The sequence below is a fragment of the Lactuca serriola genome, chromosome 4, assembly GCF_051521515.1.
Source record: "Lactuca serriola cultivar US96UC23 chromosome 4, Lser_US96UC23_V15, whole genome shotgun sequence".
NCBI classification, from domain to species: Eukaryota; Viridiplantae; Streptophyta; class Magnoliopsida; order Asterales; family Asteraceae; genus Lactuca; species Lactuca serriola.
The window spans coordinates 203,432,949-203,505,037 of record NC_136411.1 but is presented as its reverse complement, the minus strand read 5'-3'; the positions used below and the strand labels follow the sequence as shown (position 1 = coordinate 203,505,037).

The 72,089-nt window shown below is 39.5% G+C and overlaps 2 protein-coding genes across 2 annotated transcripts; one reads left to right on the top strand and one right to left on the bottom strand.

The window, feature by feature from the left end:
- The first annotated feature begins 35,475 nt into the window (after positions 1–35,475).
- On the top strand, positions 35,476–37,435 carry LOC145103188 (glycine-rich RNA-binding protein 4, mitochondrial-like). The gene is made up of 5 exons (XM_079040749.1): positions 35,476–35,631; positions 36,167–36,321; positions 36,416–36,484; positions 36,594–36,700; positions 36,804–37,435. The coding sequence occupies exons 2-5, from the start codon at positions 36,183–36,185 to the stop codon at positions 37,167–37,169; spliced, it is 681 nt and encodes a 226-aa protein (XP_078896875.1). The 5' UTR covers positions 35,476–35,631; positions 36,167–36,182; the 3' UTR covers positions 37,170–37,435.
- A 1,013-nt stretch (positions 37,436–38,448) lies between these two features.
- LOC145103187 (uncharacterized) lies at positions 38,449–41,315 on the bottom strand. Its single transcript, XM_079040747.1, has 2 exons — positions 39,502–41,315; positions 38,449–39,098 (listed from the first exon to the last, which is right to left on the bottom strand). Exons 1-2 carry the CDS (start codon positions 40,483–40,485, stop codon positions 38,526–38,528), a joined length of 1,557 nt encoding a protein of 518 aa, XP_078896873.1. The 5' UTR covers positions 40,486–41,315; the 3' UTR covers positions 38,449–38,525.
- Between the last annotated feature and the right edge of the window lie 30,774 nt (positions 41,316–72,089).

Sequence of the window (72,089 nt, the reverse complement as noted above, 5' to 3'; positions counted from 1 at the left end):
TCACCTTGAAAAGTTTCAAGAGTCAAGCGGTGAAGGAACCTCAAACACTAGCACTCAACCCAAGGAGGAAACTCCGGTCGAGCCAATTGACAAGTTCGTACCTCTAAGGCGGTCTGGTAGAGTTAGTGTTCCACCTGTGCTATATGGTTTTCATATAACATTTGAGGATGACGCATTTATCAGTGATAACACACTGGTAAATTTGGATGAACCTAACAACTACAAGGAAGCCATGGCAGCCCCGAGTCTGCAAAATGGAAAGAGGCTACGAACAACGAGATTCAGTCCATGTATGACAATCAAGTTTGGAACTTGGTTGACAATGTACGGATATGGCAAGGAGAAACCAAAAGAAGCCCAAGAGGAAAAACCCAGAAATGGATCCTAAGGAACACCAGGGGATGAATTGTGAAAGAGAGAATTCCGACTAAGAACCCAATAAGGATGAAAGCACCAGGGAAAAACTTGATGAGCTTTACCCAACTAGTAGACCCGAGACCCTTTTCACCTTTGTCTTCCCAGATATGTAACCATCCCATATAGGTACTCTTGGGATAAACATACCTAAAAAAACGATACACATGCAAAAACGAGTTGAGTAATTGACTCCTACCCGATTTAGGGCGCATCTCCACAAAAGACAATCTGATCCACAATTGACAAGCACCAAACTCCGATAGCTAACACCCTCACGAATCAGATGCCCGTTTGGGTCACGAGTAACCCGAATTGACTCCCCGTTTCCAACCCTCCTTCATGGAGTAATAAAGACCATATGCAAAACCCGGTGTGCAACAGTGTAAATCCGATCCCCCACAAGTAACAAGAACGCCATTCCAAATGACTTACAAAACCCACCAGTAGGACCAGAGAACTATGTAGACCATGCACTCTCCTTAAAAGAGGAGATGGTCATTTGGAGACCACCGCTCATAGTAATCGAGGCTAGGATAACCTTAACAGTGTAAGGCTGGACTCAAACTGAGGATTTGAGAGAAATTTCAAAAGAAACGATTTTTCAAAAAAAAAAAAAACGAGCAAGAGTTTCTAAGAGAAAAACGAGAAAGAGAAGTGTGTACAATCAGCCAATGCCCGAACGATGATTTCCCAAAATACCCTTACTTATTCGTGTTATGATTTATTATTGAGATATTAATGATGCATGCTAGAAGATTGGCTATGTATTTCATATATTAGGGCTAGAGTCGCCTGATTTGTGATGCCTTAGCCTAGGAGTTGTTGTTATCTGTGACGTGCTTTGAGTATGTACGGAGTAAGAGTATTCAACATGAATCCTTTAGAGAGAACTTTGAGTAGAGGAGTAATCTAGGAAAGATACCTAGATGAGCATTTGAGGAGCCTACTGTGGCGAAGATCATCGCCAAGTTCCGGAAGAGGGCCTTGTTGGTACCCCAGTATGCGGGGGATGAGGATATGAGGAGGAACCGATACCATGACATGCTACAGGCTGATATTCGGGAGCATGTTAGTTTCTCTGCTTTCCCTACCTTGGAGTCCATGATTGCCAGGGCTAGGGAGAGAGAGATTGATTTGGAGCTCATACGGAAGATGAAGGCTGCTGAGGGGCAGGCGATGGGGGCTTCGGGGAAGAAGCCCAAGGGATCCGATGATAGGCCTAAAGGCCAGTCAGGGCAGGACCACTGTGGGAAATGCGGTTAGTCACATGAGAGAGTTTGTCGCACTGGGTCGGGTTCAGGCTGCTATAAGTGCGGCAAGGTGGGGCATTTTCGCAGAGATTGTACTGCCCCTGCTTCTACGATTCAGACATCAGACCTGATTTGCTTCCATTGCAATCACAGGGGCCATAAAAAGGCCTATTGTCCCAGGTTAACAGCAACAGCGCCGGCAGTGGCGCCAACGTCAATGACAGCACGGGTTATGGATGGCCGGAAGGTCAAGTCGGAGGCTCTAGTGATTCGGAGCCGAGCATTTCAGCTGACAGCCGAGGAGGCACGCGCTGCACCCGATGTGGTGACGGGTATGATTCCTTTCCTCTGATTTATTTGTATGATGTTATGATATTGATATGTGCTCTGTGTATATGTGTTTAGGATCGTTCCATGTGAACGGTATCCCAATTCAGGTGTTGTTTGATTCGGGTGCTACCCGATCATTTGTCTCTCTTGCGCTTAGCAAGAAGTTTCCTGAGTCTTCGGGCACGTTGGACTGCCCTCTAGAGGTCGAGATTGTAGACGACCGATCAGTGCGAGCATCAGAGGTCTGCCGAGATTGTGTTTTGAGGCTGTTCGAGGAACGTTACCTGGTAGACTTGGTTCCCATACCGTTGCGGGGGAACAAGGTTATTATAGGCATGGATTGGTTGAGCCTCAATGGGGCAGTGATAGATTGTGCACATCAACTGGTACGGATCAGGACCCCAAGTGAGGGAGAGTTGGTAGTTCAGGGCGAGAGGCCACAACGAGGACCAACTGTATGTTCAACAGCGAGAGCTAGGCACTACCTTCAGCAGGGTTGCACAGGGTATATCGCGTATGTTATGGACACCCGGGAGGCAGGTAAGGCGACAGTGGGTGATGTACCCGTGGTGTGGGAGTTTATGGATGTATTCCCCGAGGAGTTGTGTGGGATACCTACGGAGAGGCAGGTGGAGTTTAGGATCGACCTAGTCCCTGGTGCGGCTCCGATAGCCAAGGCGTCGTATCGGTTGGCTCCTCCTGAGATGCAGGAGTTGTCTACACAGCTGCAGTAGCTGTTAGACAAGGGATTCAGTAGACCACGCAGTTCACCCTGGGGAGCCCCGATTCTGTTTGTGAAAAAGAAGGACGAGTCGCATCGGATGTGTATAGACTATCGGGAGCTGAATAAGGTAACGGTAAAGAACCGTTACCCACTCCCGAGGATCGATGACCTCTTCGACCAGCTTCAGGGAGCATCTTGGTTCTCCAAGATTGATTTGCGATCAGGGTATCATCAGATGAGGGTCAGAGAGGAGGATGTGCAGAAGACTACTTTTCGGACACGCAATGGTCATTACGACTTTGTGGTGATGCCTTTCGGGCTCACCAATGCTCCTGCCGCGTTCATGGATCTCATGAATTGCGTGTGTCGGACAATGTTGGATCGGTCCATGATTGTTTTCATTGACGATATCTTGGTTTATTCCAAGACGCGAGAGCAGCATGAGGAGCACTTGCGTGAAGTTCTGAGTACTTTGAGGAGGGAGAGATTATATGCTAAGTTCTCCAAGTGTGAGTTCTGGTTGCGCGAGGTGCAGTTTTTGGGGCACCTTGTCAACCAGGACGGGATATCAGTGGATTCGGCCAAGGTAGAGGCCGTGATGAGATGGGAGGTCCCGAGGTCTCCATCCGAGATTCGAAGCTTCCAAGGATTGGCGGGCTACTATCGGAGATTCATTCAGGACTTCTCCAATATAGCCGTACCCCTGACCAGGCTGACGAGGAAAGCCATGGTATTTTGTTGGGCGCCCGAGCAGCAGGCCGCATTCGACACGTTGAGACATAGATTGTGCGAGGCGCCAATCTTAGCCCTGCTAGAGGGCATGGAGGATTTTGTTGTATACTGCGATGCGTCCATCTCGGGTTTGGGCGCGGTGTTGATGCAGAGAGGGCACGTTATTGCTTACGCTTCGAGGCAGCTGAAGCCTCACGAGGTGAACTACCCGACGCATGATTTGGAGCTGGGGGTTGTTGTGTTTGCCCTCAAGATTTGGCGTCATTACCTCTATGGGGTTCGTTGTACCATCTACACGGACCACAAGAGCCTGAGGTATCTCATGGACCAGCCGAATCTGAACATGAGGCAGCGTCGGTGGCTTGACGTGGTAAAGGATTATGATTGTGAGATCCTTTACCATCCGGGGAAAGCCAATGTGGTGGCTGACGCGCTTAGCCGTAAGGCAGCGTCGATCCGAGATATCTGCCTAAGGATGACAGTGGTGACTCCGCTGCTGGAGCGGATTCTGGAGGCTCAGCAGGAGGCTATGAAGGAGGAACATCGGAAGAGTGAGCGGATTGTGGGGCAGGTTTCCTCCTTCGACTATGATAGCTGAGGGTTATTGACTCTTCACTGTAGGGTGTGGTCCCTTATCATGGAGGCATGCGCCAGGTTCTGATGGAGGAGGCGCACAAATCTCGGTTCTCCATTCATCCCGGGGCGACGAAGATGTATAGGGATCTTTGTCTGGACTATTGGTGGCCCTGCATGAAGCGGGATGTGGCATGGTACGTGGAGCAGTGCTTGACCTGCAGGAAGGTTAAGGCCGAGCATCAGAGACCGCACGGCAAGATGCAACCGTTGGATATTCCGCTATGGAAATGGGAAGACATCACGATGGATTTTATCACCAAGCTTTCCAAGACCACACGGGGAGTGGATTCGATCTGGGTCATCGTCGATCGATTGACCAAGAGCGCCCACTTTATCCCGATTCAGGAGAGAATCTCGGCCGACAAATTGGCCGATATCTATATCAGGGAGGTGGTGGCGCGGCACAGAGTGCCAGTTTCGGTGATTTCGGATAGGGATGTGCGGTTCACATCCAGGTTTTGGAAGAAATTCCATGACGAGTTGGGTACTCGTCTGCATTTCAACACCGCCTTTCACCTGTAGACGGATGGCCAAAGAGAGCGGACCATCTAGACTCTAAAGGACATGCTGCGGGCATGTGTTTTAGACTTCGGAGGTAGCTGGGATACCTACCTTCCGTTGGTGGAGTTCTGGTATAATAATAGTTATCATGCGAGTATCGACCGTCCTCCCTTCGATATGTTGTATGGGAGGAGGTGCAGGACCCCGATATGCTGTGGCGAGGTTGGCCAGAGGGTCATGGGGAGCACCGAAGTAGTGCTCAAGACGACAGAGAAGATTCAGCAGGTCCGAAGCATGCTTCAGACTGCTCAGAGTCGACAGAAAAGTTATGCCGATAAGCGTCGATCAGACCTGGAGTTCCAGGTCGGGGATATGGTTCTCCTGAAGGTGTCGCCTTGGAAGAGCGTCATCCGATTCAGGAAGCGGGGCAAGTTGGGTCCCAGGTTTATTGGACCGTTTAGGGTTGTATCCCGGGTGGGCAAGGTGGCGTATCGGCTGGATCTTCCAGCCGAACTCAGTCAGATCCATAACACTTTCCACATCTCCCAGCTGCGGAAGTGCCTGGTGGACGACTCAGCGGTGATACCCTTGGAGGACATTCAGGTTGATGACAACCTGAATTACATCGAGCGGCCTGTAGCGATCCTTGACTGAAAGTCGAGGGATCTGATGAACAAAAGAGTGGAACTTGTGAAGGTGCAATGGCAGCACCAGAAGGGGCCGGAGTGGACTTGGGAGCCGGTGGACGAGATGATGAAGCATTACCCCGAGCTGTTTCAAGAGCGAGCAACAGACTTCGAGGACGAAGTCTAAAATAAGTGGGGGAGATTTGTAGCACATGGTTCTTGGTACGTGTTCTTGTATTTAATTCTTTAAATGATTTGCAATTTTGGCCTTGGACTCGGCGAGTCGAAGGAATGAGTCGCCGAGTAGAAGCGGGATAAGACGCGGAGTTTAAGTTGTGGACTCGGCGAGTCGGGTCCCGGACTCGACGAGTAGCCGCTGTCTGGACAAAAACCCTAATCCAGGGGTTTGCACTCTATTTAAACGACCTTATGCAGCCTCCATCACTCCTTTATGCTCCCAAGCACCCCTCACTGAAACCCTAACTTTTTTTGAAGCAATCTAAGCCTTGTTGGTGGATTTTGGTGCTTGTGATCTTAAGAAGGAAGGAGAGAAGCTTGATGAAGCAAGTAGAGATCAAGGGAACCTGAGTTTGTGCACCTTCTTCAGCTCATTGAAGGTAAAAAGCTATAACCTTGCTCATTCATTTGTTAGATCCCTTTTTGGGGATGTTTAGGGCTTTTATGAGCCATTTTTGGTGGCCAACCATGTTTGCAAACATGGTTGGGGGTTTAAGCTTCTGAATCACATCATGAAAGGAGTCACTAGGCAGATTTGGGTTGCTTTTTGCACCCATGAAAGGTTCCATGTGCCATATGAGCTTGTTTTATGTCCTTTTGAGCTCAAAGTCCCATGCAAGCACGTAAAGTTTGTAACTTTATGTGCTAGATCGATTTTAGAAGCTTGGATCTATCTTTTGATCAAAGGATGTACACCAAAAATCAAAGATTTAGGGTATGGGCGTGACTAACTCGGCGAGTCCATTCTTGGACTCGGTGAGTCTAGGGGGTTCTGTCCCATTCTGTTGAGGGTCGAAAGGACCCAGTTGAGTGTGGAAAGGTTTTAAGGGGGTCTCCGGGGAGTGACCCAACGTTCTGGGCTAAGCCATTGATCTGGAAGTTCATGGGACTCGGCGAGTGCACGAAGGTGCTCGAAGAGTCCAGGGCAATCTTCATAGAACTCGACGAGTTGTTCATCAACTCGGCGAGTCGAGAACAGAATGTGTTCATCGGATGAAGATTAACTCGGCGAGTCGGATGAAGGACCATTAAGTATCAGTTAGGAAGTGAACTCGTCGAGTCAATGCCTAACTCGACGAGTAGAGACGGGAGTAAGGTCAATCGACTGGATATGGACTCGGCGAGTTGGCAAGCCAACTCGACGAGCCGGGTCAACTGGAAGTTGACTTTGACTTTGACTTGACTTTGGTTTAGAATCGGTTAGGGGTAAAATAGTCATTTTACCCTGGGTATAGTATCAATGTCTGATTAAGTGTTTTATGGAAATATAGTCGGGGGATCACCGGAGCAGCGGTCAGACATTTGCGGATCAACTTTTCAGCAGCCAACCTTTTGTGGTGAGTTACCTTCCAGTGGGGGTGGGTCTAAGGCCACAATGCCGGCCCACCAAGTAGGAGTATTTTAGAAGATGAATGTCTTTGTGATAATTATCTTGGTATGGATACGTGTTTGGTTATGAGATATATCTGTATGATATGTTACGTGTATGATAGGGATAGTTTTCCCCTAACAGTGGTCCTTAGGACCGAAGGGTAGGTCAGTACTCGGATATGTCTGATTGTATGCTTATACCTTGTTGTTGAATGCTAGTAGTAGGGGCGGAATAGACCCCAGTTATCGGTTGAAAGATATCGATGATAATTACCGGTTGAAAGATATCGATGATGATTACCGGTTGAAAGATACCGATGGTATTGTATGGTATGTGGTATGATGGGGCAACTCACTAAGCTTTGTGCTTACGGTTTCAGTTTTTGGTTTCAGGTACCTCTTTGTCTAAGGGGAAGGAGTCGGCGGCGTAGCATGACATCACACACACATATGATTTTTCGCACGAAGTTTTTTGGGATTGTACTCTGATATGATATTTGTTTATGACGTGGGTTTAGAACATGATACATTGTTTTATGAAATGACGCGTTGGCACAATATTTTCTAATGAATGATTTTATGAAATAAATAATTAAAATGAAGTTCTTGGGCTTGAATTTTGCGATGTTACATCGCGGTCCAAGTTGAGCAATCGACCGATAGATGAGACGTCACCTCATGTGACAAGAGTTGCACTGTTCCCATTTTCCTAGGAAGAGCAGAGGAGATAACGAGATTCCGATTTCAGAATTGGAAGTAAACCCCGTGGGGTAGCATATGATGGTGAACTTTTCACCAGTGTATTTGGGCAATGTGTTTGTTGTGAGGTATATTTCTTATATATACCCTGAAGGAATCATCAGTGGGGACTAAGATGGAAGAGAACAAGGAGGTGCCTTATTGAGGGAGGCATACCTTTAACAACAAGTTCTAGATGATTAAGAGGAGTATGTCGGGGCGGTGGCCCTCATTGTCTACGTTGCGTATCGACTATGAGAGTGGGGCCTCTTACATTTATAATGATTCCTGTGGTAGGAGGCTGATCGAGGGATAAGAGACGAGGTACGTGATAGTGCACTATTTCCGGATTGCGAGTAGGGACTAATTCAAAATAGTTGCGACATCCGACGGTGTGTCGGTTTGAGGCTTCGGGATGATTAGAGGAAGTCAGTTTGGGAGGATTTTGAGATTTTGCATGAGTTACGGGATATTTGGAGTTGTTTGGTGTCCATCAGGAAGATCATTGAGTAATTATGTGGTACGTTCCAAGAGTCAAGGGTGATCTACCTGGAGAAACAGTCTGTGGAGTAGACTGTTGGTATGCCAATTGGTGATGGTTCGAACCCTGAGAGGGGGAGAACCGAGTATCTTGTTGAGAGGGTCTACAATCTGTTCTAGTAGTGGTTAAAAGGTTTGGTCATGGGATCTGCAGTACGGACATTGAGACTTGGGTTTATTGGTGGATGAGGCAAGGGGCAGAGCGAGATGATGCATACAGGACGTGTATCCACGACAATTAGCCGTTGGGCAGGGATCTTATTATGGTCATGGATTCTTCGAGTTTGCAATGGTTGAGTTCAAGGCGGTTGGTTCATTGAGGTCCAGTTTCGGTTGTCGATATTTGATAGTTTAATGTATAGATTGTATCTATACCCAACGAGGAGTAGCATTTGATTTTGTCGATTAATTTCAGAGTTATTATGAGTAGCTTCGCATGGGTGTTGATCAGTAATAGGATGGGGTTCCGGATGATCGTTAACGTGATCTCAGTCATTGACGATTTCTCCGTGTTTCAATTTGTGAGTGGAGTATTGCGATGTTATGACTTGTGCGAGAAGAAGATCAATGGTCGTAGCAAGACATTGTGAGATTCGATGATGGTGTATCAGGGTATCCGAGTATGATGCCCTAAGTTGTTGGGTTGCTTTGAGACTCGAGTTTATGATATGATAAGTGGAGTATCAAATAATTATTGTTCCACTGGGAACCCATCAACTGATTGTTCGGATGGGGATGGTTCAGGAATGTGAATCGTATCGAGAGGAAGTGCGATGTTGTGACAATTGTTGTTAGGAGTGGGTGGGTGCGCCTGTTTGTGATGGATCATGGAGCATGAGTTCAACGAGCGCAAAATGGTGTGGATTCCATGATGAGATTGTGAGATGGTAAGAGAGTGGAAGGATCCAGGTGGGAGTAATCACTTTGTAATGACAAGGAAAACCATGGGGAGAGCCCCTGGAGAGTGAATAAGTGGGTAATGTAATTCTGCGGGGAGCCGTAGCATTCACAAGTGAGTAAGTAAGTGATGTAAGTCTGCGAGGGCCTGTAGCATTCACAAGTGAGTGGGTAAGTGATTTAAGTCTGCGGGGAGTCGTAGCATTCACGAGTGAGTAAGTAGGTGATGTAAGTCTGGAGGGAGCAGTAGCATTCACGAGTGAGTAAATAGGTGACGTAAGCCTGCGGGGAGTTGTAGCCTTCACAAGTCAGTGTGAGAGTATCGTAAGACAACGGGAATCCGTAGTATTCCCTGGTTAGAGCATGACACAAAGGAGTTTGTAGGCTTAAGTAGCCTTGACGACTGAGCCTTTAGGAACCTGGTGACTAGACCAGGATCGAGACTGGGGTCTCCATGATGGTTGGGATATGTTATATCTCGAATAGGGGAGATGTTGTCGTAAATTCATAAGGAAATGGAGAGTAATGTATGCGTAGATTCGCGGATGAGAGGTCGTGAGTTGAGTATTGGATGTGATATGATTGATTCTAATTTTGTTCTCGAGCCACACTCTCGAGCTTGAGTTCGGCCCTATTTGTGTATAGGATAAATGAGTAGATATATCAGATTCCTGATGGTTTTCATTTGTAGGGGTTTTGGGTTGCATCTGATGTTCTAGACCTGGGAGGGTCGATTCGATTGGTTTGAGACGGATCGCAACATCCATAGAGTTAGTGAGTGTTAGGCGACAGAGGTCGGAAACGATGTGTGACAGCAGATCGGTTGTAGCATTTCTAGGAGTAAAGTGAGCTTAGTGGTCTGTACATGTAATTGGTTGAGATAACTTTATTGGATCGAATGGTTGGGGTTATGCTCTGGCTTAGCCATGCCGTTCAAGTTGTCGGGCGTGTAAGGGATTCGGAGGAATGTTTTCGAGGACGAAATCTAATTTAAGTGGGGGACAATTGTAACATCCCGTGTATTAAATAAATAAATAAGATAAGGGTTAATGTGAATAATGATCCTAAAGTAAACAATATTTAGCGGGATGTTGGTGTTGGGGAGCCAATTGTCATAATTTTGGATTTTGGGGGTTAAAAAGTAACTTCTGGACTTGATTGGAAAAGGATTCCAGAAGGCAGGGTATATATGGTAAATTAAGGATTTGCCTTGAAAAGTTATGGGTGGGAGGGACTGGAAATGTCAAAATCATAAAAACTTTGGATGGACACAGGATTGGACGGTGACTCCTTTTCCTCTCTCATTGGAGCATACGAACCCTAAATTGGGGAATCGATTTTACAGCCGCCACCCCGAGGAAGCTCCCTAACCGCCACTGCATCACCGAGTTTGTGCCGCCGCTGACCCACCGTTGAGCGACGCCACAGCACGCCATGCTGCTGGAGACGTAGCGAGACGCTGGAAAACCCACCAAGACCGACTGTTGGAGCGTGGTGCACCACTGTTCGATTCGTGAATGAAGAAAGAGCTCTCTATAAGCGAATTCAGCACTCAACTATCCCTTTCTTTCGCCTTTCTGGTGGTTTGGCGACGGGTGTATCGGTTGTGGCTGTCGCCGCCCACTGGCCGCCATAACTGCATTTTCTGGCGACATTAGCCATTTGGGAGATGGCCAAGCATCTTATGTTGAGTATTCGCACACTTTAAGGGTATTTATTTGGGGTTATTTGCATGCTATTTAGCCAGGAGACGAAGGGCAGCCCACCACCACCACCGTGAGGTGGTGGCTGCCACTCATTCTTGTTTTTTGCCACCCTCCGCCGCCACCAACCACCATGGGAGGTGGTTGTGGGTGTGTGTTTATGATGTGTAAATTGGTATGTGTGATTTTGGGCAGGAACCACCACCACTACCATTGGAAATGGTGGTTGCCGCCGCACGCCGCCATGAGCCGCCGCCGATCACCACCGCCCGAGGTGGCAGTGGGTGGTGCCCGATCTAGTGGAACCCTAATGGTCCTAGGAACTTAATTTGGACTGGGTTGCTTTGTGATTGGGCAAGAAACTCTAATTATTTCTGACTTCATTGTGTGAATGGCCTAGTGGAGTGATGGACTTAATGGGTTAAGTCCTTAATGGGTTAAGTGAGAACACTTAACCCTAATCATCTTTCCATGTGAAAACCCTAATTTTGCTTGGGCCTGAGTTAGGCCTTTCTATTGGCCTTTGATTACTAGAATATGTAGATGGGCTTTAGGGCAAGGCCCAAATGAGGGATTGGGCCCAATTTGGAAAATTGGGCCATAGTTGGACCATTAGTGGGCTTTTGTGGATCTATGTGTTATTGGGCCTTGGTGGGCCTAATGGACTTGGGTTATTTATGGGTCGGGTTGGTGGACTATATTTAGACCTAATAATGTGAAGGTTGATCGTAGATCCTAATGAGGTTAATTGTGGGTTTGACTCAGTGTTAGAGGCTAGAGTCCGGAGTACTGCAACAACATTTGTAGGATCTGTCCGCCATCCGAGGTGAGTCTTCTCACTATACTCACCTGTATGGTAATTTATGCGTGACCGGAGGGTCTTATTCGTGTTATTGGCCGGAGAGTCTTACTACATTATTGACCGGAGGGTCTTAATTGTTATATTGTAATATGTGTTATCGTGCATACTGTCTTTGTGACTTATGTCGTTATATTATTCTATGTATATGTTTATCGTATGTGCTTATGTTGAGTTAAGTGATATCCTGCATTGTGTGAATTTTCGCCATGTATTACTGTGAGTTACAAAGTTAGGACCGGATGGTCCATAGAGTTAGGACCGGAGGGTCCATAGAGTTAGGACCAAGAGGGTCCATCAGAGTTGTGGGACTGGGGGGTCCCACTGAGACACATTGACCAGAGGGTCGTATTGAGTTATAGCCTCGGCTGGCTAATGAGATGTGTGTGGTATTTTGGGGAACTCACTAAGCTTCGTGCTTACCGTGTTATGTGTTATGTGTTTCAGGTACTTCTCAGGTTCACGGGAAAGCGACGGATCGACTGTACACACGAGATAAAGAGTTATGTTTTAGAGGATCCAGGATCATTAATTAAACAATTATGAGTTTATGTTTTGTTAATTTGATAATTAGTATTTTTGTGAAATGTATTATGAGCAATTTTTGTGATTCAAAAATGAAAAATTTGTTTGAAAAGTTCACGGTGTTACACTACTTTTAAAAGATCACTCCTTATAAGGATCAACAAAAGTAATGACATGCACACATATAACTATCATTTTCAAGGCAAGACTCCAAAGGATTTCATAGAAAATATCTGATTTTCTGAAAGTACAACGAGAACGATTCTAAACAAGTGTAAACGATTTGTAAAAAAATGCTTATGAACTCACCAAATTTTTAGTTGACGCTTTTCAAAACGACTTGTATTCTCAGAGATCTAGTAAGCAGGAAACAAGGGACGCTGATGCAAGATCATTTAGTTGTAGTTGAAGTTTTCTACTTATGTAACTTTTGTGTAACTCAAAGAACAAATACAATACGTAAACAATATAAGTTTGTTATCTCAATGTATGATGTTTGGATTGCTCTGTTTCAATTATATGCAATTGTTATGATACTGCACAATGAAGTCACCCGCCTCCGGACGTTTCCGTCGTCTGGTCCGGGGGTGTGACAGATTGGTATCAAAGCATTGTTTATAGTGAACTGGTATATCTAGCCATACGAGATATGCAACTATAAATACAATGGGACTAAAACAAACTCTGCCTAAAAGTATACTTTAAGAATATAAGTATTTATAAAAGTATACATAATTACTAACCAATATCATAACAAGAAGAGACCGAGAGTAACTAAAGGTTGAACACTGCAGTCAAACCTGGGCAGTTATGTAATCATATCTGGGATCAATATAGCCTGATCAACTACATTTATTTGAGATATGACCAACATGTGCTTGGGAGTGATGGTGGTGTTGCAACAAACCTAAAACCTAACAACTATGCACACAAGAGAATACTAGAATTCGAACATCAAGTTTAAAATACTATAAAAGTATTTTAGGATACTATAAACCCCTGACACCTAAACTATCCCCGTATATCTCAAGCCACGACTCTTGCACAAATGACGTAGTTGAAATTCCTCACCCAGACTTCTACAACCCTATCACGATGATTTACGGATGTGGCAAGGAGAAACCAAAAGAAGACCAAGAGGAAAAACCCAGAAGTGGATCCTAAGGAACACCAGGGGATGAATCGTGAAAGAGAGAATTCCGACTAAGAACCCAGTAAGGATGAAGGCACCAGGGAAAAACTTGATGAGCTTTACCCAACTAGTAGACCCGAGACCCTTTTCACCTTTGTCTTCCCAGATACGTAACCACCCCATATAGGTACTCCTGGGATAAACATACCTAGAAACAAAACGATACCCATGCAAAAACGAGTTGAGCAATTGACTCCTACCCGATTTAAGGTGCATCTCCACAAAAGACAATCTGATCCACAATTGACAAGCACCAAACTCCGATAGCTAACACCCTCATGAATTAGATGCCCGTTTGGGTCACGAGTAACCCGAATTGAATCCCAGTTTCCAACCCTCCGTCATGGAGTAATAGAGACCATATGCAAAACCCGGTGTGCAACAGTGTAAATCCGATCCCCCGCAAGTAACAAGAATGCCATTCCAAATGACTTACAAAACCCACCAATAGGACTAGAGAACTATGTAGACCATGCACACTCCTTAAAAGAGGAGATGGTCATTTAGAGACCACAACTCATAGCAATCGAGGCTAGGATAACCTTAACAGTGTAAGGAACACAAAAAGGGCACCCTTAATATAAGTGGAATGACCAAGCACTTTGTGCGCCAAGAGAGGATCGCCACACTACTCGCTTTAGGTTCATAATGCCTTTAATTGCAACTAGTAGTAGTAAACCAAGAGGAGTGCTGTCACACCCCCAAACCAGACGGCGGAAACGTCCGGGGGTGGAGGACTTCATTTGTAGTATCACAACACATGCATCATAGTAATCAAAGTACAAACAACCATTGTATTTAAAAGTATAATATTTACATGTGTTCAATCATTGTATATTGAAACCAAAACAGTTATACAAAGGAAGAAGATAAGACTCCTAATGGCTTCATCTTCTCAAAAAGCTCGGGGAGTACCTGTTATTATTTCCCTGATAATACAAGTAATTTGAAAAGAGAGTATCAACAATAATTTGAGTGAGTACATAAGTCTTTATGTTTGAATGGGTGTATTTGTATTTTGAATATGAAAACACTTCTAGAAAATCCCATATTTTCTGTGGTATGTGCAAAGTAGTTTTATTCCTATAAAACCGTCTTATTTGTAAACCATTGTATTTGTAAAACTTGTATTTGAGAGTGTGCCTGGCTTCACCAGCTGTTATTGAAAACTATAGTATAGCATTGTACTTTGCATTATGTAAACTGGTACTTTGAAGATATACTTACGTTTAGTTGTTTATACACTAACGTGTTGTTAATATCTTTTTAATGAGTTATTATAACCATACTAAGACATGAACGCCTGAAACAAACGCTTGATGAGCGCTTAAACTGTTGATAAAAATTGCCACTCATTGGCATGTATGCTTGACTGTAGCTAGCAGCCTGAGTGCGGGGTTGTCAATCCCGATATAGATCTACACACAACTAGTTTCGATCCCCGGACTGGAGATTCTGGTTATAATGTCAGGGCTTTACCTTGGTTGTCTAGACTAAATCTAAACAACCTGAATTGAATGTCTCATAAAAAGCATATAAACGTTACATGTATATTAGTTATGAAAACCCAATCATTCTGAGATAAATGATTGACAGTATGTTCTTGACTTAGTATCCCGAACATGTATTTGATAAGTGTAAACCCTTGATTTGTTTTGAGTTAAAACCCTTGTTGTATGTAAAACAATGTATTCATATGAATTATTGCTCTATGTATCATAAATTATACCTATTATAATTTATATGTACTTTATGAATTGGTAAATAACTATTTTGCATGTAATCCTTTGCTCAACATGTTACAAAGGGTGATTAAACTGATGAAATAACTTTTAATTTTATATACATATACAATTATATATATATATATATATATATATATATATATATATATATATATATATATATATATACGATTTTATATATAAGTAAAATTTGAACGACCTTCGGACAAATAACTGGTACTATAAGTCCACATCCAAACAAGGAAAAGGACCTAGAATGAATTATTAGTCCTAAGCCTTTTAAATCTTATTTATATTAAATTATATATACAAATATGTGATTTGAAATCATTTATTATATATACAAATATGTGATTTGAAATCATTTATATTAAATTATATATACAAATCTTATTTGAAGTATTTTTGATGCTTTAAAATCATTTTATCGTGATTTGAAATCATTTATTTATAACACAAAGTTATTGTGTTATACTTGTATTTCCCCCCTTAAAACAGTAGAAATTATGAAAATACGGAGGTATGAACTCACTTGGTAGGTGGTAATTCGGACAGGGTTTCGTTTCACGAAAAGGAGTTTATTTTTCGAGAAACCAGCTCAAATCGGGCAGAGTTTTGATAGGAGAGAGGATGAATTCTCGAGAATTTCGGGGCTTCGCGGCTTACTTCGGGCTCGAGTCTTGATATCGGGGCTTTAAGGGTAGTATATAAGCTTAAGGGTGTGGAAAAAGTGAAAGAGAGTAAAATTTGGGGTGAAAAGTGTAAAAAATCCGGAAACCCTCGCATGCCTTATATAGGCCGTAGCCTCGGATCCGAAGCTTGTGTGAGGCTATGCGAGGCTGACATTCTGCGAAGGGAAGCAGCTTCGGTTCGGAGGTGGTAGGCTCGGATTGGTCTAGCCCTCGGTCCAATGCAAAGAAGCCACGTGCGAAGGGGTGTCCGAGGATGGTGCAAGGCGCGTGCGAGGAGCATCTCCGGTGTGTCTTCATGCGAGGCTGTCCGAGTGGGATTGGACCGCAGAGGTGGCCGAATCAGGAGGTGACACGCGAGACTTCGGTCCACTCAGCAGCCGACACGTGGAGGCTCACATGCGAGGGGTGACGTGGCGCTACTGTTCATGCGAATTTTCCCGGGTATTTCTATTTTTCTTTATTTTTTTGCCAAAACTTGTAAAATTCATAACTTTTGCATACGAACTCCGTTTTTGACGTTCTTTATATGCACGCGTAGCTAAAATTATACTCTACGACTTTCGTTTTGACTTTGTCGGCTAATTTTGAATTTATTTTTAATATTATTATTTTAAACAGACCGGGATGTGAATCCGTTATAAATTCATAACTTCTTCATACGACGTCCGTTTTTGTCTGTCTTTTTACCGTTGTACTACTAATGACGAGACCTTCAATTCTCGTTTAGGTCGTGTCGGCTAAAAACGACTCGATCTTTATTTCGAGTTTTTAGTTGTACACTGTTATACTAAAACTTCGAAAAATCATAACTTCCTCATACGAAGTCAGATTTTGGCGTTCTTTTTAAGAAAGTTCTCGGTTTGACATAAACTATAACTTTCATTTAGATTGTTAAGGCTAGAAAGCCTTTTATCAAAAAATCAGTTTTTACACTGAACAGTGTTTTGCCAGTTTTGTCGCGGATTTTCGATTGGTCATAACTTCTTCGTTATAACTCGGATTTTAGTGTTCCTTATATTTTTGGAAACCTTGTTACAATCTCTATCACTTGGTTCAACCCAATTGAGATTATTTAATAATTTATTTTTGAGGGTCAATTATGTAAATATACATAGTATGCCAAAATTTCTCTTTATTTAATTAAAAAGAAGAACAATTTGACCTACACTATTACATAAGTTTGAAATAACGGTTTGTTACAAGTACGTCCTCCAAGAATCCATACAACCAAATCCGTTGACCATGTTTCTAGCCATGTGCTATTTTGACGGACCTTACGTCAGATAATACATGTTCCCACCCTCCACTATAACTGCATCATGGGGATGTAGGTTGAACCGATTAACACCAGTACGTTAGGATTATATGAGTAAACTCACTTGGAACTAACTACGAGTACTCACAAGCTCACTTTTCGAGTGCAACAGATTTATGTCTTCTCATGAAGGTAACTAGCACCCCGACCATGCTCCAGTCCTACGAATAGACTCCACCACTTCCCAAGCCACTGTAACATCGGCTGTAGCAGCCATCATGGCATACTCCAATACCAATGACACAAACGAAGTTGGAAACAGTGTCGGTAACTTCAACCGTAACAATAACCAAGGAAACCAACAAAGAACAACTCACCCATGCACTCAAAAACCCAAACCTAAAAACAAGAAACGAAAGTCCGGGAACGAAAAAGGAGGTAGTTCGACCTAGAGGCTTACTAAAAGGTAACAAGCGGGACCAGTCCCTATCCCTACTAATCCTACTCCTCCCACATCGAGACAATCATACCTTGGGAACAATCCACCCTACAATAAGTGCAAATACCATCGTTGGGGAGTCTGTCAGACATGTTGTTGAAAAAGGTGCAACAAGATGGGACACATCTCCCGCTACTGTAGGGCCCTGGCCCCATGCGTCACCCCAACCCTCAACCCAGAAGTAAGCCAGTTTGGCACAAGTGCGGTGCAACAGGACATCTCAAGAGAGATTGTCCAATAGAGATGACTAACGAAGGAGTCAACGACTAGACAGGAGTTGAAGACAAGAAACCCTACCGAGATTTTTGGAACGTTTCAAACGATCAACTTTATGTAACAAATTTTCACAGAAAGGTATTGAAAATTGAAAACATAATCAAAAACTATTTCCCCATTCGAGCGAATCCGTAAATTGCGGAGAAGCTAGAGAATCCTTACTAGTGGACCATGAATGGTTCCATATGAACGTTGGTATCGTATATAGTTAGGATTCCATAAACTGAGAACATGCAATCCCGTATCATTTTCCTGACCCTGGTCTGAATGTTGATTAGGACAGAACCCCAAGTCAATTACCTTTTACAATCCTAAGTAGGTGCGGTTAGGTCACATCCATCTATAGTGGAAGGACCTGGCAGAATTCAGATTACGAATTCCATTGCCTTATAACAGCACCCTCGTGTCGCCAAGAACACCTAATAAGTAGAAACGAGATAGACCCAATGGTAACAACGAAAACGAAACTAGCAATGATAAAACACGAACACTAGAACACCTAACAAGTAGAAATGAGATAGACCCAATGGTAACAATGAAAACGAAACTGGTAACGATAAGAACACGAACACTAGAACTCCTAACAAGCAGAAACGAGATAGACCCAATGGTAACAACGAAAATGAAACTAGCAACGATAAGAACACGAACACTAGAACACCTAACAAGTAGAAACGAGATAGACCTAATGGTAACAACGAAAACGAAACTGGTAACGATAAGAACACGAACACGAACACTAGAACTCCTAACAAGCATAAACGAGATAGACCCAATGGTAACAACGAAAACAAAACTAGCAACGATAAGAACACGAACACTAGAACTCCTAACAAGTAGAAACGAGATAGACCCAATGGTAACAACAAAAACAAAACTAGTAATGATAGGAGCTTGAACATAAAACACCCTGTCATTCCTAACAACCAATACTCCTCAAATCGATGTAATAACAAGGAGTGATTCTCACCTTACAACCTCGAGCTTTGCAAATAGACTTTTGTCTTGTGCAATCGAACAACAAAACTTGCTCAGTCGGTAACAACGCGATCCCTATCAACCAGACGCCTAAGTTCTGGCGTAAGGAATGCCACGCCCTTCCCTAGCCCCAACAAAGATTAAAAATCAAGGAGCAAAGGGAATAAAAAAAAAAGGAATCCAAAAAGCTTCTAACATTAATTCCTCCAGAGTTTCCCAAAATCTCTTAGAAAACCTCAACCATGTGCTAAGCAGAGGTAGAATCACCTCGACTCCTAGAATCACCTCAATGAACTAACACCCGACACCACTTAGCACAGTCACAAGAACGAATAGTGTCTGATCATAAGATCGGCATATTATGTAAAGGAAACATTAGACCCAGTCCCTAAACACAGGGGCACCTGTCTAACTCATAAGGGGAGAAAAAATTAATCGCCATAGGCACCACCGGCTACGATTAAGCCAAACAAAACCCATCCTCAAGGATCGATACTCCCTACCCCGAATCGGAGACACGATTAATCAACAGGAAGGAACTTGCCAAGGCCGACTTACCATTAGTTGGAAAGACCCTAGGGAGAAAACTCCCAAGATAATCTAAGACTCATAAGGTCAACTATATCACGCAAACTCAACCTTGGTGACCATAGTACTAACTCTTAAGGCCCAGAATACTCTACTTCTAGGACACCAGGATCCCGATCCCTAGAAGACCATTAAAAAGGCCTCGCCAAGAAAGGGCCCGATAACTCTTAGTCTCCGATTAACATAAGGAACTAGTTTTGGACATTTCCCCTTCCATGTGCTCAACGCCCATGAGTGTCAGACCACCAAAACTACAGAAATTCCACTTGTCGAGGTCAAGGTAAAACCGAACCCACACCCCGAAGAGAAGCATGTGTAGTAGACATCAACAACGTTGAATGCCCACTTGCTTCTAATCGAGTATTCATATGAAAACAACTAGAACTCTAGCATAGGAGTTACACCCCTCGAGGCCCTGTGTGGCCAGAGGTAAAGATCATCCTCTATTATGCTGAGATGGGAGATACCCAGCTGACAAGATGACAAACACCCAATAGTACACTCACTAGACCCGGGATTATTCGATAAACCACGAAAAGGATAGTTCAAACCCGAACATGACCCCAACTATAGTGACACCAATGAAAGAGTTATGTTGATAACATCTTAAAACCTTGAAGTCCCAAGTAGGGAATCGGGGTATTAATTAAGAACTCCCCTCGGGCAAGAGTAACTCGAATCAAAAGGGAAAAGTGAACTAAACTCCCGATGCACCAGACCCTTCGAGATCCTCGCACAGATCGACCGATAGCCTACCAACTCCAATTACCCTCCGAGTTTAGTAACCTACACACTGCAGTCCATGTATCGAACCTAGAAAGTGTCTATCGGACAACCGTCCCAGTCCCACCAGACAAGACTAAGGTGAACTAGAACCTCCTAATCATTGATCTGCCTATAGAGACAATGAACGGGAAAGTTAAGAACACCAAACAAAGCCGCATCCCGATGGTGAAGATTCAAGGGAACGCTAGGCGTGAGCTGGTATCCACATGGGAACACAAAAGTACTCTTACCTATTTCCGCTTTCATGACCCTATCTTTCGAAAGAATTTTTGGACGAAATTCCCTCTAACGGGAGGATGATGTCACAACTAGCACTTTTGGCTAGGAAATTCCACCCTCGGGTAAGTAAGGACTATTGTGAGATTGTGCTAACACTCCTAAGTGTTCAATATGAGTTCCTAAGGAGCCATAAAGTGTTAGAATCCAAATCTCTCCAAGTATGTGAAATCTCTCCCAAAACTCTCTAAGTATGCGAAATCTCTCCAAGAATAGTGAATCTCTCCCAAATCTCTCCAAGAATAGTAAATCTCTCCTAAATCTCTCTAAGTATGCGAAATCTCTCCAAGAATAGTGAATCTCTCCCAAATCTCTCCAAGAATAGTGAATCTCTCCCAAATCTCTCTAAGTATGCGAAATATCTCCAAGAATAGTGAACCTCTCCCAAATCTCTCCAAGAATATTGAATCTCTCCCAAATCTCTCCAAGAATAGTGAATCTCTCCCAAATCTCTCCAAGAATAGTGAATCTCTCCCAAATCTCTCTAAGTGTGCGAAATCTCTCCAAGAATAGTGAATCTCTCCCAAATCTCTCTAAATATGCGAAATCTCTCCAAGAATAGTGAATCTCTCCCAAATCTCTCCAAGTATGTGAAATCTCTCCCAAATCTCTCCATGGATCTCAAATCTCCCTAAGTACCTTCCTCAGTCGAAAACAACTCAAAACCGGAAGAGGAAAACCCCCAAAAGGACCCTCTTGGTCCGAACTCCTCTTGGTCCTGAACCTCTTGGTCCGGAACCCTCTTAGTCTGGAATGCCTCCTAAGGAACCAAGAGGACTCACCACTTCGGAAGCCTCTCATCCAGACCACCCATTCCGAAATCTCGCAGCTCCGGAAGCCTCTTGCCTCGCCTCGCTTCGGAAGTTGTAGCCGGCTTCGCACCTCGGTCCGGACTGTTGGCTTGCACGCGACTTCGGATCCGAGAAGGTCACTCTGGATCTCGCCTGTGGACTCTGGAATCAGGAAAAGAGCTTCGGAACTCACCCAGCAGCTTCGGAAATGACCCAAATGACTCCAGAAATTAGAAGCTGACTCCAGAACTTCTCCTAAGCTCTTCGGACCCTCGTAGGAACCAACCCCCACTCCAGATTTTCACTATTTTCAGACTTTTTCACCATTTTAAGGCATTTTGACGCCGAAAATTACACCAAACTTGTATTTTTCCTATCCTAAACCCCTTAGACCCCTATTTTATGCTAAAATTAATTATTTTAAGCATATTCTTCATAAAAATAAATGTTTGAGATTTAGGAAAACCTTATCCTAACTCAAGAAAAGGACAAAGGGATTGACCTTGTGATTTGATGAAATTCCTCATTTCCCATGCAAATCACAGTATTCCAAGATTTACCCATCAAATATCCATGCATGGACCACCAGATACCAATGTACCAAAGATTCCTCCCTTTTCCTTATACTCCAAAAGCAACGACAGTAAGGGAGTTTAGACTCCACTTTCTCTCTCACTTTTCCCCATTTTCTCTCAAAAGAGCTTCATACCCCACTTTTTCAATAATTTAATGTTTTTTTTTTTTTGGGGGGGGGGGGAGTACAAGTCGAATCTTGCCTAAATACTTGAATAATTGCTTATATACGTATGATTGTATATGTGTGTGAAATATTATTAAATTAATATTTTAGTAATATACTCATGGACATAGGATTTCTCAATTTCATAAAGAACAGAGGATACTTTGTGCAAAAGAACCTCCCAACTATTGAGTATGTCCAACTTAACCCCTTTATCTATGCTTTCATGTCTAAAGATAAAAGTTATAAAAAGAAACCTTACTAAGTGGACACCATTTCTAGTGATTTTCGAAAATAGAAACTTTGTGACTATTTTGCAAACTATCAGGGAGTATTTTATAAATATACAACATAAAAGTTTGCGTCAAGAAAATATACAAATAGAGCCGTTATGACAGAAACATTTGCATGTCATAAGCTGCTATCATAGAACCTCCAAGAGCATAAGTAATGTTCTATATGTCATAAAAACAGAAATGCGTGTCATAACCGGCAGTTATAAATTTATATAAATTATAACTTACACTTTTTCTCTTGACTAAAATGACTTATTTTTTTTCAATAAACGAAAAGGAATGAACACGAGCACCTAGTTAACGAGCACAATCAACGATATGGAACGATAACGATATTTCTATTCAATAAGTACGAGTTTCATTTTTTATCTAACAAATAATGGATCTCTAACGATTGCTCAAAAGGTTGTTAATATTCTAGTTAGACAAATCTCAAAAGTACCTAAATATAAAAATATTAGTGTACGTCTAAGTCCTGTAAAGAGTTATAGCCAGAGTCTCCTGGAGGGAGAGCAGGAATTTGTGTATAGATCTATACGGGGTTGACACTCCGCACCTTCGTTGCTCGCTACAGCTAGACAGACCAGTCTAGGGTGACAAATGTCTTTTTTCAAACCGAGGGCGCCTGAGAAACGCCAAAACAGACACTCCGTCATGATTAGTATAATTATAGCGACTCACTAGAATATGTTATATTAACTAGAAGTTTATGTAAGGAAAACCTCATAAATAAATTTTGGCACGTTGTGTTGATTGTCCTACACGTGATAGGTGATGGTCCGCATTTGTTGTGTTGATTGTCCTTCTTCATCGCGTAGAATGTCCACAATAGCCATGTTGATTCTTTCTCCTAACAAGTATAGAGTCGTAATACTGCTATTTTACAAATTAAAAAGCGTAAGACTCTATAGAAAATACGATTTCGATAACGGTAAACTAGAACTTACGAATATTTTATAGCAGAAAATATAGGATTTTCTGGAGAAAACGATTTTCTACGATTTCGATAACGATAAACTAGAACTTACGATTATTTTATAGCAGAAAATATAGGATTTTCTGGGGAAACAATTTTTCTACGATTTCGATAACGCTAAACTAGAACGCACACACTCAAATTTTTACTCGATAAGAGGAACATGATTTTCAACCATATCTCATTTTTGGAAAATAAGGGATTTTTCTTGAAACGGTTGATTGTTACTATTCAAAAGAACTATTCTCAAACACAACTTGCTTCTACAAATCACACTACTTTTAAAAGATCACTCCTTATAAGGATGAACAAAAGTAACGACATGCACACATATAACCATGATTTTTAAGGCAAGACTCCAAAGGATTTCATAGAAAATATCTGATTTTCTGAAAGTGCAACGAGAACGATTTTAAACAAGTGTAAACAATTTTGTACAAAAATGCTTATGAACTCACTAACTTTTTAGTTGACGCTTTTCAAAACGACTTGTATTCTCAGGGATCTAGTAAACATGAAACAAGGGACGCTGATGCAAGATCATTTAGCTGTAGTTGAAGTTTTCTACTTATGTAACTTTTGTGTAACTCGAAGAACAAATACAAGATGTAAACAATGTAAGTTTGTTATCTCAATGTATGATGTTTGGATTGCTCTGTTTCAATTATATTTAATTGTTATGATACTGCATAATGAAGTCACCCGCCTCCGGACGTTTCCGTCGTCTGGTCCGGGGGTGTGATAGTTTTTCCCGGTTTTCTGAACACTAAAGGAACTCGACGAGTTACTAGATGCACTCTACGAGTTGGGGTCAACATGGACTGTTGACCTTGACCTTGACCATGGTTGACCAAGTTTGACTTTAAGGGTATTTTTGTATTTTTGGGATTTTGACAAATAAGTCACATGATGGTTGTAGGTTGTTGAGTTGGAGCTGTGGATTGGGATTGATCTTATCGGTTCAACAAATCTTGAGAGGTGAGTCTCCTCAGCATACCGATGGTTCTAAGGCACCAAGATCGGCCCATTATATGATATGTGGATTTTTGGTTGATTATGTGTTATGTTGATATGACAATTTAATGGAAGACCCCGGGGGTTCCCGTGGCAGTAGATTGAGACCATGTGGGGGTTCCTATGACATTTGGTATAAGACCTTGGAGGGTTTCCATGGCATCCTAGTATGTTAGCATGATTTGCTTGTATGATATTCCTTAGTTAGCGAAGACCATGTGGGGGTTCCCATGGCAGGTAGTCGAGACCATGTGGGGGTTCCCATGGAGGTGGGCTAAGACCACGTGGGGGTTCCAGTGGCACTTGGTATAAGACCTTGGAGGGTTTCCATGGCATCCTATATGTTTGTATACATGACTTATGTGGTATGTGTAGCTTATAAAGCTAATACGAATTATGTGATTATGTGGATTATGTGTGGGGTATGCTTTGGGGAACTCACTAAGCATTAGCTTACAGTTTGTTGGTTGTTTTATGTAACGCCTGTGTTTCCGGGCTTGCCATTTCTAGCAATGTAATAGTCTAGGTTAACCTCTGTAACCCGTTTCGAAATAATAAGATTGTATTATTTGAGTATTATGTGTTTTGTGCTTAATTGCTTAATTATGTGGTTTGATTAATTAAGAATAAAAATAAGCGTCAAAATTTAAGTGTAAAATAAACTTAATATCTTTGAATAATGTTGTAGTAGTTGAAACGAGGTTTCCGAATATATATAGATCGCCCAAATCTGACTTCGTATGAGGAAGTTATGATTTATCGAAGTTTCGGCTTAGCGGTGTGCAGCCCGAAATACTCGATTTGAGATCGAGCGGTTTTTAGCCGAAGTAATCTAGATGAGGATCGAAGGTCTCGTTGTTGGTATTGAAGCGATAAAAAGTTAGGCGAGAACGGACGTCAAACGAAGAAGTTATGAATTTATAACGAAGTTTTTCTGTCGCGGCCTATTAAAAATAAATAATAAAAATAAAGTCGAAATTAGCCGACGGAGTCTAAACGAAAGTTGTAGAGCGTAGTCTCACCTTCGCGTGGATATAAAGAACGTCGAAAATGGAGTTCGTATGAAGAAGATATGAATTTCCGAAGTTTATTAAATATTTTGTATTTAAATTAAATCTTTAATTCGGAGGCATTATCCGAAGGGGAGTCAACAATCCGATCCGAAGTACGCCCCGCCTACACCGAAGATGTCGACACTCGCAGCAAGTGGCTTCGGATGACGAACGCCATGACGCATTCGGACCAGTACGCCCCGCGTACTCCGAGGCTCCAGCCTCCTATAAATAGGATCCAAAGGCAGCCGATTCTTTTGTTCATTTTCTCTCTTCTCTCTCCCGTTTTGCATCGTTTTGCGTGCCAGAAATACCCCGAAGCCCCGGTATCATACTCGACCCCCGAGGCAAGTCCCGAGATCCCGAAGATCCCGAGAAGTGCGGTTCCCGAGCCGAAGCTTTGCCCACGAGAAGTTCGATTTTTTTTGAAGATCTTCCAGATCTGCTGAGGATTACTACTTATGCAAGTCGTAGTGCTGTCCGATCATCTTCTGATCAAGTGAGTGTGTAGTTACCTTCTTCTAACACATAAATATTAAGTATTTTATACGAAATACGTGTTATGTGTATATTTTGTGTTATATGTGTGAATGTATATTCACTCTCTTCTATCTCATAGATCTGATTTGTTTTCTATGAAATACGTGTTATGTGGGTGTGCATCATCTGTTATGTGGAATATGTATTGATCAAAGCATGCTATACAGGTTTTTAAACTATGTATAAAAATGTATATTTTTATCTACTAATATGTTGGGTAGAACATGGGTAGATAGTTGGTGTGTATTAAACAGATGAGAGGCCTCGTTGTTATTTGATTTAGTCATCTAGCGGAGTTTAGATGACGACCACAGACTTTTCTAGATAGTCTTGTGGAACATTAGCAGGTTCGCCACCTGTAGGTGTTAATGAACTTGGGTGTTCATTCGCTGTACTCCATCCCCCTCATGGTTGCCTTATTTGACTTATATTGCTGAGGTACCCCTGAAGCATGTGTTGTCGCCCCGATGAAATATTCTTAGACTAGGTCCCTTGTGTTAGTTATTTTAGGGACATAAAGTGAGAATAACGGGAATGGGTAATTGGGTTATTATTGGTTGGTGGAAATTAAATATGATTATTTATTGTGGGTTGAAAACCCTATATACTCACCAGGCTCCCAAGCCTGACCCACTCAGTTTTATTTGTATTACAGGAAGTGGCGCGAGGGCATGAGATGGATGAACCATCAGTTGTTTTGTTTACAAGTCTGTATATGTATATATTTATTGAATGACTTGTAATGTTATCGTTTATGCTTATTGGTCTGTATCGGAACATGACACCCCGAGTTTTGATTATATAATGAAAAATACATTTCTTTTATGAAATGCTTTGGTAAACATTGTTTTATCATGTTTTGTTTTTGGGAACAAATTCCGCAACTCTTTCAAATCAAAAGGATTTACTCTGAAAATATTTTAAAAGCATAAAGGAAATCGGTCTTTTTTGTCCGAGATTTTGGGGATGTCACAGTTGGTATCAGAGCATTAGTTTAAGCGAACTAGGAATTTGTAGGATTTCTAGATTTAAACTTAGAATGCTAAGTGAAATTTTGAGATGTGTGTCTGTTGTGTTTTAGACACGAGCACTAGTTTATTTTAGGAAAGTTGCCTAAAATGCTTTATGTGCTAAATGTTATATGTTGCCATATATGATATTATTTGTTCGGATCTATGGTCTGTTGCCGACCGGATCTAGAAACCTTATGTGTGTAGGATTCTAAGCGTACGTCTACGATATTAGAACTAACATGTAAACATTTCGGAGTGATAAGGATGATTTGAATACCTATCATGATTGAGGATCTAATTTCGCCTTATTCGGTGTGTAGATCAAAATGGTGAGAACAAGCTGTGGAGTTGGAAATGCTGATGAAAACAGGAATCAACCACCAGTGATTGAACAAGTACCTGTCGTAGCAGCAACACCTGAGCCAATAACCATGGCTGGTGTGCAAATGATGATTCAAACGATGTTGGATCGTCAGATGGATGAAACTAGACGGTTGCTTCAACTGAATCGTGAAGAACTGTCAATTCGTGTGGAAGAGCCCGAATTAAATGAAGGGCACTCGGAGGGTGGAAACTTCAGTAGGTCTGTTGGTCAAGCCAACCCACCGATAGTTAGGCAAGATAACCATGATGGAAGGAATGATGGAATGGGATGCAAGTACAAGGACTTTCTAACTTGCAAACCATCGACCTTCAATGGAAAGGAGGATCCGATTGGGGTTATGGATTGGATCTCCGAAATGGAATTGGCCTTTATGACTTGTGGCTGCAGAGGTAAGTTGCAGACTATCTATGCCGTGCGTCAGTTTCGAGGTGGAGCCGTTCGTTGGTGGAACACTCAAGGGAAGACGTTAAGCCCTAATGAGCCACTGCAATTAACATGGGCAGAGTTCTTGGTGCAGTTCAAGCGCAAGTTCTGTTCGGCTCAAAATTTGTTGGAGTTGGAGAACAAGTTCCTGACATTGACGAAAGGCAGCATGTCAGTTGATGAATACACCAATAGCTTCACCGATAAGATGGAGTTTGCTTTGCGCATCGTTCCAGATGAGCTGACAAAGGTGGATCGGTATGCGAAGGGACTCCCATGGGAGTACGAGGTGCCAGTACGTCAGGCACATACTCTAGAGGCAACTATCTGGGCTGCCAAGTCTGTTGAGAACATGATAAAGGGAAGAACCACCGACAAGGTTGAGGTTGGTCAGAAAAGAAAGTTTGAGGGAACATCTGGTTCCGGTAAGAAGGGAAAATTTTCGAAATCTGATTCGAAAAAGTTTGGAGGAAAAGGAGGCGAAGCGAAGTGGTGTGAAAAGTGTAAGAAAAAGCACTTTGGGAGATGTAGCGAGGATGTGACCTGCTACAAGTGTGGAAAGGTTGGACATTTTGCCAATGAATGCCCGAACAACAAAAGGATGTGTTTTGGTTGTAATGAAGAGGGGCATATTTTGAAAGACTGTCCGAAGAAGAAGAAGGAGGCAGCTAGGCCCAACATTCCACCAAAGCCGAAGGCGAGAGCCTTCCAGATGACACTCAAAGCTGCGAAAGATGAAGCTGATGTCGCTTCAGGTACCTTTCTTGTTAACGAATTACCTGCTCAAATTTTGTTTGATTCTGGAGCCAACTACTCCTTTATTTCGCATGAGTTTGGTAGAAAGCTAGCTTTGCCTATTGATAGACTAGATGATGCTTTATTAGTCGAAGTAGCTAGTGGCAAGTTTGTACCTGTTAGCCATCGTATGAAAAACATCTTAATCCACCTTAATGGGAATAAGTTTCACGAGGAATTATTGCCTATCGAACTTAATGGTTTCGACATCGTGTTGGGAATGGATTGGCTTAGCGCCAATGATGCCGAAATTTTATGCAAGTAGAAGATAGTAAAAGTAAACCCGCCTGGGAAAGATTCGTTTATGGTGTATGGGGACAAACGCAGAGTAAATTCTGGAATCATTTCTCTAATGAAAGCTAGAAAGTGGTTGACCAAGGGATGTACATCATATTTAGCATTCGTGATTGATGCTAAGAAAGAAAAGAAGGTGATGCAGAGTATTCCAGTGGTGTGTGATTATCCGGAAGTATTTCCCGAAGATCTTCCTGGATTACCACCTGATAGACAAGTGGAGTTCAGAATAGACTTGTTACCAGGAACCACACCAATAGCAAAAGCACCTTATCGATTAGCACCGACGGAGATGAAGGAGCTGATGATGAAACTTCAGGAGTTATTGGACAAAGGTTTCATTAGACCTAGTTCATCGCCCTGGGGAGCTCCGATGTTATTCGTGAAGAAGAAAGATGGAAGTATGAGAATGTGCATCGATTACAGAGAGCTGAACAAGGCAACAATAAAGAATAGATATATGTTGCCGATGATTGATGACCTATTTGATCAATTGCAAGGTTCGAGCTATTTCTCGAGGATTGATCTAAGGTCAGGATATCATCAGCTAAAAGTAAGAGATCAAGATATCGAGAAGACTGCATTCAGAACTAGAAATGGACACTACGAGTTCTTGGTTATGTCGTTTGGACTAACCAATGCTCCGGCAGCATTCATGGATTTGATGAATAGGGTTTGTAATCCTTTCCTTGATAAATCCGTGATAGTGTTCATAGACGACATTCTGATTTGCTCGAAAAGCCAGGAGGAACATGGCAGACACTTGCGAGAAGTGTTAGAAGTTTTGAAGAAGGAGAAGCTGTATGCAAAGTTCTCTAAGTGTGATTTTTGGATTCGTGAAGTCCAATTCTTGGGTCACGTGGTCAACCAATAAGGGATAATGGTTGATCCAACAAAGATTGAAGCTGTGATGAAGTGGGAACAACCGAAAAGTCCCACGGAGATTCGAAGCTTTTTAGGATTAGCCGGATATTACCGAAGGTTTATCCAAGGCTTTTCTTCAATTGCTACTCCATTGACAGCTTTGACCCACAAAGGAGCTACTTATGCTTGGAGTGATAAGCATAAAGAAGCGTTCGAGAAGCGAAAGAAGAAGCTATGCGAGGCACCGATACTTTCTCTACCCGATGGAGTTGAAGACTTCGCTGTTTATAGCGATGCGTCTGGGGTTGGATTGGGTTGTGTTTTGACCCAAAGAGAAAAGGTGATAGCATATGCGTCTCGACAGCTGAAAGAGCATGAAAAGAATTACCCGACTCATGATTTGGAGTTGGCAGCGGTAGTTTTCGCTCTGAAAATATGGAGGCATTACCTCTATGGCACGAAGTGCAAACTGATCATAAGAGTCTCCAATATCTCTTTAATCAGAAAGAATTGAATATGAGGCAACGACGCTGGCTAGAGTTACTTAAAGACTATGACTGCGAGATACTTTACCACCCCGGTAAAGCTAATGTTGTTGCTGATGCTCTCAGTCGGAAGGTCAATCTTGAAAGGAAAAGGCCAAGAGCGTTGAGAATTGAAGTTGTCTCGACCATTGTGGAAAGTATAAAGAAAGCTCAAGAGGAAGATTCTGAGAAAAATGACCGAAAGGAGGAACGTTTGGGTAAAACGTTGGTGTTTGGTACTAACGGTCATGGACTGAAGGTATTCCAAGATCGTATTTGGGTACCTAAGTCAGGAGGAATTAGGGACCTTCTGATGGAAGAAGCTCACAAAACCATGTACTCAATTCATACGGGTAGCACTAAAATGTATAGGGACCTAAAACCCTACTACTGGTGGCCGACGATGAAGCTTGATGTTGCAAAGTATGTGGCTGAGTGTGTGACTTGTGCGAGAGTCAAGACACAACATCAGAAACCTTACGGGAGTTTAGAACCATTGCCTGTGCCTATGGGTAAGTGGGAAGACATTGCTATGGACTTTGTCACTAAACTCCCCAGAACAAAGAATGGTCACGACATGATTTGGGTGGTCGTTGATCGATTCACTAAGAGTGCGCATTTCATAGCAGCCAAGGAGAAACGGTCTATGGAAAAGCTTGCGAATTCTTACGTGAAGGAAATTGAAGGAAGAATGGTCACGACATGATTTGGGTGGTCGTTGATCGATTCACTAAGAGTGCGCATTTCATAGCAGCCAAGGAGAAACGGTCTATGGAAAAGCTTGCGAATTCTTACGTGAAGGAAATTATGAGGCTTCACGGTGTCCCGTTAACGATTGTATCGGATCGTGATAACCGTTTCACCTCAAGGTTTTGGAAAAGTCTACAAGAGGAAATGGGTACCAAGTTATGTTTAAGCACTACCATCCGCAGACTGATGGTCAGAGTGAAAGAACGATTCAAACACTTGAAGATATGCTGAGAGCATGTACCTTGGAATTCCTAGGTAATTCGGATGAACATTTACCATTGGTAGAATTTTCCTATAACAATAGTTTTCACTCGAGCATTAAGATGGCACCTTATCAAGCTTTGTATGGACAGAAGTGTCGTACGCCGTCTTGTTGGCTTGAGGCTGGGGAAAAGCAGTTTATGGGACCGGAGATGGTTCATCAAACTGCTGAAAAGTTGAAAATAATTAGGGAAAGAATGTTAGCAGCTCAAGATCGTCAAAAGAGCTATGCTGACAAGAAGCGAAGACCGATGACTTTTGAAATTGGAGATTCGGTTTTGCTTAAAGTCTCGCCGTGGAAGGGACTTATAAGATTTGGAAAAAGGGGAAAGTTGAGTCCAATGTTTATTGGACCGTTTAAAGTTCTTCAGAGGATTGGGAACCAAACTTACAAGCTCGAATTACCCGAAGAACTGAATGGAATTCACAACACTTTTCATGTGTGTTATTTGAGGAAGTTCACTGGAGAAGTTCCCGATATAATTCCGATTTCTGAATTGAGAATTGATGAGAACAAAAGGTTGATTGAAGAACCAGAAGCAATTGTTGACCGAAAGACTAAGAAGTTGCGACGCAAAATGGTTGGGTTAGTGCTTGTCCGATGGAAACACACGAATGGGCCGAATCTCACCTGGGAGACGGAAAGTGGCATGTTGAGTCGCTATCCGCATTTGTTTGTTGATGTGTGATTCCGAGGACGGAATCATTCTAAGGTGGAGAGAATTGTAACGCCTGTGTTTCCGGGCTTGCCATTTCTAGCAATGTAATAGTCTAGGTTAACCTCTGTAACCCGTTTCAAAATAATAAGATTGTATTATTTGAGTATTATGTGTTTTTTGCTTAATTGCTTAATTATGTGGTTTGATTAATTAAGAATAAAAATAAGCGTCAAAATTTAAGTGTAAAATAAACTTAATATCTTTGAATAATGTTGTAGTAGTTGAAACGAGGTTTCCGAATATATATAGATCGCCAAAATCTGACTTCGTATGAGGAAGTTATGATTTATCGAAGTTTCGGCTTAGCGGTGTGCAGCCCGAAATACTCGATTTGAGATCGAGCGGATTTTAGCCGAAGTAATCTAAATGGGGATCGAAGGTCTCGTTGTTGGTATCGAAGCGATAAAAAGTTAGGCGAGAATGGACGTCAAACGAAGAAGTTATGAATTTATAACGAAGTTTTTCTGTCGCGGCCTATTAAAAATAAATAATAAAAATAAAGTCGAAATTAGCCGACGGAGTCTAAACGAAAGTTGTAGAGCGTAGTCTCACTTTCGCGTGGATATAAAGAACGTCGAAAACGGAGTTCGTATGAAGAAGATATGAATTTCCGAAGTTTATTAAATATTTTGTATTTAAATTAAATCTTTAATTCGGAGGCATTATCCGAAGGGGAGTCAGCAATCTGATCCAAAGTACGCCCCGCGTACACCGAAGATGTTGACACTCGCAGCAAGTGGCTTCGGATGACGAACGCCATGACGCATTCGGACCAGTACGCCCCGCGTACTCCGAGGCTCCAGCCTCCTATAAATAGGATCCGAAGGCAGCCGATTCTTTTGTTCATTTTCTCTCTTCTCTCTCCCGTTTTGCATCGTTTTGCGTGCCAGAAATACCCCGAAGCCCCGGTATCATACTCGACCCCCGAGGCAAGTCCCGAGATCCCGAAGATCCCGAGAAGTGCGGTTCCCGAGCCGAAGCTCTGCCCGCGAGAAGTTTCGATTTTTTGTGAAGATCTTCCAGATCTGCTGAGGATTACTACTTCTGCAAGTCGTAGTGTTGTCCAATCATCTTCTGATCAAGTGAGTGTGTAGTTACCTTCTTCTAACACATAAATATTAAGTATTTTATACGAAATACGTGTTATGTGTATATTTTGTGTTATATGTGTGAATGTATATTCACTCTCTTCTATCTCATAGATCTGATTTGTTTTCTATGAAATACGTGTTATGTGGGTGTGCATCATCTGTTATGTGGAATATGTATTGATCAAAGCATGCTATACAGGTTTTTAAACTATGTATAAAAATGTATATTTTTATCTACTAATATGTTGGGTAGAACATGGGTAGATAGTTGGTGTGTATTAAACAGATGAGAGGCCTCGTTGTTGTTTGATTTAGTCATCTAGCGGAGTTTAGATGACGACCACAGACTTTTCTAGATAGTCTTGTGGAACATTAGCAGGTTCGCCACCTGTAGGTGTTAATGAACTTGGGTGTTCATTCGCTGTACTCCATCCTCCTTATGGTTGCCTTATTTGACTTATATTGATGAGGTACCCCCGAAGCATGTGTTGTCGCCCCGATGAAATATTCTTAGACTAGGTCCCTTGTGTTAGTTATTTTAGGGACATAAAGTGAGAATAACGGGAATGGGTAATTGGGTTATTGTTGGTTGGTGGAAATTAAATATGATTATTTATTGTGGGTTGAAAACCCTATATACTCACCAGGCTCCCAAGCCTGACCCACTCAGTTTTATTTGTATTACAGGAAGTGGCGCGAGGGCATGAGATGGATGAACCATCAGTTGTTTTGTTTACAAGTCTGTATATGTATATATTTATTGAATGACTTGTAATGTTATTGTTTATGCTTATTGGTCTGTATCGGAACATGACACCCCGAGTTTTTATTTTATAATGAAAAATACATTTCTCTTATGAAATGCTTTGGTAAACATTGTTTTATCATGTTTTGTTTTTGGGAACAAATTCCGCAACTCTTTCAAATAAAAAGGATTTACTCTGAAAATATTTTAAAAGCATAAAGGAAATCGGTCTTTTCTGGCCGAGATTTTGGGGATGTCACATTTTAGGTACTTCAGTTCCTAAGGGCAAGGGCCCGACTTGATGACACGACATGCACTCTCCAACGATTTTATTTGGGGACACTCTGATATTATGAATAAAATGTTTGATACTATGGATTTTGATTGTGATTGGTATTTTATGTTTATTGGAAATGATTTTGTTAATTAAAAATGAAAATTTTTATTGGAAAATTTGGGTCGTTAAAGTCTCTTGGAGGAGCCGGCCACGTGGCGCCACCAGGTGGTGCCACTTCATCAACCCAGGTAAATTTTCGTTGATCTTCGGATAGCCAAAACTTTTGTATACAAGATCTGTTTTTGATGTTATTTATAACCCCAGAATCCTATCGAAGATCTCTACAACTTTCATTAAGGTCTCAACTGTTAATTCTCACTCTAACTAAAATTCATATTTAGACCGGTTTAGATTGTTAAAGTTTGTGCGAAATTCATTATTTATTCATACGGGCTCCGTCTTGACTGTCTTTATATCAACGAACTCCTAATCACGAGATCTTCAACTCTCATTTAGATTTTTTGCCCAACAATCAACCGATTTGAATTTCGATTTCTGTGCCCGCATTGTTGCGTTGAAACTTCGAAAAATCATAACTTCTTCATACGAAGTCAGATTTATATGTTCTCTATTTGCATGCTCTCGGTTTTACGTTCACTATGAATTTCATTTCGATTGGTTAGGCTATAAGCAGCATATCTAAAATTCAATTTTTACGACGTGCGTAGCCGTGTTGGTTTAATCGGGAAACTTCGAAGAAGTATAACTTCTTCATACGAAGTCGGATTTCAAAGTTCTGTATATATATACGAAATCTTTGTCACATATACTATAATTTTGGTTAAGATTGTTTATCCTAAATAATATTCTATCAAAATGTTGTTTTTTATGGCTTATTATATCTTAATTGTTTATCCCAAATATGCGTTACAACAACTATGACAAGTAATATTCTAATAGATTTTATTTTGGTTACCGACGAGAAAGTTTTATCATAGTCAATTCCTTGAATCTGAGTGTAACCCTTCGCAACCAACATTGATTTAAATGTGTGCTCATTCTCATCCATATTTGTCTTCTTCTTGAAGATCCACCTACACCAAACGCTTTTAATGTCATGTGTATGATCATCCAAATTCCAAACTTGGTTATCGTACATTGACTCTCACTTTCCATAATCTCTTTCCACTTAATATGGTTCATCCATATTAGCCAATATACAATCACTAATCAGTACTTCTCATTTGGTTTATACATACATTTTACCTTTTAAAAAACAAACACCATCTAAAGTCTTCCAATCTTAATATATATCAAAATACAACCTAAAAACCTAATAATCGCTACTATTTTCAAAAGATTAAAATATTTTTTATGCTTAATATGTTTAATATATAGGGAAAATCAACATCAACTCAATAAAATAAATCTATAATCTGAAAATAATACTCCTAAATCCTAATATCTACAAAAATATCAAGTTTAGAAGCGGTGTTGTACAAAATTTATGGTGCAAACAATTTCTACGTCAATCGACGGCGTAAGCTTCCCCGAATACGATCCAACGGTTTATACCGATTCAACCCTCGATAAATAGGAATACCACCGAAAAAATCTCATAAACCCTCGTTATCAGCTGCATAAGCCAAAAAGCCCTCGTCTAGGGTTTTATTCATCAACGCCCTCTCTGAAAGATCAGCGTTCCCGAGGTACTCCTTCTCTAGTTTCTTTTCATTATTGAGATCAATCGAGCTTTTGGTGAATGTTAATTTATCGCATACTTGTGTCTGATTTATATGTTCACCATTATTTTCGATCAAGGTCCTCTTTTGAGTTTATTGTAGCGTTTCTTGATCAAGTTTAAGTGTTCTGTGAAGCTATAGGTCTGATCGTTTAATTTTCTATTTGGTATTTTGGTCTAATTTGCTTCCAGTAGCTGGTTTAATCAGTGATAAGATATGATCGAAAACGAAAATACGTGTGGATTCGGAAAGAAAAATGGTTAAAAACTGAATTTTTTTTAACCAAACCGGTTCTTTGGATTCTATATTTTACATCCACGAACAAGATTTTTGCTTTAGGAGTTTTTTTTTAATTGATTATTGGATTTGTTTTCTAGCAATTTGTTTCAGCTGATGTGTTTGTTTACTAGTTACTCGATATTGAAACAAGCGTTAAATATATATATTTGTTAGATCGAACCATGGATTTCACTTTCTAAAACCCTAAATGTGTGTATTTTAGGTTACAAGATACAACCATGGCTTTCTTCAACAGAGCAAGTAGTATACTACGGCAGGCTGCTGCAAGTAAACATATTAATCCTCAAATGTCAGCAGCTACTCCATCAATCTTTCAAATGATAAGATGCATGTCAAGTTCCAAAGTCTTTGTAGGAGGTAATCTCAAATCACACAAGAAATTAATGTGATTTTTCTACTGAATTCAAAAGCTTTTGTGTGTTTATAGTAATGTTTGTTATTCTTGTTGCAGGATTGGCATGGGCTACAGATGATCAGAGCTTGAAAGAAGCTTTTAGCCCATATGGTGAAGTCCATGAAGGTTAAAAAACGTTAATATAAAGTTATAAACTATAACAAGATGCATTTTGAATTTTGTATTAATATTTGTGATAAAATTCTCATTGGTTAGTTTTTATGATGTGAAACAGCTAGAGTGATCATGGATAGAGAAACTGGTCGTTCAAGAGGTTTTGGCTTTGTTACTTTTGGTGACACCGAGGCTGCTTCTGCTGCAGTCCAAGCAATGGATCAAAGGGTATATTTGTCATTTTTCTTTTACTTTATTTTTAATGATAATGGAGAAATCAGTAATTTTGACATGAGAACTTACAAGAAAAGGAAACATTTCTAATTTGCAGGAATTGCATGGTAGAATGGTGAGAGTGAATTATGCCAACGATAGACCACAAGGTGGTGGTGGTTTCCGGGGAGGTGGTGGATATGGTGGTGGAGGTGGAGGTTATGGTGGAGGCGGTGGTGGCTATGGAGGTGGTGGTTATGGTGGTGGTGGTGGTGGTTATGGTGGTAATAGTTATGGTTCTGGTGGTGATGGTGGCTATGGAGGTGGTAATGTTGGAGGGGGATTTGGTGGTGAGAGCCAGCAGGCGGCTGGTGGTGGTGATGCTTATGGAAGTGGTGGTTATGGTGGTGGTGCTAATGATGGTCCGGTAGAAGGAGGCTATGGGAACAATGATGAGCCTGATGATTTTGCCAAAAGGGCTTAATTTATGTGTTTGCTGTGGGCTGAGTTTTTAAATTTTTTCAAGTGGACTGATGCTGTTTGCAGCTTATTATGATAGTCTTTTCTTTTTCCAAATGTTTATTTTTATGGATATTGAAGTTGCAATGTAAACTTTGACTCTTGTGGTCTCAATCGGGTCGAACTTTATTTATGTGTTTGAAGAGCAGTTAGTGTTCTTCTGGTTTAAATAGGATGGACATAAAGATTGATTCCTCTATTTGAGAAAATAACATTTTGTTTAAGGTTTAATTATATGTGTATTTAACGAATTTTGTCATTTGTTTGGTTTATAAATCACTATGTTTTGTTATGTTTATCATGATGTTGAACGAATATAATAAACAATCATAAATGAATACATCATCAAATGAACGTTAATTTAACAAACATTAAGATTAAATGAAAAGTCTTCTGAGATGAAGATAAAGGTATAGATGTGAACAAAAATGAATCATGCATCATTCCTCAGCCTTTAAGAAATCTTCATATTGATTTGATTAAATCCTTTACTAAATTAATTTCAATATTAAATTTTAAATTTCAATAATAATATAATTTTCAATAACAACGATATGATTTTAAATTCAAAATATAAACTTAATTTACTTAATTTATTTAAGTATTAATTTATTATAATTGTTAATCTATTAGATTAAGTTTGTTAATTTAAATATGACGATTAAATATTAAATATAAATTAAAATTCCAAATAAACATAGAAAATATATTTTAAAAGCTATTTTTCTAAATAATTTAAAAGTTAAAAATATAAGATCTAAATCAAAATATCAAACTAATAAAAAGAAAATTGATCAAAAATTATTTTTTATAATATATATATTTTTTTTCAAATGAGATAGTTCTAAAATTATTAAAACATATTTAAAAGTTATAAAATATAATGTTAAATATAGTTAGATGTTTTATACGTAACAATAGAGAACGCAAGGAACCTCTTATTAAGGTTTTAGTAACATAGTTTCTACACATTGTTTCTTGTGTTAAGATATTAGAATTAAATGATCTCTACATGCATATAGTGCCAACAAAGGTTGATGTCAACGAATTGCATCACTATTAACTACCATATATACACATAGTGCCAACGAATTGCATCAAGAACAATGAGTCCTAAACATATGGCAAAATTGGTTACCTATTCGTATAACCCTTTGTTTTAAAGAAAAAACTAGTCTTACAACGGATATCTATCTACTAATCAATGCCAAAAAACCATAGTTCGAAAGCTCACAAATAGTCCATGTCAAAAAGAATGCTATCATTAACCTCTCTCTATATATAACAATTCGAATACAAACAAAATTATAAGTTCCAAGTTTTATTCAGAAAACAAGGCCCTTTGTGCATTTAAAACCATAGGAGACCCTTGTCTTGCTTTCTCAACAATATGTTTTATTAAGAGCTTCTCCATTTCATCCTCATCATCATCATCTTCTTGTGAACCTCCATTGATAATGGGTGTTCCATCATCATCATCATCATCATTTTCATCTGAATCATCATCAAACTTTGCAAACTCATTACAAGCTTCATTATAAGCATCTAAAGCCTCACCCGATAAATTCAAAACAACAGGCTCATCCTCAACATCAACAATGTTAGGGTTAGGGTTTTCATCACTGCTTGACAAATCTTTCCAAGATTTGTGATTTTGGGTGTTTTTACTTTCGATTTCTGCTTCTAATTCTCTGATTCGATCTTCAAGCTGCCATTGAAGGAGTTCATGTAACCTTAAGCTTAATTCTCTAGGTGAAACTGCATAGTTTGCACATGGAGGACTTCCAGTGGTGCTTCTGCTTCTGCTTCCACTTTCATCTTCATTCCTCTTATCCATCACCATGTCAGCCCTTAACTCACCTTGAGCCACATCTGGCTCAAAATCTGGATCAACCTGCAAAAAGTTTATTTAAATTTAATACAAATAAAAAAAATATATACAAGAAACATCATCAACATTAAAATATGAAAGAACAAACAAAGATTAGTGGTGTCTGGATTAATGATATTTCACAACTATTTGAAAAATCAAAAGAAAAGTTAAATAAGAACAATGTTGTAAAAAGTTGAAACTTTCTCTAAGTCAAAAAGAAACACCCAAAAAGGTCACTAATCCTTCTTTTTGTATTAAATCATTCTTTCTGCATTAAGACATTTTAAGGAAATGTAAAAGTATAGCTTTATACTTTCTGTATCAAGTCCTTTCCCATTAAAACATCATGCTTTTAAAATGTAAAAAAAAGGGCTAAATTGAAAATGTGCATATGCAATATGTTTATGTATGTGAAATGGTTTACCTCAAAAAGATCACTAATCCTTCTTTCTAAGGTGGAAGAAGTCATATTCAATTCAAGCATTTCAAGTTCAGCTTCAAGCTCTGCTTCAATTTCACTAAAAGATTCATCTTTTGCCTTCTGAATAACAACAGATTCTTTGTTATTACTATCTGTTAATTCCTCCAAATTATTATATCCATCATCTGTTCTTTGAGATTTATGATCATCAATTGTAAGTTCTTGCATGACTAACGAATCTTTCATCTCAATCTCTTCTTCAAGATCTTGAACTAAACTTTCAGTTTGCTTCAACAACCGATTCAGTTTCTCAACCTCACGTCTATTTGCCATGAAAGAATATAATATGCCAAAAGACATCCCAATACACACATGTAGCATTGCATCTGAATCATTTTGTTTAATCCCTGAAGACCCAAGAAAAGTAACCCCACTTGACCTGTTAATTACCTTATTGCCATCAGTCACTAGAAATTGTCTTGTGGTCTTTGAAGAAGGTGAAGCAAATGGAGTGTGTAACTGAGCCATGACACAGCTTTCCAATGAGGTTAAAGGTTTAATGGCTCTTCGATTTCTTAATAGCATTCTACTTCTAGGAGTACCCATGGTTTCTTCACTTACCCTATTATCACTGCCAACAAAACGAGGGAACATGGTTGATGGTGAAAAGACACTATTACCCTCACAATTGTTTGAAATTACACCATTTACACTAGTAGAAGTTACTTCTGTAGTAGAAATAGAAACACCTTGAGAAACTTCACTTTTAACTTTGGAATCATCTTGTTTCTTTGTTGACCTGCGGAAGGGCCATTTTGGGGAATTGGGTCTGTCGGGAGGGTATTTTGGGGAATTGGGTTTGTCGTTAAAAGAACTGTTGAAAGATGGTGATTCTGATGTAATTTGTTCACCAGTTTGTTTACATTTTCTAAAATGTTGGGCTATATAGCCTGCACCAGCGGCTACTGCAACTATCCATGTATCCATTTTTCACCCTTTCACAGGAGAAAATTAATCTATCTAATCTTCACAAAAACACCACAGTGTTCGTCTTTTATTGTTATTCTTAATGTCAATAAACTAAAGAATGTAAATCCCATGAAATCAAAGAGGATTGAAGCAGTAAAACGATTGAAAACCATGGGCGATTATAACAAGATAAAGAGATTCAAAACAAAGAGCTCCATGTATTAGTCTTTCTCAATCCCTAACACTGCTGTTTTTGGCAGCAAAATTACTCTCAAAGATATTGAACACTTACCGATGCAAGGTGGGGAGACAAATCATCAATCCAAGCAGAAGAAGACGAGACGAATCCAGCGATATGAGTAAAACTCAGATTTCATCAGAAAAGCAATGAAATTCGTATTCGGATTGTTCGTACAGCAACCTTAATCGTACCCCATTAAATATAAAAAAATGGGGACGCTTTGAACTGCTCAATGACGAAGGAATACATTTATCAGGTACATCTAACATAATATGGATGGCTTTGGTGGCCTTAAATTGTTGATGAAGACTTGAAGGAAAGCGACCTAAGAAGTGCGAAGAACTTCATAAATGCTGGCATTTGAAAAGTTCTGAAAAGATTTCACCAAAATAATAAGAATGTATGTATGGTTGAAGAAACGTCTGTTAGAAAAAGGGCTAAAAAGAAGATAACGAATCGAATGATGACAAGAGCTTTAAACCAATTTCGGAATAACGATCGACATTGCAGATAAAAAGGGGTTTTGTGTTGAATTTTAGTGGGTAATTTGGGGGTTTCTTGTAACAATTGAATTGAAAAGAAAATTATTCTAGGGTTTTTCCAAATTAACCACATCAAAATTGACGCCTCAACCACCAATCCTTTGACAACTTAGATCTCTTAAGTCTCAACCATGTTGATTATTTAAATTAATTTTATGTCATTTTGTTGTTATAAAGACTTTAGAAGAATGTTTTATAATAATTATATGACTAAATCAACTATATAGATTATTTGTAAGATATCAAACGAAATAATTTTTATCAATATTTTGGGGTGGTTGTCTATGGTAAAAAGTTATGGGTTAAAAACTTACCTAAAAAGAATGGTAGAAAAGATTCGGATTAAAAACTTACTTAAAAAGAAGTTGTTGTAGTTAATTAAAAATAATAACAATAATATATTCATTTAAAGTCGTTTTGCTTTTCATGTTAAGAAATATTGTATTCTAAAATCTGGAAATAATTTGATATTTGATTAGGGTGAATATAAATTATAGTCAATATGTAAGAAAATGATATATCCTAAAATTGGGAAACAATTTCACCTCTTATAATTAATATTTATATTCTTTTTATTAAATTATTTACTAAAATCACCAAATTTCGAACTTATATATCTTTCAAATGCGATATTTCTGCAAATATAAAAAAGATCATTTACCATGCTAAAGCCGGGAAAACTTTTTACTTAATAGTGATACAATGCTTTGTTTTTATTATTAGACAAATAAAAAGAAAATTATGCAAGAAAATATCTATGGAAAAATTCAAACCAACCAAACCTAGCATATACATTTGTTATTAAATTCATATGAACGTCATTTTATAATATAAGTGTAAGTTCCAACATTGCTATTTCTGAAAGAAGAGACATTAAAACAAAAACTCTCAAATTTTATCCACGAATTAATACATCCAAATATGCGAACCATTTTTAGGCACTATATTATTTTTCTCGAGAAAAAATTAAAAACTCAAAATTTAAAATTATGATTAAGATATAGTTATGAAAAACATAATCAATTACAAACTCTATCTGAAATGACTAAGATGCATGTGTTCCAAAGTAGATGTTTTGGGTCACTCAAAACACATTTTTGAATTTGAAAGTTAGAAAAATAAAATAACATTTGATTGTCTTTGTTTGGATTTAACTTTTTAAGTTTCCACGATAAAATCTTTGTGAACCCATACAACTTTTTGTTTTTTTCTTTTCTTTGTCCTTAAACGTTCTTTAATTTTCCAACTTTTTATAGACTTCATTTATTTGTTTATTCAACTCACATACATAAGGACTTATATATGTCCTATAATTCCGAAAACATACAACTTAACAATTTCACCCACTTTTTTTCTTTTTTCTTTTTTTTAGCAAATTCATCTTAACTATTTTAACCATTTCAACCACACATTCTTTTATTTTGTTTATATAATTTTTAAAATATATCTTGATTTTAAATTTCAAGCTTTTAAGTTTATCGACGAATTTTTATTAAAAAATTCAAGTTTTTTTCTTTCTTTGAAAAATATCACCCTGCGAATCCATCGTTAATTTGAGTGTATTCACTAACTTGGGAGTTTTTTTAATGTAATTAAGTATCTTTTGAGTAAAAAAAAATCCCATGGGTTTTTTTAATAGCGATTTATATTTTATTTAGTCGTAAAAGGGGAAAATGGACACATGGGTACATACAATTTCAAAATATAATCATTTTAGCAAATAACTATTTTATTTATGTATTATGAGTGATGTTGATGTTAGCGAATAACTCTTTTTATTTATGTATTATGAGTGATGTTAGATGTGATGATGTATAAGAGATTAAACATGAAGTTCATATAAAACCTATAAAAACCATAGGCAGGAGTGGTTTAAATATGAGATGAACTAGTATTATACATGTACATGAGATGAACCATGAGAAGCATTTAAAGTTCACTCAGAATATTTAAGGCCAAAACCGCAAAATTATAATAATAAACAAAACATTGAAAGTACAATGTTGACAAGACTAAAGATGAATAATCTATTTTCTACTTGTATTATATATCTTGGTCATCCTATCATACAATGCAAGTTAGTGGCATGTGGGATAACCAATTATGTCATTTCTCCACTTTAATCATGAAATTTTGATGAAAATTGAAGTTAACAAGTCTGGACAAATAAATCATTATTGACCCTACAATATAAGCATAAAATCATTTGGGACAAAGAAAAAGAAGATGCACATGACTTTGGAACACAATAATTGTAATATATCCACCAAACCCACTAACAAATCATAACATCCACCTAACCAATTGTAAGCTTCAAGCCCCTGGTTTCATCCAATTAATTTTCCCTCTTCAATGGCTATGAACACTTTAACAAAACATTAACCAAACCATATAAATTTAACAAATAATACAAACCGGGTTGAAGTTATTCCAAAGAGTTTATAAGATCTTTGAAGTTAAACACTAGCCAATCCGCTTTTGAAGACACATCATTCCTAAGCTGGACGCCACCATAGCAGATAAAAAACGCACATACTGGTTTTCGAGTCTATTTAAAAAAAAAATTAATGGATCTCTAAAGTCAAACAAAAACCACTTGGTCAACAAACCAAATAGATTTATAAAAGAGAATGTTTACGTATTTTATACTACTAATATATGAGGTTCTATGGACATCTGAAATCACATGAGTTCAATTAACTATATTAGTAAATTATTTCAATAAAACAAATGAGAAATTACGAAAGTTGTTGAGATAATATGAAAACTATAATCAATGAATAAAAGAAATAGATTTTGGGGTAGGTTATGGAATAAAGAGAGAAGGTCAGGGACTAACAATGTAACATTTCATTTTAAAACGAATACAAGGGAAACATTACAAAACATGAGGGGGTGATATGGAAATTCTAATTAAGGAATAAAAAAAATAGATTTAAGGGTACATTGTGCAATAGACAAAAATGCAAAAATGGTCTCTCTTGTATGCATTTTTTGGGAGATTTTAGTCTAAACTTCGACTTTTTTGAATTAGTGGTTATTTTGAGCTAGTTTAGTTGCGGATTTGGTCCCTCAGTAAACCGAAATGACTTTAATACCCTTGGGTGGGGTATATGATGGATGAAATACCTTTGGAAGGTAATGCATTGTCGAATAGGTTTGATGAGGAGGCTGCCAAAGGCTTCACGGAGGCAGCTTTTGAGTTGGGTGATATTGAAAGTCCCATCATTTTGATTGGACCATAAAAGATTCTTCTTTTTGTTTGATGTATATAATGAAAATAAGGGGGTGTTTCTCTGATTTTATGATTACCATAGTCACGAATAGGAATTGTTCATGAATAGATCAATCCTTCCATCAAATTACTCTGGCATTAGGAGAATTAGAATTATGGTAAATGTCGTTGTTTTATATAAGTGAATAATCAGGGGAAAGTTATTATTGACAAAAAATGGTGGCAAATACTTAAAAACACTGGTTAGATATTCAAAACAAACCATAGAACAAGCATTTAAATACGCACAAATTTAATGAGAATGGATGAAATTAAAACCATGAAACAAACATCTATTGAAAGTGAAGCAGTACTAAAAAGAAACAAAATTAAAATCGAAATCAAAGCTTCAAAATATGAAAAGCTTACATGAACGATTCGAAGATGTCGAAGTGAAGAACTTTGAATCCTGAAGACGGTCTTTGGGTCCTAGAGCTATGCTAGGGAGAAAGTGGGCAAATTTGTTAAGAGGAAAAGGCTTTGATACAACGCAAATATTTCTTTCCTTTCTAAAATTCAAATGTAGATATTATTCGGTCGTACTAAAGAAGGTGCAGTTAAGAAATATCAAAATATTATAAATTTTATGGTGTGTAGTTAAGAAATAGTTTCCATATTAGCCAAATAATAATAATAATAATAATAATAACTCATTTTTTATTGGGATATTGACTAGAAATGTAACATAATTTAGGTTGTGTTTACATATTACCATTGTTTAGTCCTTGAAGTTACTTTTTGTTTACATATTACCATTGAATTTGTTTGGATTGTTCACATTATATCCTTATAACCGGTTGATATAGGTAACACAGTTTAGGTTTTGTTCACATTTAGTCCCTTAAGTTTTTTTGTCCACATATTAGTATTGAAGTTTTTTGGATTGTTCACATTTCATCCTTATAAACTTGTTTGGACAGATGGCATTACATTCTTATGACCTTGCAGCTCTGATTGGCTTCTATGTTGTCATTAAACTGTTTTTCAACTAGCATGTATAAGAGGTGTTTCAGTTTGAACTCAAACATACTCAATCAAACCGCCATAACTCATTCGTTTGAAGTCGGAATATCATTATTTTTTCCAACACATACTTTTTTGTGTGTACTTAATTTTAAACTATATAAACACCTTATTTCGTTACATGTTGATTGAGTTACTGGTCCGAAACATATGGTATCAAAGTTAAATTTATGTTATTCCAACATTGAATTTACTGTTTGTACTTCATTTTAGATTATATACACACCTTATTTCTTTATATATTGTGTTAATTTTTTTTGGTTGATTTGGTATTATTCTAATCATTTTGCCTCAAGTCATTAACTAGTTGTACCAAACGCATAAGAACATGTGCCAATTCCAACTGAGTATTGAACCGAAAAACAGTACCAACATCAAAACAAGTATAGTCTAACTCGCCCAATTATCGGTTCCATTATTAGCCTAAACCGGTTCGGTTCCAATTCGGGTTCGGTTTACTTCAGACATGTTGCTCATCTTAGTTCCAACTAAGAAACATTGGCTTAGTCAGCCTTTATCTAACCAACTACCTAATACAATACAGACTCATCAAACAACGAGATCGGTCCTAAAATATCAAATAATTTTTCTAGTGATGTCAATAACTATGGTAGAAAGGGTTAATGACTCACTAGTTTTGTTCACATGTGGTCTCTTATGTTTTTTTTGTCCATATATAACCATTGAACTTGTTTAGACTATTCACGTTATATCCTTATGACCGGCTAAACCTACACTAACCGGTCATAAGAATGTAATGTGAACAGTCCAAACAAGTTTAATGGTAATATATGGACAAAAAACAACTGCAAGGACTAAACATAAACACAACCTAAACTATGTTACCATTCTAAGTCAGTATCCTTTTTTATTTGTCATTTACATATCATCACTTAGAATCCTCCTTTTTATTTTTGCATTGCAAAACTATGAAAATAACTGAAAAGAGTCTATGGTCAAATCAAATAATTTTTACGCCTACTTTCCATGTTTTTAGTAAAACAAAACAAAATCTGAAAAAAATAATAATAATTGTATTTTGACATTCTGAGTTGGAAAGAAATGAAATTAATAAGATAAACCTTTATTCAAAATCTATAAACAAACACTTTTTTACATCTGTACTTTCCTTCATATCCCTCTAATTTGGGAGGATGTTTAGGAGAGAACATCCATTATGTTTTCTTTTGGTCTCTCCAATTATTTCAAAAACATAATTTTGAAAATAATATTTTTTTCTTTCCATTTCTTTTCTCTCATTTAAGTTGGATTTGGAAACAAAATCAGTGGCGGACGCAGACTGTTTTAATAGGAGTGTCCCTCGTCCTTCAAGCAGGTGCACCTAATAGAAAAAACGAAAAAAAATTACTCTGCATGCCGGAAATTGAGCAGTGGCCCGGGATCCCAAATGTCCCACTAAGGTCCGCCACTGAACAAAATATTAGTGCAAGGTTGATTTCAATTGTGGCTGGAAGATCAATTTTGCAGTGTTAGTGCAAGGTTGAGTACATATATTAACGAGAAGATTATACATTAGATTTTCTTTGTTAATTTTAATTTGATTGTGACGGAAAGACCAGTTTTGCAGTTTTACATTGTGTCTATAGTTAAGTTGTTTTGTGTTGCTTAATTGTATTAGCTTTAGGTTATATATAATATAATAATGCACATATTGTTATATATTTTATATTTTCATAAAATCAATAGAAGAGATTCTTGTAAACATTTAGACTATATTTGACGTACTAGCTGAAAAGCTAGCTGTTAGCTGAAAAGCTGGTTGATAGCTGAAAAGTTAGTTGTTAAATAAAAAGCTAGCTGATAGCTGAAAAGTTGGCAGATAAAAAAATGACGTTTGGTAAAACCAGCTGAAAAGCTAACTGAAAGATATAAAATTACATTAAAGGGCATTTAAGAGAATGTGTTTCTATAATTAATTAAGGGGTATATTTGGAAAATTTAAAAAAAAACTCCTAAAAATCTAGTCTAAGTAGCTTTTTAAAAAGCTAGCTTATAAGCTACTTTTTGGTTTACCAAACACGACAACATAAAAAAGCTCGAAAAATAAGCTAGCTTATCAGCTAGTTGTGGCGCGCCAAACACAACCTTAATGTAAAGGGTTAAGGGTCACATTATCATATTCAATTTGGCATGGATTTATACCTTTGAGTTATTTCGTCTTTTGCTTTAAAATATATTATAAATACTTGTTTATGTATAATAAATTATGTAAATATGTTTTAAATAGTTAGATGTATGTCTTAAATTAAATAAACCATCAAAAAACTGAAGTCCAAAGTTATTGTATTTCAGACGAAAATAACATACGAAATTCAAAAAGTAACATATGATGTTCAAAAGACGTTGTACATAAAATATATTGTTACAATTTGTAGGGTCGTTTGTTTATTATAGCGCACACGATTTCTTGTTTGGTATTTTATAGATTTTTTTTAGCATAAGCATCATTCCAAACACGACTTCTTATTTGGTATTTTATAGATTTTTTTTATCATAAGCATCATTCCAATATGATACGACATGAATGGATGATATATTTTGTTACTTAGGTAAAAGACTTCATACCCTTGACAATATATATACTTTTTTGCTTACTCTATGTTTCAAAGAGATATATATTTTGGATCTGAATTTGTAAGTTTCTTCATAAAGTTACAATAAATGTTGTTTTTAAAAAATTTCCATAATTCTTATAAAAAATAAAAATATGATGTCTTCAGCATCCTAATTGTTTTTGGATTGTTTATCCCAAATATGAAATGGCTGAAACTTTTTGTTTGTGCGTGAGTTTTTAAGATGAATATTGATAACTATTCATATGTCCAATGTAGATAATTTACCCTTGAAATAGTGGTGGGTAATTTCCAACAATGTTTCACTAATCATTGCATCTAGTGAGTAGTAAAAGATATTATGTAGGCTACTAGATTGTATTTGTGACTCTTATATGAAAGATTGTGGTTGGATCACAACACGAGTTTGTCTTTGTGACTTGCATGGAAGACCATAGTTGGATCATGACAGGAAAGATTGTAGCTGAGTTGTAGCAACGGAAATGATTGTGTAACATCTATAAAAATCACCACAAATTTAAACTTTTAAAAACAACCCATAGTCATAAAATGTTTACAAAATCTTTGTTTCCAAATGGTTTATCCATATCAGAGTATCCCAAAATCATAAAGCCATAACAAAGGATGTGTACGGTCACGCCTTCGCCTTCCAGAGATCATCAGAAGTACCTGAAACAACAACTAAAAAGCATAAGCCAAAGCTTAGCGAGTTCCCCTATAGTACCAATATACAAACATATAACATATACAACAACAAGTCAGTTCCAATCAACCATCAGGTTGGAATACCCCAGGCGCAGTCAACCTTTGGGTCCAGTCATCCTCGGGATATAATACCCCAGGTTGGAATGCCAATATTCAATGGGTCCACTTAGTCATCGGACTAGAATACCCTCAGGCCCTCAGTAGGAGTCTGGCATGTCAGCCGGCCCTCAGCTCGTATCAGGAATGCTCCTGTAACAACTCGAATTTCATATCCCTAAATGTAACCCTTCTCGCGACTCATTCCGATCATCCAATCGCCGCTTCCGATTTCGTTTCCGTTTCTGACCTTTTATTAAGTCGTTAATGTGGATTTTTATTTTATGACTTAATAAGTGTCTTAATAACCTTAGATCTCATTCTAACGTCTCATATTAATGATCGGAACATTTCTAGAAGCAGCCATATCGGGTTACGGCAAATTGGCCGGGTGCGACCAAAAGCCCCGTCTAACGCCGGTATCGGGTAGAATTCTAACGTGTCTTGAACTTGGACACTATTTAAAGTGATCCAAGTCTCCATTTTGAAGCTTTTGCTCCATTTTACAACTTTCATTCCAACCTCTCTCCTCAAACTAGATTTAAGGGTAAAAATCTCAAGTTTAAGGCTTCAAATCATCAAGGTACCTTCCCTAATTTGTTTTGCAACCTCTCTAGCCTTCAAATTCGAGTTTAAACCATGTATTAGGGCCATTACCATGAGTTTACGGCCCTAGAACTATCCTAGGCCGTAAACTCATATAAATGGGGTTTTTGGAGCAATAAAACCCTTCCAAACTACAAATGGACCTTAGTTATGGCTAGATGACTTTATGGAATGAACTTAGAATGCCTTAGACCATAATTTAAAGCCTTGTATATGAGTTTACGGCCCTGGTAGGTGCCTAGGCCGTAAATACATATTTAAAGGGGTTTTAAGCCATTTAACCCTTCCAAGACACAAACGAGACTTAGATATGATTTTTAGAATATTGGAAATGGACCTAGAACACCTTAAACATAAATTTTGATGGGTTTGTGTGAGTTTACGGCCAAGACTTGTGCTTGGGCCGTAAACTCCTTAAACTTGGGTGTAAACACATTTTCAAGGTGTTAGAAAGCCATCCAACACCACCAAAAGCCTTGGAATAAATCATAGGACCAACCAAAAATAATTTAAGGGCTTTAAACATAACAAAACCTCACATATGAGAGTTTACGGCCATAGAACATGCTCCGTGGCCGTAAACTCCTAAAAAGATGTCAAATGGTGCCCAAAATTTATTTCTAGGCTTGTAGGAATTTTTATAATCACATGTGATTAATTATGGGACCTTAAAAACACTTATTCAAGGGGATATGAGAGTTTACGGCCATAGATCCCATGCCAAGGCCGTAAACTCCCTTAAGTGTTGTATTTGGTGATTTTAATCCATTCCAAGCCTTAAATAAAATTATTCCAAGCATTTCCAAGTGTTAATATCCATTTGTGACCCCTTAAACACCATAAACCACCCTACCATGAGTTTACGGCCGTAAACTCATGGGGAATGGGTGTTTAGGCCGTAAACTTCATTAGGGAGTTTACTCTTGGGGAGTAAACTCAAATTCCAAGTCCCTCGCTTCAATTCCCGTCCGTAGATGTCACCCAGGTCACTCCAAACGCTCGTTTTGAGGTGTTTAACCTTGTTGGAGTATAATGTTCCATATAATTAGTGATTGTAAATCTAATTAGATATATATGGACATTATTTCATTTTACATAGGGACATCGCGAGTAATCAGGCCCCGAACCGACGTTTAGTGTCCGAAATCATCGCATTTCCGAGTCCGGTGAGTTCATACCCCTACTCTTTTTTCGTGTTTTCAATGATTTTTCAATGTTTTCAGGGGGGAATACAAGCAAAAGTACAAGTGTATTTTGTACTTAAACTGGTTTTCAACTCAATGGTTTTACTTACTAAATGTTTTGATTTCCAAAGATTTGTGATAACTCACGTTTCGAATTGCAGGTTAAACATAGATTTCTTTTAAGAGGGTTATAACTATATTCTCTTGAATAAGAAATCATACTAATCATATTTAAGATCAACAAATGTAATCGAATACGAATACGAATACGAATACGAATACGAATACTAATACGAATACGAAATGACGCCTTTGGTTGACACTAAGACTTCGAAAATACAGTTAGTGTACTCCTTGAGTGTCACCAGAGTTTCGAATCTGATACAAAAATACGCCTCTGGACCTCTACTGAGTTTCAAATATATCCGCCTCAGAATGTCGACAGAGCTTCGAATACACAACTAATATACTCATTTGGAAATCAGCAGAACTTCGAAAATATTGTAATGTACGCTTCTGTGTGATTCCAAATATTCGAAAATACAACTAAGTTAGTAGATTATAGTCATCTGAATGTAGAATAACTAAAGGCTTAGAACACATAACTAATACTACTCGCATGGTAATTACTAGTACTACGAAATCAAACCTAATAATCAACACATAGGAAAATATGGGATTTTCCTGGGATAACATTACAATCAGTAACGAATCTAGATACAAATAGACAACTCAACACATAGGAAAATATGGGATTTTCCTGGGTAGCATAACAGTACATAAACGGATAAAGTAACAAATGAATAACTAAAATTATAAGGAAAATATGGGATTTTCCTGGAACGACATAATCAACTGTTTTCAAAATTGTAACAAAGGATAACCAAACCGTTCTCATAAGAAAATATGGGATTTTCTTGATCAACAACTTTTCCAGAAAGTAAAAGAAAATCGTTCTTTTCAAAACTAAACCGTTTATGAACTCACCAGCTTTATGCTGATTTTCAAACCGCTTGTATTCTCAGGTCAGCGTTAGACAGGTACACCGCAACCATCTGGAGAAGACGGAGCGTCCCGAAGACTCGTCTTTACTTTTGTTTATATTACATATGTAAAAAACTTGTATAACTTTTCTTTCAAACAGATGTAAACAATATTATGTAATGTAATGTTTTGTGTTTACTGTTTTACTATGTGCATTGGATTTGATACTCAACATGGGGTCAACCCCGAAAATGTTTCCGCCTTCGGTTTTCGGGGTGTGATAGCTCCCGAGCCCTCGGTATGAGTCTTGCATGCCAACCGACCCTCAGCTCATATCTAGAATGCTCCAGGGTTTGTTGGCTACAACACAAAGCAGTACAACCTCAAACCAATGATCGATGTTGTTGTCTCAATCAAAAATAACTTCAAAACCACTAGATAGCTAGGGTAAGTAAGTGTCGAATCCATGAGGAGTTTTTGGTCAAACTTTTTGTTATAGTAGTCAATGGAAAAGAACTAATACTTGCAATTGTCATGAAAAATATTTAAACTAAGATTTTAATAAAAAAAACTAGAAATTTTATATTGCATACGATTGCCAATGAGAAAAACAATGTTACTTCAGGTTCAGTGTCGGATGATTAAGACTCACGTGTTTATCTTCCCTTAAATTCCAAATTAATTATGAGAACAAAACTAAGGTCAATTAACATGCAATAAATAACTTTGGGCACACAATATGTTATCCCAACTAGTTGTCTTACTCCCTATGTCTAAATGGATTAGGAACAATGAGTGGCTTGACAATATTGTGTCTTATGATTACCAATTACAATATTTAGCATTTAAAATCACAAGTTTGGAATAGTATATGTTGATTTAACCGATCGTCTTAGTTCCTAAGCTATATGAATTCGGCACGACTAGTGAGTTGACAGTAAACTATCTTAATTGTAAAATTAAACACATGAATAAAACCCAATTTCAATTATCATTGATATAAATCATAAATTTAAGAACATATAATAACCAAAGTTGATTGGAACAAAAGTAATAATCAAAACACGTTCATCAAATCATCCTAAACATTCCCGGAAGTAACCTAGGTGGTTTAGCCTTCCATAGAATTCACAAAACACAAAACTTGAATAAAAACAATGTAATTCATAATAAAATTCATAAACCAACTTGAAATCATACAACTAATAAAATCTAATGATCAATCAATCATGAAACGATGAATCCTTGGAGAAGAAGTAACCAAATCTGGAGTTTGATGAAGATCCACCGGTTGAACGACTTCAATTGTTGAATGATGACGAACTTTGTGATTTGTAGCCTCGGATTCGGAAATTGATGATCAGAAGCTCATTTGGAGAAGGTTTGGAACCCTCTAAAACTGGTGAAAATCACAGGGGAGATGTCCAATTTCGATTAGGGTTAAATCTCCTTTAAATAGGTGCTGAAAAACTGATTTCCGAAGTTGTTTTCCACGTCGACGTCATATTCGGCGTCTTAGACGTCATATAGGACGTTTTGGCGTCCTTCGTGGCGTTTTACAGGTTTTCTGTCGTCCTTTATTTGCACTTGAAAATGACCTAAAACGGGTAGGTGTCCTAGGGGGCGTCTTAGACGCGTTCTAGGACGTCCCTCATCTTTCTTACCCCTTTTTGGTGATGAAAACGGCAGAATCAGTAAAAATGCAAAGCATGAAAGTTGTAGGAAATTTTTTCTAGTTTCCATAACTTCTTCATTCATGTCAATCGGAGCTCTAGATCTTGAGATATGATCAAAACATTGAACAGTGGTCAAATTTCTCAGCACCATTTTTCTCATTCCTTTAGCAATTTGTCTCCCACGCTTGTTAGCTTCCTTTTGCTCGTTTTTCTTGTGGGTTCCACCCACTTTAGCACTAAGTGGTTTCCTGCACATAATGTTCAACATTTCATCAAAGTAGTGTCATTATTGGACAATTATGCATCAATTCAACATATTTAGTGTAATTTATTGTGCTATAAATATAGACCGATCAAACCTCCCCAACTTTATTCCAAACTCGTCCCGAGGTTGGCCTGAAATAATCAGAGTAGGCTTACTCCCTAATCCTAAGAAAAACTCAATGGAATCACGAATTTTGTACACCTTATCAAAACATATTCAATAAGCACAATATATTGATTTTTGGGGATTATTAGTTGCTTATCCGGACTTTTAAACAAAATACATGTTATGTTTATTTTACTTTGTTGTTTGAAAACATCCACTTTTTGAACCCTTCCCAATAATCAACCTCATGAATAATCAGTTGAACTCATTGCCAAAGTCCCGTTTTTAAGGTTCACTAACATAGTTAGCGCGGTCGGTAACACTTAATGGACTAACCCATACACTCCAGCTATCGACGGATCACATATTGTTTCACACAATGTCTTCAAATGGAACTTTTCTTCATATTCATATTGATTTAGCATTCTTCAAGTTCTTTGATGGCTTCATCGGATTTGATCATCTTTGTATTTGATATGAGCTTGAATATATATACTTGGAAGTTCTTCAATGTCTTTGATGCTTTTTGGTTGTGTGAAATCAATAATAGTCCCGTCCTAACCACAAATGCACAAAAGTAAGTAAGACCAAGTACTCAGAGCATGATGACACATATTGTTCGGTTGGGTCCTCAATCGAAAGATCGTAGGCTCTAGCCAAAAACCTTCATTTTGCAAACTTGGGTATTTCACATAACAGTTTTTAAATAAATATAAGTATTTCCAAACCGGCTGAGCAACCCACAAAATCAATATTAAATAGCTATTATGACTTAATGTACGAAAATCCTATCATTTTCCATCTTGATGAGTTACATTCAAGATATAGAGAAGCTAATAACTCATCACATATTTCATGGTGGCCAACTGCAGGATAAGATAATTAAAGATAGAGTTTAAGATAGCAGTACATTCATTCTAAGTCGATTATCCAAAAAAATCATCAAAGTTAATGTAAAAGAAATTAAAAATATGGAGGAAAACACACCTGATGGCTTGACTTTGACTAGGTCAGGGGTAAAATAGTCATTCTACCATAAGGGTAGTTATCAGAATCTGATTGAGTGTTTTGTGGGAATTATAGTCGGAGGATTTCCGGAGCAGCAACAATAGACAGAGAGTTCCCGCGCAGATCAGCATCTGCTACTACGAGGTGAGTTACCTTCCAGTAGGGGTGGGTCTAAGGCACCAATGCCGACCCACAACTTCTTCTGATGGATTCTAAAATATTGGCCAAATACAAACAACCAAGTATAATCATTGATCGTCCTTTTTTGAAAACTATATATGCTCATATTAGTTTCCAAGAAAATGCGATAAATGTGACATTTGTAAGCCATAAACTGAGACTCCTATTATTTGGACCTACTACCGATCCTCTAATCAGTGGCGACCTGTTTGTAATAAATACCATCGATGATTATGTCTACGAGCATACCGAAAATATGCTCTCTGACACCAACCACGGTTTGGAGAAACTTTTTCCTTGTCACAGGTTAATAAATTTAGATGGTAGAATGACTATTTTACCCCTGACCTAGTCAAAGTCAAGCCAAAGTCAACTTCCAGTTGACCTGACTCGCCGAGTTGGGCCGCCAACTCGTCGAGTCCTTATCCATCCAATTGTCCTCATTCTCGTCCCTACTCGTCGAGTTAGGCAATGACTCGACGAGTTCTCCTTCTATTCGAACATCGAATGATCCTTCATCTGAATCGCCGAGTTGTATGAACAACTCGCCAACTTCATCTTCATCTACAGAACAAGTCTTGTCCTTGACTCGCCGAGTTGTATGAACAACTCGTCGAGTTCATCTTCATGTGTTGGGAAATTGCCTTGGACTCGCCGAGTCTGTTCATGTACTCGCCGAGTCCCATGAACTACAGGTCTAAGGCTATGTCCAATACATTGGGTCACTCCTTTGGATCCTCTAAAACTCTTACATCACCTAACTGAGTTCCTTCGAACCCTAACAGAAAAAGGGAGTTAAGTCTCGGACTCGCCGAGTCGATAACGTCCAACTCCATTTCTTCGATTTCTGGTGTGCAACTCTAGCCCAAATGATATATCTATGCCCCTAAGATCGATCTAGCACGTAAAGTTGCAAACTTTATGTGCATGCATGGGACTTTGAGCCTAAAATGCCCAAAAAGAAGCTCTTAAGATGCATGGAGCCTTCTATGGGTGCACAAGCAACCCCTAACTGCCTTGTGACCCCTCCGAGGTCCTAAATCCGAAGCCTTGACCCCCCACCCATGCTTGCAATCATGGTTGATTACAAAACATGGCTTAAAAGCCCTAAATCTCCCCAAAAAGGGATCTAACAAAAGAACAAGCAAGGTATAGACTTTATACCTTCTGGAAACTGCAAATGATGAACAAAAAAGGACTCCTTTGGTCTTCACTTGATCCCTCTATGTTCTTCCTTCTTCCGTGTGATCAAAACCACCAAAAATCACCACAAATGCCTTAGATATTCATACACACAATTAGGGTTCGCTATGGAGGGTTGCTGGAAGCAATAGGGACGAGTGGGGGCTGAATGAGATGATTAAATAGGGTGCAAATCCTCAGATTAGGGTTTTGTCCAGTCAAAGTCTACTCGTCGAGTCCGGCCGCCGACTCGACGAGTCCACTACTTAAACCCTGGGTCTAAACCGCTTCTACTCGACGAGTTGGGCCGCCAACTCGCCGAGTCCCGGGCCAAAATGCAAAGTTCTTAAATAAAAGAAATACCTACCGGGAACTAGGTGCTACGAATCTCCCCCACTTATTTTAGACTTCGTCCTCGAAGTATGCTGCTCGTCCCTAGAAAAGTTCTGGATAATGCTCCATCATCTCATCCACTGGCTCCCACGTCCATTCCGAGCCCTTCCGGTGCTGCCATTGCATCTTCACTAGCTCGACCTTCTTGTTCCTCATATCCTTCGACTTTCGGTCGAGGATCGCCATAGGTCGCCCAATGTAATTCAGGCTGTCATCGACCTGAATATCCTCCAGGGGTACCACTGTTGAGTCGTCCACCAGGCACTTCTGCAGCTGTGAGACGTGAAAGGTGCTATGAATCTGACTGAGTTCGGCTAGCAGATCCAGCCTATACGCCACCTTGCCCACCCGAGCTATAACCTTGAAAGGTCCAATATATTTGGGGCCCAACTTGCCCCGCTTCCTGAATCGGATGACGCCCTTCCATGGCGACACCTTCAGGAGAACCCTATCCCCGACCTGGAACTCTAGGTCTGATCGGCGCTTGTTGGCATAAATTTTCTGCCGAATCTACGTAGTCTGAAGCCTGCTCCAAACATGCTGAATCCTTTCTGTCGTCTTGAGCACCACTTCGGTGCTCCCCATGACCCTCTGGCCAACCTCACCCCAGCATACACTTACTCCCGTATAGCATCTCGAAGGGAGGACGATCGATACTCGCGTGGTAGCTATTGTTGTAAGAGAACTCCACCAATGGGAGGTAATTAAGTATCCCAACTACCACCGAAGTCTAGCACGCACACCCGCAACATGTCCTCCAGAGTCCGGATGGTCTGCTCGCTCTGACCATCCATCTGTGGGTGAAGGGCGGTGCTGAAGTGCAGACGAGTACCTAACTCATCATGGAATTTCTTCCAAAACCTGGAAGTGAACCGCACATCCCTATCTGAAATCACGGAGACTGGCACTCTGTGCCGAGCCACCACCTCTCGAATGTATATGTCGGCCAACTTCTCAGCCGAGATACTCTCCTGGATCGGTATAAAGTGGGCACCCTTGGTCAACCGATCCATGATGACCCAAATGGAATCCACTCCCCACGTGGTCCTGGGAAGTTTGTTGATGAAGTTCATAGTAATATCTTCCCACTTCCACAGAGGAATATCCAACGACTGCATCTTGCCGTGTGGCCTCTGGTGCTCGGCCTTGACCTTCCTGCAGGTCAAGCACCGCTCTAGGTACCATGCTACATCCCGCTTCATGCAGGGCCACCAATAGTCTAGACGAAGATCTCTATACATCTTCGTCGCCCCGGGATGAATGCAAAATCGGGATTTGTGCGCCTCCTCCAACAGTACCTGGCGCACACCCCCGAGGTATGGTACCTACACCCTACAGTGTAATGTCAATAATCCTCGGCTATCATAGCGAAGGAGGAATCCTGTCCCATAATCCGCTCACTATTTCGATGTTCCTCCTTCATGGCCTCCTGTTGGGCTTCCCGAATCCGCTCCAACAGCGGAGTCACCACTGTCATCCTCATACAGATATCCCTGATCGGCGCTACCTTGCGGCTAAGCGCATCGGCCACCACATTGACCTTCCCTGGGTGGTAGAGGATCTCACAATCATAATCCTTTACCACATCAAGCCACCGACGTTGCCTCATATTCAGATTTGGCTGGTCCATGAGATACCTCAGGCTCTTGTGGTTCATGTAGATGTACAACGAACCCCATATAGGTAATGGCGCCAAATCTTGTGGGCGAACACAACAGCTGGTGGTTGTCGAGGCCAACACAAATAATAACCCTAAATATTACACACTAAAATAGTGTATAGTGGTAAAGGGATCGAATCCACGGAGATTGGTTCAATTTATAACTCTATGAAAAATCTCTTTGTAAAAATACTTGTAAAATGACAATAAAAAATAAAATGGGGGGTTTTGGTGTCTTGAAATACTTGAAACAAACTAGAATTAACTATGATTAAATAGACAAATGCAACAAAAATAAGAGTTTGATGTAAAATCAATGAGGGAAAGATGGTTGACTTAAAGTTTCCTCACTTTGACTTTTGATGAACATATCATTAGAATCCAATGGTGCAATACTTTGATTTAAATCCTTAATTTGGCTATAGTAATCCAAGGAGCTTGAGATTACCTAGACTTTTCTTAATTGTTGAAATGGCTAGAGAAGCTCATAACAATTTCCTTAGTCAAAGTCACTAATTCCAAATAGCATGTAATTAGTGAAAGTCAACTAGCATTAAGAACCAAAAAGTCACCAAATCCAAGAGGGGTCAAATGCTTTCACCACCATGTTGGAGGAAATGTTTTTATGATTGTGTGAAGCAAAAACAACACAAAAATCATTTGTTGCTTGCTAATTTGAGGATCCTTTACTTAATCAAGAAATTAGCCAACTAATCACCACAAACACATTTAAACTCATGAACTAAAACATACAAGTAGTGATAAGATGTTAAAACACAAAACATTCCCATAAAGATTTAAGAACATGTTCATGGATTCTTCAACATTCAACAAAAGTTCAAAGGATTAACCAAAAGTCAACCAAGATTAGTTTAGCCAAGCATGGCTAAACCCAAAGAAACAAAGTTAGAGAAAATTATACCAAACATTAAGCAAGAATCAAGAGGTAAAAATATGATGTTCTTCAAATGTTCTTGTCCTTCAAAAGTCTTCAAAACTCCAGAGAGAATCTCCAAAAATCGGATGTCCAAGAGTCTCCAAAAGATGGGCACCAACCTTCCTCAAATAGCTCAAAAGAAGAATTTCCGAAACTGCCCCTGCACGAGGTTGCGCGACCCGCGTGCTGTTGCGCGGGTGGGTTGCGCGGGTGGTCCCTGAATGTAGCATCTTTGAGGTTTTGGGCCTCCATAGCTTAGCCCACTTGGCCCAGTGCGAGCCCAATCAGCTCCTAGCCCATTTTTCTTCAAGTTTTCTTCAATTTAAGCCCAATTTGGCTTCTCCAAATGATTCATAGCTCATAAACTCACCCGATTAATAATCTATGCATGCTTGAATACACTCCCGCATCTTGCAAATTTAAATGTTTATTTCTCTCCAAGCCTTCAAATAACCATCAAGCTCGCTCCATGCATAATCTCCACAGTCACCAAGCCTAACATCATTTTTGCCTATCAAATCTCATCGCTTCCCATACGTCCCGAACATTCCCGCTCCACTAGTCTCCATGAAATCTGCAATAAAGCTCACGAAACTAGAAAGTGCCCGAAATAGTCATAAAATAACAAAAAGGAAAATATGCATGAAAATTAACTAGATTATGGATGAAATATGCTAAAATAAACTATAAAAAGAAGTAAACAAAGCTAACTATCAAATCACCCCAAGCTTAAACCTTACTTGTCCTCAAGTAAGACAAGACTAAAATGAACTTGGGATATGAACTATCCTAGAGAAAATAAAAAGAATGGATAGAGCCGCAGAACCTGATCACCGTTAGTCAACATGGTCAAAATTGATCTTGCTATTACCTCACGAATTTTTCATCCGATGACAATGGTACCATAAACCATAGCCAGGACAACTCCTTTAGCTGAGTAAGGAGGGATGAGCAGTCGCAGCCTCAATGGAACATGCATACAATGAAGAATATCTGTAGTAGGGAGAAAGCAGCTGGATGGGCTCGGGTGGAGCTCTTCTTTAAGTGTACACTCTGATCTCACGTTTGCCGGTCTCTCTCATGTGTAACTAGGTTTAATCGCTCGGGCACCGTTGTAGGAATCGGTTCACTTGGTGTTGGCCCAAACCTCCCGTAGTATCCGACTCGACAGTCTCCCTAACATCACCAATTTTCGAAAAAACAACTCGATCTATATACAATAAAACATACCTAAATAAATGAATATCAAACGCCGGGTGACCAAAATGGTAGAAAATTTAGTTCAATAATTGAACCGGTCACCCTTCTCAGATTTCTGCGGCTGGGAATTTGCCTGGCTTTATTTTTTTTTTTTTAATTTTTTTTTTAATTTTTTTTTTACTTGAAGGTAATGTAATAACAACCCTTTGACTCAAAATTTGGTTCCTAAAGTGTGTAAGTGGAACCGAAAGGGTAGTAATATAATCCGAATGGTCTAAGCGAGAAAATGACCATGTGTGGAACATAAATATATAATGTAAGCTCCTTTTCAAATTTGTGAATTTTTTTTTCAAAAATAATGAAAATGTCCACATGCGGACTAAAAGACTTCTCTAAAATCCTAAGAAAATCGCAAAAAGATATGGTGATGTAAAGAGACCGGATATGGATTCTACTCGGGGACAAGCACTAGTGCTTCATCCTAACGGTTCAAACATGATCAAGTGTGATCGTCTCGGCTGTAGTGACCGCAAGGCTAAGACATCCATTGCTATAGTATATCCTACAGTCATTAGTATTGTATGCATAATTCTTCATGAAAACTACCTGTCCATGATCACTTACCCCTTTAAGCTACCAGCATCTGATCCCAAGTATGAGATCCCAAACTGCAGCTAATGGTCCCCGTTCGATGGATGAGATAACAACAAGATCCTGGACCAATAATGATACAATAACTGTGAACCTATTCCATCGCATCCAGGGGGTGAGAATAAACAGACAACAAAAATGCATGAATGTTAATGCCTAAGCTAAATGTTATGCAAAAATATAAAAAGTGAAAAAGAAAAAGAATAAAATCTTTTTGGATTTAAAAAAAAAATGAATGAAAATTAGCTTAAAACTAAAATGATATGCAACCTAGTTAAAAATGCATGAAAAAAAAGTAAAAGATAAGGGATATGCCCCACCCCAAGCTTAAGAACAAGCATTGTCCTCAATGCTTAAGGAAAGGGCGGAAAGGACCTAAATCGGGGGGTCGGATGACGGGAGATGTTTGTGGCGGTGGTTTCGTGAAATTACGACCGGTAGAATTCCGACAATCTTGAATTTTCCGGCGAGGTGGTTGCTGGAAGGTTATATAAGAGGAATGGAGTGGGAGGTCAAGATGATTAAATGAAGAAGAAGGGAAGCTGAACATTTTAATTTATGGGTCAAAAAGGGTCAATTTCGGTCAATGTTGGTCACAAAAAGTCAAAAGGTCAACTCATTAAAACCTTTGGTCAACACCTGGTCAAATAATAGCCAAAAATAGCCCAAATTGCCCAGCACAGTGCGCGGGTCGCGCAGAGTAGCACGCGGGTCGCGCAGACCTTGCAGTTAAGTCTTGGGCCAATGTCGCTTCATCACACCTGGCCGTGCAACCCACCCGCGCAACAGCACGCGGGTCGCGCAACCCGCTAATGCTGATCTTCATTTTCACTTCATTTTTCTTCGTTTTTCACCCGTTCTTGCTTCGGACAGCCCCAAACACCTAGAAACTCTTGATTTCTTCAAAAAACAACTCTTTTGAATCCCAAAAACATCTTCAAAACTCATTTTGTTCAAATTAAAAACACGAAAACACAATGCTTTCCAAAAATGCCCTTCTTTAACGTCTTTGGCGAGACGCCTCCAAACTTCACTTTAACACTTTGGGGCGTCCAAATGGACGACATCTTGGACATTTGAATCAAAACCTTCATTGAATGGCTTCAATCGATGTCCATTAACCTTGTAAATTTGCCCCATGTCTACATTTTTTAATTTCCACACCTCCATTGGGACTCTTTTCTTGTATTTGACTTTCTTTTTATGGGAGAACCATACCGGACTTAGACCTTTGATAATAGAAATCATCCAACCATATTCTCTCTCGTACTTGTTCCGTAAGGTGACCAACTCTTCCCTCTTTGACATGGTGGTTGAGTAGGTGACCGGTTGGGTGTCTTCTTTCTCGAGATAGGTATCCTTTGAAGAGTCCGACAAATTTATCGCTTCTAGCTCTTGTGGTTGGTCTACCAATGGAGTTAGTTTCTCAATGGTAGTGGGTGGCTCAACCTCTCTTTCATTAACCCATATCACTTCCTCTATAGTTTCATTGTCAGCTTTTTCAATTTCTTCTTCTTCTTTAACAACCTCTTCCACTTCTACTTCTTCTTCCTCTTCTTCATATAACACTCTTGGGCCATCAAAAATTTTCTCATCATTCAAAGGAATGGAACATGCGCTATGCGATGGGCTCTTTTCAGATGGTATTTTTTCTTGAGCTTCCATTATACTAATTGATTGAGCAATTTGTGTTATTTGTTGCTCTAAGCTTTTGAAGCTAGCTTGAGTTGTTTCCTGGAAAATTTGGGTAGAAGTGGCAATGTTTTTCACAATGTCCTCTAAGGACATGCTTGGCGTTTCAGTTTGTTGAGGAGGGTAAGGATAGGGTTCTTGGAACAGTGGAGTTGGTTGGTATTGGTTATTTCCCCATGTTTGGTATGGGTTTTGGTAATGGTTATTTCCCCAAACTTGGTTGTTGTCCCACCATTGATCACGTTGAGGCTGATCATAACTCCACTGGTTTGACCGGTAGTAGCTTCCTTTCTCTTGCACTTCTTCCCATTCTCCTTGTAAATATGGACACATGTCGGAATGATGTCCATTTTGGGCGCAAAAATCACAAAGAAGAGGTGTGGGCTGCACACTTTGGTTACTTTCAATCATCATAACTAACTGAGCTAGCTCAGAAAGTTGGTCTTCGGTGCAAGGAGTGTTCATTTCCAAATCATACTTTTTTTTTTAATTTCGGGGTTTTAAATTAGAGTACCTGCACAATGAGATGTAGGCATAGAGAAACAAACTGATTAAATCAAAACCAATCCCCGACAACGGCGCAAAAAATTTGGTGGTTGTCGAGGCCAACACAAATAATAACCCTAAATATTACACACTAAAATAGTGTATAGTGGTAAAGGGATCGAATCCACGGAGATTGGTTCAATTTATAACTCTATGAAAAATCTCTTTGTAAAAATACTTGTAAAATGACAATAAAAAATAAAATGGGGGGTTTTGGTGTCTTGAAATACTTGAAACAAACTAGAATTAACTATGATTAAATAGACAAATGCAACAAAAATAAGAGTTTGATGTAAAATCAATGAGGGAAAGATGGTTGACTTAAAGTTTCCTCACTTTGACTTTTGATGAACATATCATTAGAATCCAATGGTGCAATACTTTGATTTAAATCCTTAATTTGGCTATAGTAAGCCAAGGAGCTTGAGATTACCTAGACTTTTCTTAATTGTTGAAATGGCTAGAGAAGCTCATAACAATTTCCTTAGTCAAAGTCACTAATTCCAAATAGCATGTAATTAGTGAAAGTCAACTAGCATTAAGAACCAAAAAGTCACCAAATCCAAGAGGGGTCAAATGCTTTCACCACCATGTTGGAGGAAATGTTTTTATGATTGTGTGAAGCAAAAACAACACAAAAATCATTTGTTGCTTGCTAATTTGAGGATCCTTTACTTAATCAAGAAATTAGCCAACTAATCACCACAAACACATTTAAACTCATGAACTAAAACATACAAGTAGTGATAAGATGTTAAAACACAAAACATTCCCATAAAGATTTAAGAACATGTTCATGGATTCTTCAACATTCAACAAAAGTTCAAAGGATTAACCAAAAGTCAACCAAGATTAGTTTAGCCAAGCATGGCTAAACCCAAAGAAACAAAGTTAGAGAAAATTATACCAAACATTAAGCAAGAATCAAGAGGTAAAAATATGATGTTCTTCAAATGTTCTTGTCCTTCAAAAGTCTTCAAAACTCCAGAGAGAATCTCCAAAAATCGGATGTCCAAGAGTCTCCAAAAGATGGGCACCAACCTTCCTCAAATAGCTCAAAAGAAGAATTTCCGAAACTGCCCCTGCACGAGGTTGCGCGACCCGCGTGCTGTTGCGCGGGTGGGTTGCGCGGGTGGTCCCTGAATGTAGCATCTTTGAGGTTTTGGGCCTCCATAGCTTAGCCCACTTGGCCCAGTGCGAGCCCAATCAGCTCCTAGCCCATTTTTCTTCAAGTTTTCTTCAATTTAAGCCCAATTTGGCTTCTCCAAATGATTCATAGCTCATAAACTCACCCGATTAATAATCTATGCATGCTTGAATACACTCCCGCATCTTGCAAATTTAAATGTTTATTTCTCTCCAAGCCTTCAAATAACCATCAAGCTCGCTCCATGCATAATCTCCACAGTCACCAAGCCTAACATCATTTTTGCCTATCAAATCTCATCGCTTCCCATACGTCCCGAACATTCCCGCTCCACTAGTCTCCATGAAATCTGCAATAAAGCTCACGAAACTAGAAAGTGCCCGAAATAGTCATAAAATAACAAAAAGGAAAATATGCATGAAAATTAACTAGATTATGGATGAAATATGCTAAAATAAACTATAAAAAGAAGTAAACAAAGCTAACTATCAACAGCCCCCAACTCCAAATCATGCGTCGGGTAGTTCGCCTCGTGAGGCTTCAGCTGCCTCGAAGCGTAAGCAATAACATGCCCTCTATACATCAATATTGCGCCCAAGCCCGAGATGGACGCATCACAGTATACAACAAAATCCTCCATGCCCTCTGGCAGGGGCTAATATTGGCGCCTTGCACAATCTCTGTCTCAATGTCTCGAATGCAGTCTGCTGCTCAGGCCCCCAACGAAAGACCACGACTTTCCTCGTCAGCCTGGTCAGGGGCACGACTATCTTGGAGAAGTCCTGAATGAATCTTCGATAGTAGCCTGCCAATCCCAAGAAGCTCCAAATCTCGGATGGAGACCTCAGAGCCTCCCACCTCATCACGGTCTCTACCTTGGCCGGGTAAACCGAAATCCCGTCTTGGTTGACGAGATGCCCAAGGAATTGCACCTCACACAATCAGAACTCACATTTGGAGAACTTGGCATACAAGCTCTCCCTCCTCAAGGTATACAGAACCTCCCGCAGGTGTTCCTCATGTTGATCTCTCGTCTTGGAATATACCAAGATATCATCAATGAAAACTATCACAGACCGATCCATCATCGGTCTGCACACGGGGTTCATGAGATCCATGAATGCGGCAGGAGCATTGGTGAGCCCGAAGGGCATCACCACGAACTCATAATGGCCATAGCGCGTCTGGAAAGCAATCTTCTGCACATCCTCCTCTCTGACCCTCATCTGATGATACCCCGAACGCCAATCAATATTAGAGAACCAAGATGCTCCTTGTAGCTGGTCAAAGAGGTCATCGATGTGACAACCCGAAATTTCCATTCTGAACAAACCATATCAAGTCAATAGAAGTTAGAACAGTTACAGTGAATTTCTAGACTTTTGGGTATAAGTTTGAGTATTTCGGGGTTTACACTAAAGGAGATATCAGGAGAGTGGATGCACTAGGGTTTGGTGCAACACTGTTATTCCAAAACTCTATGATATTAGAGTTCACTTTGGGAATAAAATATTTTTTGCCAAAAATCCCAGGACTATATATAGGATTTTGAACCATATTTATTCATTAGTTACATTTCCAACTAGAGAAAAGCCGAATTCTCTCTCACGGATCTTCAGGTTTTCATCCCAAATCGTGAGTACTTCCATCTAGTTGTATTATATATCTTAGATTGTGCTTAATAACATCAAAATCAGATCAAAACCCCAAGATTTGAGAGTTTACCGCCCAAGAACACTTGGAGAGTAAACTCTTTTATAAGGGCCAACGTGTGCCCAATGTCCCTCCAAGCCTTGGAACTCAACCTAGAAACTACCATGACACGTTTAGACCACAAGATCATTAAGAAACAAAGGCTAGAAGTGAGTTCATGGCCAAGGATGTTCTTGGGCCATGAACTCCATTTTAAGGTGTCAAAATGCCCCAAATGTCTTCCTTAATCCAAGAGACTAGCATAGCACTTTACCCTAATGTGTTTAGGACTAACAAACACCATTAGAACACCAAGAGTAAGGTGTTCATGGCCCAAGAAGTTCCAGGGCCGTGAACTCCAAACAATAGTGCCAAATGGTGCTATAAACTCTTCTCAAGCCTTGTACACTAGCCTAGTTTAGTTCCTAGTTGAATTAGGAACTTGAAAACACCAAAAACACCCATCCAAGGGAGATTACGGCCGTAATCTCCATTGGATTTGGTCCCAGGGCCGTAAACTCCTAAAAGGAGTTATATAATGCCCTAAACTCTTGCATAGACCAAGCCATTAAGTAGAAATGCTTCTTAGGGTCTTGTAGATCATCAAACACAAAATGGACATATAAGTGTGAGCTTACGGCCATAAACTCATGAGTTTACGACCGTAAACTCCTTTGGTAGTGTCATTAGGGCCGTGAACTTCATGGTGGAGTTTTCCTTGAGCCATACACACAATAGCTTCCCCTACAAACACTTAGATGCAATCCTATAGGCTAATAACACTTGATAAAGGTGTTTAGCATGTCCTATGGTGTCTTGACTTATTTATTAGTTGTTTATAGACTAAATTGTTACATATATGTGATATTATATGTTAACTAGGATCATAGAGTGTGTTCAAGACTTCACTTGACACATAGCAATCCTACCTCTTCAGTTCATCCGTATCGCCCACATCAGGTGAGTTCATACCCCTTAATCAATGTTTTAAATGATTTTAAATGCTTTAAATGGGGGGGGGGGGGGAATACAGGTAGAAAACAACATGTTATAAAATCAATCATATGTATTTATAACTGTGTTTTCATTCAACAGATTTCACATACTACAAAAATGTGATGCATGAAATGGTTTTATATCTTAAAAATACCTTGATAGCAAAAGTATTACGTTTGAAATGTTTATTAAAATGACATCAAGTCATTGTTAATTATCGTTCAAAACTCTTAGATGTCTTACAAAACCATTTTTACCTTCTTGAACAAAACTATATCTATACACTTATGTTCTTTTATATGTATTGATGTTATAGTTTTCATCCTTCATTCAGTTTCCCACACTCTTGTGTAGCAAGGGTGTATAAACCCGTTTGGACAATCAATTACCTTCCAGTTAACTATTATAGGGATAGTTAGGAGATACATAACATTATTCCTATTACAAGGAATTACATCAGAGTCAGTTCATTCATGAGTCTACACTATACCTTACATGAATACATTACATGAGTACCTTACATGAATACATTACATAAGTACCTTACATGAATACATTTTCCTGTATACATTTACATGGATAATTGTACCTCGATTCATTAGGATGATTTATTAGTACCTTCTGTGTAAATTGTCCTACCTATCCCAGTTCAACGGGATATCTAGACGGGACTAACCATTCCGAAGCCCAGCTGTTAGCACCAGTGGTTGATGAACATCTACTGATGCCTATGATTATTTCTTATATTAGAATACTTTTACGGGACTAACCATTCCTCGGGCCTACTGTTCGCTACAGAGGTTGATGAACATCTACGGATGCCTACGGTTAATACTTATATTAGGAAATCGTTTACGGGACTAACCCTTCCTCCCACCTGCTGTAGCTACAGAGGAAAATTGAACAATCTACGGATGTTCAACGGTTATACATTTCGCAAATCGCTATGTCGTGTTCATCATAATACAAAAGGATAACACTTACATGATTATATTTTTCCTATTTACTTTATTTTGTGATACATTCACATAAACGATGAGTTAGACTAAGTACTGTTTGTAATAGTCAAAAAGAAGGAAAAACTATCATTATCATAGCAAAACATTCGGGTCTTGGTAAAAGACTATTATATTCTTTTCCTATTTACTTTATTTTGTGATACATTCACATAAACGATGAGTTAGACTAAGTACTGTTTGTAATAGTCAAAAAGAAGGAAAAACTATCATTATCATAGCAAAACATTCGGGTCTTGGTAGAAGACTACATTGTCATAACAAAACATTCGGGTCTTGGTAGAAGACTACATTTCATACTAGTAGGAAATAAGGGATTTTCTAGGGTTTTTCATTACTTACATCAACCGTTTCATTTAAAGATTTACAGGGCATTCATAACAGTTTTCCAAAACAAGACAATGACACCTAAATACTTATGAATTCACCAGCTTTAGGCTGATACTCTCTTTCAAAATAACTTGTATTCTCAAGTCATCAGTTAGACATGTACGATGGCCAGGTTTTGAGAAGACGGAGCACAGACAAGACTCATCTTATTTTGATTATTCATTTTATTGTTGTACATTATGAAAGAACACACATGTATTAAAACATTACTTTTAATGCAATGGATGATGTTGTTGCTTGTTTACTACTTCACACTGTTATGATACTTCACATGACGTCCTCCACCCCGGAACGTTTCCGTCGTTCTTGGTTTTAGGGGTGTGACAATCGATCCTCGGGAGTGGGTAACGGTTCTTTATCGTTACCTTATTTAGCTCCCGATAATCTATACACATCCGGTGTGACCCGTCCTTCTTCTTCACAAACATAATCAGGGCTCCCTAGGGTGAACTACTTGGTCCAATGAATCCTTTGTCTAACAGTTCCTGCAGCTGTGTAGACAACTCCTGCATCTCAAGAGGAGCCAACTGATACGGTGGCTTGGCTATCGGAGCCGCACCAGGGACTAGGTCGATCCTGAACTCCACCTGCCTCTTCGGAGGTATCCCAATCAACTCCTCGGGGAATACATCCGCAAACTCTCGCACCACGGGTACATCACCCACTGTCACCTTACCGGCCTCCCGGGTATCCATATCATAGGCGACATATCCTACGCAACCCTGATGGAGGTAGCACCTAGCCCTCACTGCCGAACATAAAACTGGTCCTTGTTGTGGCCTCTCGCCCTGAACTACCAGCTCCTCCCTCCCCACTTGGGGTCCTGATCCGCACTAACTACTGCGTGCAGTCAATCACTGCCCCATTAGGGCTTAGCCAATCCATACCAATAATAACTTTGTTCCCCCGCAAAGGTATGGGAACCAGATCTACTAGGTAACACTCCTTGAACAGCCTCAAAACACAACCTCAGTAGACCTCTGATGCTCGCACTGACCGGTCGCCCGAAATCTTGACCTCAAGGGGGCAATTCAACATGCCCGAAGACTCAGGAAACTTCTTGCTAAGAGCGAGGGAGACAAACGGTCGGGTAGCACCCGAATCAAACAATACCTGAACTGGGATACCGTTTACATGGAACGATCCTAAACATAGCACATACATATAACATATCAAAATCATGACAACATAACATAAAAAATCTGAGAGGAGAAATTCATACCCATCACCACATCGGGTGCAGCGCGTGCCTCGTTGGCTGTCAGCTAAAATGCTCGGCTTCGCACCACTGGAGCCTCCGTCTTGACCTTCCGGCCATCTGTAACCCGCGCAGTCGCCGGAGTTGGCGCCACTGCCGGCGCCGCTGCTGCTGTCAATCTAGGGCAATTGGCCTTTTTATGGCCCCTCTGATTGCAATGAAAGCAAATCAGGTCTGATGTCTGAATTGCAGGAGTAGAGGTAGTACAATCTCTGCCAAGATGCCCAATCTTGCCACACTTATAGTATTCGGAACCTGACCCAGTATGGAAAAATCCCTCATGTGACCGACCGCATTTCCCACAGCGGTCCCATCCTGACTGGCCTTTCGGCCTAACATTGGATCCCTTAGGCTTCTTCCCCGAAGCCCCTATCGTCTGTCCCTCCTCTACCTTCCTTTTCCGTATGTGCTCCAGATCAATCTCCCTCTCCCTTGCCCTGGCAATCATGGAATCTAGGGTAGGGCAGGCAGAAAAATTGACATACTCCCTGATATCGGCTCGTAGCATGTCATGATAGCGGGTCCTCCTCATGTCCTCATCACCTGCATACTGGGGCACCAACAAAGCCCTCTCCCGGAACTTGGCCGTGATATCCGCTACAGTCTACGTAGTCTGTCTCATATCCAAGAACTCCCTGGCCAGCTGTTGGAGCTCCACAACTGGTGCAAACTCGGCCCTGAATCGGGTCACAAAATCTGACCTCGTCATAGCCTCAATGGCTGCGGCTCCCAATGTATCACCAATCAACTCCCACCAATCTCTGGCTCGATCCCTCAAACATCCCGCAGCGAAACGGACCTTCGACCCTTTCGGGTGGAAGCTCGTCAACTGCGCAGATTAAATGTCTGTGATCCATCTCCTAGCAACAATGGGGTCCTTCACCCCATGGAAATCCGTCGCACCACTCCCTCTAAAGTCCTTAAAGGACAGTGTGCGCGTACTCGCCTGGCTAGACGCCAAATCACTCTTGAATTATCGGAGGCGATCCTCCATCAGCTTGATGATCCCTTCCTTGATCGACCCGAAGATGACCGGGGTCGACTCAAGGATACCTCTCGTGATCTCCGAAACGATGAACTCACTTAGTCCACCATCCACCTGCTCGGATCCTTCACCCGAGCCCGAACCTGATCATGACCCCGAGCCTCCCACTCCATGTCGTGTGGTCACCATACTGAAAATAAACATACAAACATCTGGATCATACGTACTCTCGAGAGGTCTCACACATTCTCCAAGTCCCCTAGTTCCATCTCGGCCCTCCTTGACTTGAGTATGGATTCTCTGCTTCCAGTAGTACGGGGCCATACTACCTTCCACATCTATCCGTACTTTCCTCAAGGATTGCTTCGACTTCACCGAGTCCCTTTTTCCGATACCCTTTCCACTGATCTCATCCTAGGATTTCCTAGGGCACCCTCTGACCTACTCTCTGCCATCAGCTGCACTAGGAGTCCTCACCATCTCCCCCTGACGAGCTTACGGATACTGTTACATATCCGCTCGCTAGTTAATTAAGGTCGGCCAGAACTCCTATAGCGTAAAGCAAGCAGCATTCGTGCATCGAGTAACCACTTCAAGCATAACTTAATCAGGTCATCCTACCGCTGACTAGATAGTCCTAGCATACAACTCCTACAACATGCATATAAGTCATCCTTCCTAGATCCTTAGCCCTATTCTAGCATGCAGTCCTCAGAATCATAAATCATATAACATATAAAGTATGGGTATCTTGGGAAAAACTTACTTGATCCCGGCCGATCGCACGCATCACACACCCTGTCTTTCTCAAAATTCCTTAACTTAGATTTTAGAAAACCATTTTCCTTGTAAAAATATTTTAGTCCCTCGGTTTGAGTCTAGACACCCCTGAGGGTGTGTTCGAATCCCTCAAACCAGGGCTCTAATACCAACTTGTAACATCTGAGGCCAAAAATTTTGTTTTTAAATTAAGTAAATCATAATTTATGTTACCAAAACATTGTCAGTATTCCATCATTCATAAAATCATAAAATCATGTCTCGAAAACCATATCATCAGGAATAATGAAAATCAGAATACAATCCCAGAAAATCTGATGCGTAAACCATGTGTGTGATGTGCTGCTACGCCGCTGACTCTTTCCCCTTAGACGAAGCGGTACCTGAAACCAAAACTGAAACTGAAAGCACAAAGCTTAGTGAGTTCCCCCATCATACCACATACCACATAACACCGTCGGTATCTTTCAACCGGTAACTGCCATTGGTATCTTTCAACCGATAACCATCATCGGTATCTTTCAACCGGTACACACCATCAGTATCTTTCAACCGGTAACTGGGGACTAGTTCACCCCCTAGCACTAGCATACAGTAACAAGAGGTAATCATAC

Excerpts from the sequence above, each read along its gene's own strand:
- LOC145103188 (XM_079040749.1), top strand. The coding sequence starts at position 36,183 with ATGGCTTTCTTCAACAGAGCAAGTAGTATACTACGGCAGGCTGCTGCA. Across the intron at positions 36,322-36,415 it reads TTCCAAAGTCTTTGTAGGAG|GATTGGCATGGGCTACAGAT; the intron begins GTAATCTCAAAT and ends TTCTTGTTGCAG. Across the intron at positions 36,485-36,593 it reads ATATGGTGAAGTCCATGAAG|CTAGAGTGATCATGGATAGA; the intron begins GTTAAAAAACGT and ends GATGTGAAACAG.
- LOC145103187 (XM_079040747.1), bottom strand. The coding sequence starts at position 40,485 with ATGGATACATGGATAGTTGCAGTAGCCGCTGGTGCAGGCTATATAGCC. Across the intron at positions 39,099-39,501 it reads GGATTAGTGATCTTTTTGAG|GTTGATCCAGATTTTGAGCC; the intron begins GTAAACCATTTC and ends AACTTTTTGCAG.